Source organism: Chiloscyllium plagiosum, unplaced genomic scaffold, assembly GCF_037043375.1.
Source record: "Chiloscyllium plagiosum isolate Xiang-an unplaced genomic scaffold, Cpla_swu_hap1 HiC_scaffold_3, whole genome shotgun sequence".
Lineage (NCBI taxonomy): Eukaryota > Metazoa > Chordata > Chondrichthyes > Orectolobiformes > Hemiscylliidae > Chiloscyllium > Chiloscyllium plagiosum.
The window spans coordinates 85,966,994-86,039,082 of record NW_028270141.1 but is presented as its reverse complement, the minus strand read 5'-3'; the positions used below and the strand labels follow the sequence as shown (position 1 = coordinate 86,039,082).

Below are 72,089 nucleotides of genomic sequence, written 5' to 3'. Positions count from 1 at the left end.
ATAATTCAGAAAGGGCCGCCACATTCTATAAAACATTTCTGTTTTCTGGTGCTTAAGGAAGTCCAGGGAGATGAGCTCCATTACCAATCTATGCCACCCCGAGAGTCCTGGGGGATTCTTTTAAAGCCAGCTCATTAGAATATTTTTCCTCACACTGAATGAAAGAATATTAAACAGTTTCTTCCCATGCATGTCAAAGAGGGAAGATTCGGCAAACCCAAGAGGAAGGACACCAGATCCACCTTGACCTCAGTTCTCAAGACCTCTTCCAGAACCCTCGTTATAATGCCCCAATACCTACGAAGCTTGTGGTGTGACCACAAGCAATGAGTAAGGGTGCCAACATCTGTTCTACATTTGGGACATATTGGGGACGCCTTTGTCTTAAATTTCTCTAGCCACTCCGGTGCCTAATGAACCCTGTGGAGTACCTTCAGTTACACAGCCTGCATCCTATTACAAATCAAAATCTTCCTTACATTCTCCTAAATATCCTCCCACACCTCTGATGAGATTTCCACCCCCTTTTCTTGAGTCCAGATTCCACACAACTACTCAATATCCTTTGAGACATTACCTCCTAACAAGTGATAGAAGGCACTGACAGAGACATCGCCCACAGACCGGAGCACTCTCCTCTCTATAGGGACTAGCCATTAGTGTAGTGTTTTTCTGTATAAAGCCCCTAACCTGAGAGTAACGGAAGAGGTCCCTCCTTTATCTCTCATATTTCTGGCTCAGCAGCTCGAAAGACATCATGACCTCCCCATCAAATAAATCTCCCAAACAGGAGACTCCTCTAGACTCCCAGAGCTTAAAGCAGAGTCCATCGACCCCAGCCGGAATCCTAACATTTCTACTACGGGAGTGAAAGGCGAAGTTTTTTGTCAGTTGCCCTCACCTTGTCGCATCAGTTTCCATGCTTTAACCGGATTAAGGACAATCAGGTTTCTGCAATGGTCCATAACAGTCCTCATCTTGTTCATAAACAACAAATTGATGAGGGGGATTTTGCATGGGAGGCCTCACTGTCCAATCAGATTGTCCACGGGTCCTGACAAGCCCAGTCAGCCACATTGGATAGTAAGGAACTCAATTGATATTTCTTAAAATCCGGGAATTCCAAACCTCCCATCCCCTGAGGAAGCTGCAATTTGTCCAGTTTAATAAGAGGCCACCTATGATGCCAGATGAAAGATCCGAGCCAAATGTAAAGCCTCCGTGGCGCTTGCCTAGGCCGCATCAAAGGGAGCATTCCCATGGGATATAATAAACAAGGAAGAACATACATTTTGACCAGAGCTATTCTATCCAACCAGGATATTGGAAAATCCTCCCAGCGCCAAAGGTCCTGTCTTAACTTCTTTAGCAACTGCACAAAGTTAGCTTTCTATAATTGATCAAAGGCTGGAGTGATAAAAATGCCTAAATACAAGAAACCTCACTGTGACCACCTGAAAGGGAAACAGGTTCCATCCCCAAGATCAGATATTCTAGCAAGTCCCCCACAGGCATGGCCTCCGACTTCATAAAATTAATTTTATACCCAGAGAACGAATCATATAGACTAATCACTTGTATTAAACGGGGCACAGATGTCATCGGATCAGTTAAAAAGAGAAGAACGTTATCCGCACAAAGGGTGATCTTTTGCCTGACGGACCCTACTTCCGGGCAATTATGTTGGAGTTTCTCCTGATGGGCCTCTGCCAGTGGCTTAATCACCAATGTAAATAAAAGCGGTGAGAGAGGGCACCCTTGTCGGCTGCCCCTGCCGATACTAAAATTGTCTGACCATACACCATTAGTGAGAACCCTTGCTTTCAGGTCACTGTTGCCCACCTGGAACAAACCCCTCCGAGACCAAATCGCTCCAGCACATAAAAGAAGTACAGCCACTCCGCCCAGCCAAATGCTTTCTCTGCATCCAGGGGAGATTACCAAGCCTGGAATCGACCCTTGCTGGCATACCTGGACCATGTTTAATACTCTTCTAATATAATTAATAGACTTACTGGCAAAGTTAGAGAACCAAAAAGGGATCAGTTCCATGTTTTACTTCCCTTTCAAGGCATACTGGGGACTCAAGGGTTAAACATTCCACTACCAAAGAAACTCACTGCAGTAGCAATTGCATGTCTGTCCTCTTACAGAATAGACAGAACATCTCAGTAGGGAGGAGGCTGACTGAATCCTAGAGAAGGAATCCATTGGAGCCACATGTGGATTCCTCTGCAGTCTCAGGCAAAGGTATTTGTCCTCTCCACACAAGACTGATAGCCTTGGCCACAACTCTATTAAACTGCCTCCTGCTCCCATTATCTTGCTTTCCCTTCATATTAGCATAGGTATGTGAATCCCCATTGAGAACAGGCAAAATCCTTCTGTTTTAATCTCTTCCCATCAACACATGATCATGAAGAATGCAATAATCAGTCCCTGTAATCCATTCACTCGCTATCACAGGACATCAACATTCACTGGGCCTTATAATTGTCCATCTCAAACAATGTAATGACAATCAACCATGTGACTTATAGACCTTTAGTATTATTCTTATAAAAAGTACTGCCTTTGTGTGTAGAGCAGAGATTTGTGAAGAAGTGTCATCACAAGTAGACTCACAACTACTTTTGGGGACATTGAGAATCTCTCGCCGGCTGTCCAATAATAAAGCATCTAAAGTTGAATTGAAACTTGTGCCGTCTGGATTTGTGGAACAAAATATACATCAACACTATGACCCTGAATAAAACCTGCCTGGTCCTCCTTTACAATGAAGGGCAAAACCTTCTCCAACCTTAATGCCAGCATTTTTGACAGAATTTTAAAATCCACATTCAGTAACAATATGAGCCTGTACGAAGTGCAATTCTCTGGGGCTTTGCCTTTCTTGAGAATAAGAGAAATATTTACTTCTCTCAGAGAGGATGGGAGGCAGTCCTGACTGTACAAGTAGCTGTATATATCCAAGAGTGGCTTGGCCAACGTGCCTATTAACTCCTTCTAAAACTCATTATGAAATCTGTGTGGATCGGGCACTTTATCGCACTGGAGTCGCCTCACTGCCTCCTGTATTTCCTGGATTGTCAGAGGGGCATTCAAAAAAGGTGCTTGGTCTGAACTTACACCTGGAAGGTCTAGGGTCTTAAAAAAGGACTCCATCTTCACCAATCCATCCTCACAGCCCTCCAACTGGTACAGCTCAAAGTGGAGCTTCCTAAATGCTGCATTAATCTTTTTGGCATCACAAGTACCAGCACTCTCTCTGATGGATGTGATAGATTGCGGGACATTCTTCTTTCTGGCCAGGTATGCGAGATATCTCCCTGGTTTACCACCATATTCAAATAACCTCAAAGAGGTTTCCCTCTTTACTGTCTGGGTGAGCACAGCATTCGAAGTAGCTCTGAGGGCTATAATCTGCTGCAACTTGTTACAGAAGCTCTGTCAAAGTATACTGCCTCAGCTGCCTTCAGGCAAACCTCGAGCAAACACTGCTGTTCTCCCCTCTGCCGCTTCTGGGTCGCCAAGTAAGGAATAATCAAACCCAGTGTATAAGCCTTGGCACTCTCCCAGAGCACCGATGGATTACTGGCCATACCCAAATTAATGTCCCAAAGATTTAAAATTCCCGTGAAAAATACTCTACAAACTTGTGGGCCTGTCCTGTTACCACCAGCCTTGACCTCCATGTACACTGCCACATGATCAGAATGGCTATGTTCCCAACTCTGCAAGACAGCACCGAATTCAAAAAGGTGGATGGGGCAAAAAACATGCCAAACCTAGTATAGCACTTATGTGGTTTAAAGAAAAAGCCATTGCTCCAAGACACTGACGAGTTGGTTTTCTTCCTCCCGTTCCGGAAGCCTCACCAGACAGATGTTCTTCTGACAGCTTCAGGGCTTGGACCCAACCTGCCGAAGATTCTGCCGCGGTTTTGGAGGCTCCACCTCCATGACACGCTGCCCGAGACGCTGGATCTCCTGGTCATGCTTCTGCAGCATGATCGGTTCCAGCCTAGACTGGGTCTCCCTCCATTGCTGAATCGATCTTCTCTCGGAGTTTCCCAAACTCCGAGACCAGGTTCTGCTCCACAGGTAAGTCCCCTGGGGCATTCGCGGTGGCTGATGCTGTGGCCACGGACGTGTCAGTTGCTGCAGGGGAATGCCCTGCTTCCTGTGATCCTCATGGTCTCTTCCCTTTAGTCATTTTTTAAACTAACATAGAGCAATTCTGGGGGTCAAAAACTAACAATTTCTCCCACAATGGGTAATAAAGGGAGGGTGATGCACCACTTTGTTTGGGTTCTGGTGCAGAGCTCAGCAGGGCAGACCTACTGGATCACCGCCATCTTGAATCGCCTCAGGAGCTTAGCCTGTTAAATACATACTTTCACCCTGCAAATTGAGCCAACAGGCAACCTGCCCCCACCCTAGTTGGCACCACATGTATAGATAAGAAGGTACACAGGATGCCATTCTGTCAATTTAGGAGTATTAATGTTGAAAGCTGAGCCAAGTATCCTTGATATTTCCAGCAGCTGCTTATAATTGTTTCCCGGGAGATAAAAAATAATTTAACACAACACTGATTTTCTATGATTTTATACTGGGCCCTTACAGATTATGTCACAGAGAATTAGCATTTGATGAAAATTACAATTTGTTTACGGGTGGACCCTTCCAGGACTCCAGAGATAATAGTGCATAGCAAGAACAGAATCCATTGTATGCGCTTCTCTGACTATGAATGGAAAGATAAAAATTGATTGGGGACCATAATTCTGTTCAACTAGGTAGCAATGGAGTGTCACTGAGGGCGGTTGGTATAGTCAAGTGAACCAAAGGCTGCACACAAAGAAGGAATGGGAAGTATAGTTTATCAATATCATTACTGACAGGATGTCATTTTTGATTTTGATTGAACTGTTTCAATACTGTGGAAGGGATGGAAATCTGTTTGGAGGGATTTAAACATAAACATCCATGAATAATGGATTTGAAAGAACACAATGAGTTTGAGGTCTTTTGTGTGAAAAGAGAGTTTTATGGTGTGGTTTGCAAAGACTATGTGGTCAAGTGCTGTTGTTTTATTGAAAAGAAGTGACAAAGATAGCAGAATTGAAAGGAAAGGCTGTACCTGGGGAAAGAAATTGTGAGCAATATCAGATAATATGGGGGCCAGGAGGTTAAGATGGGAAATCGTCAGTTTAATAGGAATAGGACTAAGGTGGTAGGAGGAGGAAAAGATGAGACTGGAGAGGACAGGGAATGATACCAGAAAAACAGAGAAATACCAAGCTAGGAAGGATAAGGAGGAATGGGCCAGAGACCATTGACTCAAAGTAGACATTAGCTTTGTACTGGAGTCATGGCTGGAGGTTGGGGTGAAGAGGCTTGGGTAAAAGCATTTAAGAAAATGATGTGTGGTAGAGAAAGGAAACCAAGTGTTATCTTTGCATTCTTAGATGAACCAGTTTTGGCAAGCAAAAATTGTCTGTTTGATGTGTTCCAACCAGGTCTGATAATGAATGGCTAAATCAATTGTGTTGCACTTATGTTCAATTTTACATTCCTTGAATTTAAAACAGTGGAGATGAGGGCCATACCAAGGAGGGTGAGCAAGGTGAGATAGGATGATTGTTTTAGTGCGAACAAAGGCAACAAAGTTGAAGATAAAGGTGTAACTGCAGAAATATTGTGAATGGAGGCCAAAGATAAACAGATTGGATTTTGAAAGTGTAGTTGTCAGTGAGCTGGAAGACCATGTTTTCCTAGGATGCATACTGGAGGATGTACGGTCAGAGCAATAAGGGGAAATAGGAGCATTGACAGAATTATCCAAGGAAGTGTTTAGAAATGGCGTAATCTGCGATTGACACATGGATGTAGAGAGAGACCATTGTGACATGGCAATTTGAAGGGGGAAGTCATGAATATAGGTTAGCAAGTTTACTTGGATGGAGACAGAAAGGAAGAATAGGAAGACAGTGAACTCAGACATGACAGAGACCATGATGAGTTAAGCTAAAGGTTGAAATTACCAAGTCCCTTGGAGTTGAGGCTGAGTGAGGAAAAAAGTGAGAATATATTCGTGTGAAACCTGGCATAGTATTTGCATAAGGATTGAGGATTTTAACTAAAACTTAATGAGGTGGAAAGGGAAGAGATACTCAAAAGAGGAGAAGGTGACAAATGAACAAATAACAGGAAGTGGAGTCTCCTTGTCCGTTGGGATCTTAAACCTTACAATACAATGATCACTGTCTCCTAAATGTTACCCCACTGACAAATTGAAATACTTGGCCTACTTAATTTCCAATAAATCGCCCATAATGCTGGACAAGCTAAAGATCAGTAGTTTCCTGTGCAAAACAAGCACCATAACTATTCCATAAAAGTGACTGTTTGGTTTAGATTTGAGACACGGGACAGGAATTGATAGAGTGAGGCTGAAACTAATGGAGGATGGGGAAATGACTAGGAATAGCAACTTAGATCCATGCTAGTATTGAACAGAATTGGTAACCAATGCACAGATGTTTGAGAGGGGGGTCAAGGGTGTGGTGCTGGAAAAGCATAGCAGATCAGGCAGCATCTGAGGAGCAGGAGAATTGACATTTCAGGCATAAGACCTTCATCAGATTTTTTAAAGTTCAATTACCACTGGAATAGGAAGGAGAGCTGGGATAGCTGGGCCTCAGGTCTCTCAGTCCTACCTGAAGATCTTGTTGCAGGATTTGAAGTGCTGTAGTGACGTGAGTTTATCCAAAAATGGAATGAAAAGGATAAACTCACCAAACAAACATACATCACTGACAGTGTTGTGAGATCAGCAGTGGGAGTCAAATCAAACTGATATTTACCTTAGATCACCAGCCATTTCAGAAAGCCCACACTGTCTTTCCATAAGACCACAAGAAATAGGAATGGGAGTTACCAATAGGACCATGGTTAATCTGACAGTCCTCATGTCCACATTCCTGTGCTTTCTCCATAACCTTGATTCCCCGACTGATCAAGAATATATGTATCTCAGCCTTAAATATGTACAATGATTCAGCCCTCACAGCACTCTGTGGCAAGGAGTTCCAAAGACACAGAACCCTCTGAGAAAAGAAATTATTTCTCATCTAAGTCTTAAATTGGCACACCTTTGTTCTGAGAACAAGCCCTTTGTTCTAGACTTTCCCATGAGGGGAAACATGCTCTCAGCTGTTATTCTGTCAAGCTCCTTAAGAATCCTACATGTTTCAATGAGAACATCTGTCATCCTTTTAACTTCCAGTGGGTACAGTTTCAACCTGTTTAACGTTTGCTCATTTGACAACCTCTCCATATCGGGGATCATCCTTGTGAATCATGTTTGAACTGCCCCTGGTGAAATGATATATATTTCTTTAATAAGGAGAACAAAACTGCTCACAATATGCCAGATGTGGTCTCATCAGTACTTTGTACAGCTGCACTAAGACTTCCCTACTCTCATACTCCAACCCCCTTGAAATCTCATAAATCTTGTTCAGAATCTCTCTGCTGTGTGAAGGATCACTTTAACAGCAAGAGTCATGGATTAGTTGTAATATCATCTGTTGAGCTAGCCAACTTCAGATGTTTGCTGAAAACAGCATCAGACCAATAGATTATGTGTTATCTAATTTCTGTCAGACCTCTCAAGGCCTTGTACTTCATTACTTTAGACAAATGATTTTTTCAATTGCAAAATCTTTATTGCTTCCTCATAATGGTGCTTGAGCTTTTCCAATTTTGCCAAAAGTCGACAAGATTAATTTGAAAGACTTAAAGCCGGAAAATCTTTTATCGGCAATGTCCAAAATTCTTTACAAGCCTTGAGAGTTGGGCTTCATCACTGAGTTCTTTTGAGTAAAAACATTACTATCTCACAGTTCAGGAGGGCAAGATAGGTGAGTCCTACAACAGATTCAAATGCAAATCCACATTCTGACTTAAACCTCTTCTGCACTCTGTCAAACACATTTGAATTCTTTCTAAAGTGAGGTGTCAAGAAATTCTCACAACAATCCAGTTGAACGAATTTCTTATATAGGTTCAGCATAAACCTCCTAGTCTTGTAGTCCGTAGCACTATTAAGAACACCTAGAATATTGTATGCTTTGTTAACCACACTAACCACTGCCCTGCCATCTTTAATGCATACACAAGGTCTCGATCTTCCTGCGCACTAATTGAAGGAGTACCCTTCATTTTATACTATTTCTCCATGTACTTTCTACCAAAATGTATTGCCTAATACTTCTCCTCACTGAACTTAAACTGCAACCTATCTGCACTCTCCACCAACTTGTCAATGTCATTTTTAAGTTCTACACTGTCCTCCTCACAGTTTCAAATACCCCCAAGTTCTGTATCATCTGTAAATTTATGGAATTACCCCAGCCATTTTAAATTTACATTTTTGATATAAGAAAATTAAAGGTCCCAATACTGACCCTGAGAGAACTCCATTCCACCTTGCTCCAGCCTGAAAATATATCTATTAACCACTACTCATTTTCTACCACTCAGTTAATTTTGTATCCATGTTGTGACTTTATCTTGTGCACTACTAGCTATAATTTTTCTCACAAACTCTGTTGTGAGGCACTGTACTGAACAGATTTTGGAAATATGCAACTGGAACAGCATTGCCCTCATCAACCTTCACTGTTACATTTTCAAAACACTCCTTCAAGCTCTTTAAAAATGATATTCTCTCAAAAAAATACCAGCCTGGCTCATCTTAATCAACATACATTTGTCCATGTGTCTATTACTCTATTGCAGGCTATTCTTTCTGGAGGCTTCCCCAATACCAGCGTAAAACTGACTGTAATTGTTTGTTTCATCTTTACAAACCTTTTTGAACAAATAAACAATGTTTGCAATTTTTCAGTCTTTTGGCACTACCCTGAGTCCAGGGAAGACTGAAAATGTATGCCCAGTTTCATTACAATTTCCACTTCCTTGAATATTCTTAGACATATCTTATTTGATGTGGGTTCCTTGCCAACCAACAAGTACCAACAGCCTATCCAATAAATCCTTCTTATCAATTTTAATCTTCTTGTGACCGAGCTCCCTTCTCAGTCACCATAGCCTGGGTAACAGCTGCTTCCTTGCTGAATACAGATGCAAAATATTCATTTTCCACTTCAGCCAAGCCCTTTGCCTCCATGTATAAACCTCCTGTTGATCCCTAAAGGACCATCATGCCCCTCATGGGGCCTACTCCTCCTTTTAATGCCCTTTTATTATTTATGTGCCTGTAGAAGACTTTGGTATTTCCCATTATGTTACCTTTCTGTCTTTTTTTCTAATCCCTCCTTGTCTCCCATGTTTGCTTTTTCATCTTCCATGGGAGCAGTTTGTATTCACCTTGGTGCTCAAATTTGTTTTCTGCTTGACAGTGCCATAAACACACTTTTTATTTTTTAACTTTATTTGTACGTTCTTTTCATCATGCTGGGAACTCTGGATTTCTTTGCTGGACCTTACCCTTGTAATGGAATGTACTTTGTATCTGAAAATTTTCTTTTTTGAAGATAACCCATTGTTCAGCTATAATGTTCATCAACCTTCTACTCTGCCTAGGTCGATTCTTGCCCCATCAAAGTTGGCTGTCCTTGATTAATTATTTCACTGTGAATTATCCAATGCCATTTTCACCATCATCCTAAACATTAAGAGAAAATGATCATTGACTCATAAATGTTCCTCACTGCCACTGGATCTACTTGGTCCATCTCATTCCCAAAAACCAGGTCTATCATTGTCTCCTTTCTTATTGGACTGGACACACACACTCTCCTGCAGGAAATTTTCATGAATATGAACTAAGAATGCTTGGCCCTCTCTGCCCTTAACACTGTCACTATCCAAGTCTACATCTGAGAATTTTCTTGCAGATTTGTTCCATTGTGTGCTCACCACTCATTGTTGGCCCGTAGATAAGGAACATAAATGCATTCTTCTGTTCCTCAGCTCCAGCCAAATTGATCCTGTTATTTAACCCTCAGAGATATCTGCTTTCTCCAGCACTGCATTGGTCTCCTTTAGCAATCCCACCACGTCCCCTTTTTCTCTTCTTTACCTGCACGGTGGCTCAGTGGTTAGCACTGCTGCCTCACATCGCCAAGGTCCCAGGTTCAATTCCAGCCTCGGGCAACTGTCTGTGTGGAGTTTACACATTCTCCCTGTGTCTGCGTGGGTTTCCTCCAGATGTTCCAGTTTCCTCCCACAGTCCAAAGATGTGCAGGTCAGGTGAATTGGCCATGCTAAATTGCCCGTAGTGTTAGGTGCATTAGTCAGAGGGAAGTGGGTCTGGGTGGGATACTCTTCGGAGGGTCGGTGTGGACTGGTTGGGCCGAAGGGCCTGTTTCCACACTGTAGGGTATCTAATCTATCTTTTCTGAACTCCCTGTGACCAAGAATATTTAACACCAGTCCTACTATTCCTTCAGCCAGATCTCTGTTCTCACCACAATATCATAACTGTGTATGGCAATCAGTGTGTGTAACTCAATAACTTTTTTTTACTAAACTCTTTTCATTAACATAACACAATAACCTGATTTAGAATATTTTAATTTATCACTTACTCTAATTTCCGCTGTTAACTCACCAGTTTCTAATCTAATTTATATGTGTTTCCCAATATTTTGAGCATCCTGGTATTACAATCTAATATTCTCCCCTGGTTCTTACACGTATGCTGAGACAGTTTCAAGCCTACCAAAAGGAGAAAGTGAGGTCTGCAGATGCTGGAGATCAAAGTTGAAACTTTATTGCTGGAACAGCACAGCAGGTCAGGCAGCATCCAGGGAACATGAGATTCGACGTTTCGGGCACAGGCCCTTCTTCAGGAATCCTACCAAAAGCCTACCTATGAAAAGAATTCAGAAGAATGAGGGAGATCTCATAGAAACTTATAAAATTCTAACAGGATTAGAGAGAGTGGATGCAGGAAGGATGTTCCCAATGATGCAGGAGTTCAGAATCATGGGTCAGAGACCAAGGATATGGGTTAGATCATTTAGAACTGAGATGAAATTTCTTCATCCAGGGAATGATGAGCCTATGGAATTCATTACCACAGAAAGCTGTCCAGGTCTAAACATTAAAATGAAACACAGAACTACTGATGCTGGAAATCGAAACAAACAATGAATTCTGAAGAAAGATCACTGGACTCAAAACATTAACTCTGCTTTCTTTCCACAGATGCTGAGTTCCTCCAGCAATTTCTATTTTTGTGTGAGGCCAAAACATTGTGTGATGTCAAGAAAGAGTTGGATGTAGTACTTGGGGCTAAAGGGATCAAAGGATATGGAAGAAATGTGGGAACAGGCTATTGACTTGAGTGATCAGCCATGATCATCATGAATGGAGGAGCAGACTCCAAGGGCCGAATAGCATAGTCCTGCTCCTATTTTCTATGTTTCTATTTAATTTCTGTAGAGTATTAAAAGATCACTTTTTTTGAGGTTCTGCTTGTTAATCCTCTACCCTAGAATGTCCTGCAGCTACTCTGTGACATCATTGACTTGGAACCTGGAGTCTAACATAACATTCTGAAGTTCATGTCTATAGCCGCAGAAATGCCAGCCTGTTCTCCTATCATAAGTGATTGTCAGTTCATCTTCCATCCCTACTGGTCCAACCATGGTGTCATGTGCATTTGCTGCACTCCTCTGAGGAACTACCATCCTCATAAATATCCAGAATACAAAACCAGCTCTGAAACAAGACTCCAGGGTCTCACAGTAGTCTCAGATAGTCGGGTTCTCCTGGATTCTCTGACAAGCTCACAGCAACACTAGAGCATCAACCTCTAACAAATTACATAATTGACTTGTATGAACGGAATGAACTTCTGGTTGCTACACTTGCTAATGGCAAGTGAGAGCTTAGAAATTTCAAAGAGGCAATGAGAGAAACAACATAAATATAATGATTTGGAGATGCCGGTGTTGGACTGGGGTGCACAAAGTTAAAAATCACACAACACCAGGTTATAGTCCAACAGGTTTAATTGGAAGCACTAGCTTTTGGAGCGATGCTCCTTCATCAGGTGGTTGTGGAGAAGGAGCAGCGCTCCAAAACCTAGTGCTTCCAATTAAACCTGTTGGACTATAATCTGGTGTTGTGTGATTTTTAACAACATAAATATAATGTGAATTATTAACAACCATGATATACAATCCAAGGTTACGAACAGTAAGTTTTTTTTTAAGTATGTCAGAAAGGAATCTGAACGTTTAGAGACTCTCCAGGAAATCCAAACAGTGCTTTGAGATGCAGGTCCTCAAAACACCTCATGTTAAGATGGCAAAGACTGGATGAACATTATCGAATCGGAAACGACATTTGTTATTTCTGGACAAAATTATTTCGTTTTATAAAGGCACCTAGAATCTTAGAGGAAATGAGGATTCTATGCTCCTGCTATGAATTTTGGACGTTAAAACATTTTTTTTTCATCATCCAGAGTCAGATAGACTCTGGAATAACTGCACAGAGGCTGGGAGTATCCCCTTATAATGTTTATTCACACATGGAGAGTCCTTAACACTGACCCAGCTCCCTAAAACATTATCTTGACTGTTGAGGCGGTCCCAGCTGCGCCTGGAATCCAATAACGTTATTAAATCAGACGATTTTCTCCAATCTACCAAGACATAAACATAAAACAAATGCGTGGAGGTCTAACACAAATACACACAGGGAGAGGCACTCGATGGGTCTGGCGGCATTTGTGAAGAGGTCTTGGATCCACGGACTTGGAATGTTCTGAACTCGAAATGTTAACTCTGTTTTTCTCTGCACAAATCCCGCCAAACCTGCTGAGTTCCTCCAACACTTTCTGGTTTTGTTTTCACCAAAGCATGTTGTTCAACAGGTTTATAATCTCTTCTGTTGTAAATGAACCGCGATGTTCTTTTTCGATGGAGACTTTTTCTGAAATCGCATCTCCAGGTCAAAACTCTTTTTAGAAAGTCAGTTTATTTCTCCTTGGCGGCTGCTGATTGGTGGTGAGGTATATCGCTTATTTGAATATGTAATTGCTCACTATTTAAAATTGACAGTTCCCCAGTGCCCATTCTCGAAACAACGTTTCGTTTTTCCTCTCTCTTTCTTCACGGTAAGTAAGTTTAACTTTTGGCATGGTATGCAGTAATAATTTATCGAACTTATTTGTACAGTGTATTGGACGAAGTTGCTTGCTCTTGATTCGTTCGGCTGATTTGCTGAAGTAAAAAGGTTAAACACAATGACTGCAGATGCTGGAAACCAGATTCTGGATTAGTGGTGCTGGAAGAGCACAGCAGTTCAGGCAGCATCCGAGGAGAAGGGTCGATAGAGCATATTCTTTAAACCAAGTAAACTTTCATAGCATTAGAAACATACCCACAAAAGTTGAATGTTCAGTTTTAATTTTAAAGATATTAAATTTCTGGTATATTCGTTCTTTGAATAGCACAAATTCCAGATTTGTGTTTAAAAATTCCAGGTTAGGAAAGGAGTTTTTCTCAGAGTACCAGTTAGAAATATGGGCTAGTACAAGGTCTTGGCCCTCCCGAGGACACTATGAAAATTACATCCAAGTAAAAGCCAGGAATTAAGCTTTAATAGCTGAGCTGGGAACTGTTATCTTGAGGAAATCATTTGTCGGTCATATTCTGGTAAATTCACCTACAAAAGAATAAAGCAGCCTGGTTATCATTTTGGAAGGACAGCCCCTCAGAGGGATTCTTGCTGCAGTTGTAGGATGGCAGTTCTTGTGTGTGTGTGTTTTTTTTGAGTTGGGGCATGTTGGCAGATTGGTCATACAGCTGTACAGCATAGAAACAGGCCCTTCAAACCAATTCATCACGCCAACCAGATATCCTAAATTAATCTAATCACATTTGACCCATATCCCTATAAACCATTTCTATTTATATACCCATCCAGATGCCTTTTAAGTGTTGTAATTGTGCCAGCCTCCATCACCTCCTCTGGCAGCTCATTCCACACATGCACCACCCTTGGGTCCCTTTTAAATCTTTTCACTCTCACCTGAAACCTATGCCCTCTCACCCTGGATTCCCACACCCTGGGGATAAGACCTTGGATATCACCCTATCTGTGCCCCTCATGATTTCATAAACCTCTAAAGTCACCCCTCAGCCTCTGACGCTCCAGAGAAAACAGCCCCAGCCTATTCAGCCTCTTTCTATAGCTCAAATCCTCCAACCTGGCAACATTCTTGTAAATCTTTTCTGAACCTTTTCAAGTTTCACAACATCCTTCCTTTAGCAGGGAGACCAGAACTGCATAGAGTATTCCAAAAAGACCAACAGTGTTAACATGGCCTCCCAACTCCTATAGTCAATGCACTGATCAATAAAGGCAAGCATACTAAACACTGCCTTCACTATCCTGTCTACCTGGGATCAGGGAAATATAAATCTTCATCCAAAGGTTTCTTTGTTTAGCAATGCTCCCCAGGTCCTTCCCATTAAGTGTAGAAGTCCTGCCCTGATTTGTCTTTTCAAAATGCAGCACCTAATGTTTCTTTAAATTAAACTCCATCTGCTATTCCTTGGCCCATCTGATCAAGGTCCCTTTGTATGCTGTCCACACCACCTCCAATTTTGGTGTCATCTGCAAACTTACTAACTATACCTCCTATGACCACATCCAAATAATTCTTATAAATAAAGAGTACACCCAGCACCAATCCTTGTGGCACTGCACTGGTCACAGGCCTCCAGTCTGAAAAGCAACCCTCCACCAAAACCCTCTGTCTTCTATTTTTGAGCCAGTTCTGTATCCAAATGGCTAGTTCACCCTGTATTTCATGTGATCTAGACTTGCTAACTAGTCTAACATGAGGAACTGTGTTGAATGCCTTACCAAAGTCCATATAGATCAAGTCCAACAATTTTCCCTCATTAATCCTCTTCATTACTACTTCAAAAAAGCTCAATCAATGTAGTGAGGCATGATATCCCACACATAAAGCCATGGTGTAATATTCTTTGCCTTTCCAAATACATGTAATTCCTGTCCCTCAGGAATCCCTCCAACAACTTGCCCACCACTGATATCCGGCTCACTGGTGTATAGCTCCCTGGCTTTTCCTTACCACCTTTCTTAAATAATGGCACCACATTAGCCAACCTCCAGTCTTCCAGCACCTCACATTTGACTATCGATGATCTTAGTATCTCAGCAAGGGGCTCAGCAATCACTTCCTGAGCTTCCCACAGAGTTCTAGGGTATACCTTAAATAGATCCTGGGGATTTATGCATCTTTATGCATTTTTAAGACTTCCAACATCTCCTCTGTAATATGGATGGTTTTCAAGATGTCATTGTTTATTTTCCTACTTCCTCTATCTTCCCTATCCTTCTCCACAGTGATCACTGATGCAAAGTACTTATTTAGTATCTTCCCCATCTCCGGCTGTTCCACACATAGGCAGCCTTGCTGTTCCTTAAGGGCCCTATTCTCTCCCTTGTTACTCGTCTGGCCTCTGTTTATAGAAGGTCTTTGGATTCTCCTTAACCCAATTTGCCAAAGCTATCTCATCCCTTTTTTTCTGCCCTCCAGATTTCCCTCTTAAGTATACCCCTACTGCCTTGTATAGTCTTCTAGGGATTCACTCCATCCATGACATATACTATTTTTTTGACCAACTTCAACTTCAATTTCGTCAGTCATCCAACATTTCCTGCACTGCAAAGGTTTGGAAGGGTTAATGCTGAGGAGTACATTAAGTACTGTCCAATGTGAAGGGAGGTGGAGTAGCTCTGGATCTTGTAAATGAAGGCTGAACATTGAAGTCCCTCTCGTAGTTATGTAAGAATATCAATCATACTAATGTAACTTGTGCCAAGTCTTTCAAAATAAACCAGTTCAGAAACATCATGACTCACCTCTGTGGCAAGTGGACTTGAACCTAGATGTTTTGAACCAGAGGTAGTGATGCTGATGTGGTTATTATGCAAGAAACGATCCTATAGAGGAAAGCAACCTGGTAATCCACCCCACTGGATGAATCTGGTCCTGTCAGGAATAATGATAGTGGCAGTAAATCTGTCAGCGATCCTAAACAATGAGCTATAGTTGAGGACATGTCCAGTGTGTTGTGGGCTAATTACTTTGAAGCACCCATTTAGTCTCAGGGCAAAAAGGGGCATAAGATAGCTTTGGCAAATAGGGTTAAGGAGAGTCTAAAGGGTTTTAATAAATACATGAAGGACAAAAGGGTAACTAGGGAGAGAATCAAAGATCAAAGATCAGCAAGGCAACCTATGTGTGGAGCCACAGGAGATGGGGAGATACTAAACGAGTACTTTGCATCAGTCTTTACTGTGGTGAAGGACATGGAAGATATAGAAGAAATAAATGGTGACATCTGGAAACATCTCCACATTAGAGGAAGTGCTGGATGTCTTGAAATGCATAAAAGTGGATAAATCCCCAGGACCTGACCAAGTGTACCCTAGAATTCTGTGGGAAGCAAGGGAAGTGATTGCTGGGCCCGTTGCTGAGATATTTGTATCATCGATAGTCACAGGTGAGGTGCCAGAAGACAGGAGGTTGGCTAATGTGGTGCCACTGTTTAAGAAAGGTGTTTTTTTTAAAAACAAAAGCCAGGGAACAATAGACTGGTGAGCCTGACATCAGTTGTGGGCAAGATGTTGGAGGGAATCCTGAGGGACAGGATTGGGAGACTGGTTAGATCTCCTAAAATACAGGGAGAAGTAGCTGTTTGGAAACATAACTGGCTCATCGGGTGGAGGCTTGCTTTTCAGACTGGAAGTCTGTGACCCGTGGAGTGCCACAAGGTTCGATACTGAGTCCACTGCTTTTAGTAATTTTATATAAATGATTTGGATGTGAACATAGGAGGTTAGTTAGTACGTTTGCAGATGACACCAAAATTGGAGATGTAGTGAACAGTGAAGAAGGTTACCTCAGTAAAATGGGATCTTGATCAGATGGGCCAATGGCTGAGGAATGGCAGATGGAGTTTAATTTAGATAAATGTGAGGTGCTGCATTTTGGGAAAGCAAATCTTAGCAGGACTTATACACTCAATGGTAAGGTTCTAGGGAGTGTGGCTGAACAAAGACCTTGGAGTGCAGGTTCATAGCTCCTTGAAAGTGGAGTTGCAGGTAGATAGGATAGTGAAGAAGGCATTTGGTGTGCTTTCCTTTATTGAATATAGAAGTTGGGAGGTCATGTTGCAGCTGTACAGGACATTGGTTAGGCTACTTTTGGAATATTGTATGCAGTTCTGGTCTCCTTCCTATCGGAAGTATGTTGTGACGTTAGAAAGGATTCAGAAAAGATTTACTGGGATGTTGCCTGGGTTGGAGGATTTGAGCTATAGGGAGAGGCTGAATGGGCTGGGACTGTTTTCCCTGGAGCATCAGAGGCTGAGGGGTGACCTCAGGTTTATAAAATCATGAGGGGCATGGATTGGCTAAATAGACAAGGTCTGTTCCCAGGAGTGAGGGAGTCCAGAGCTAGAGGGCATAGGTTCAGAGTGAGAGGGAAAAGATGAGGGGCCACCTTTCCTGCAAAGGGTGGTGCGTATATGGAATGAGCTGCCAGAGGAAGTGTTGGAGGCTGATACAGTTGCAGCATTTAAAAGGCGTCTGGATGGGTATCTGAATAGGTAGGGTTTAGAGGGAAATGGGCCAAGTGCTGGTAAATGGGACTAGATTAGGTTAGGATATCTGGTCAGCATGGATGAGTTGGATTGAACGGTTTGTTTCCGTGTTGTACTTCTCTAAGCGTCTATAGTCTGACAATGGCTCTTTGGTGATAGTAGCTGTGGACATGCGCAAACCAAGTATAGAAAGTTCAGAGTATGGACTGAATGAAGATTGTGGAGAAATGCACAACTGACAGTATGACATTGTTCATTTTCTTTTATTTAATTCCTCTGTGTGACATAGATGTCACTGGCTGGATAGTGTCAGTGGTGGAGGAGTGGATCCTTGCAGATAGTGTCAATCAAGTGAGTTGCTTATCTTCCTGGATGTTGAGTGTTGCTGGACCTTCATCCAGGCAAGTAGGAAGTTTCTGTCACACTAATGACTTGTGCCTTGTGGGCATTTAGGAGGCGAGATACTTGCAGCAGTATTACTAGCCTCTGATCTGCCCTCTGTAGCTACCGTTTATTGGGATAATACAATGGCTTTAAGAGGTGCATTTTGTCTTTTTTTTGGGTGAAGAATGGTTTTGAGCAGACTGCTTGACATCTCTCTCAGCCAATAAAATAGCCAGCTTGTGACACCTTGGGATCTTTTTCAAAAGATGCAAGAATAGAAGCAGTCTGAATGGGTGGGGTCAAGCTCTCTCTCAACCTGAATATTTAGTTTCAGCTTTCTGCAGTTGCAGGAGACTTGAAGCTGGATGAGGAAGCTCCTATCCTCTCTGTTAGAGCTAAAAGCTGGGGTTCTCTTCCTCCTGCTAGAATTGCATGTGAGACTATCTATTTTACTGGATTTTCCAATGGTGTTAGTGATGATACTATATTGAAGTTATTTTTAGTAGTAGTTTAAATATATCTGTTACTTAGCTGTGGGTTACGCATGCTTTATTTAATTAAAATCAATTGCATTTCGGAATGAGTCAATAACTATAGATCCATTGTATATTAGACATTTAAGTCCAATTTCAATTCTATTCATAATATGGCCTTAAGCTTGTCTCATTATGTTGGAATGTGACTTTTCAAACAAGTATACTTTCATTCTTTCAGAGGTAAAGTACTTCCATTGAGTCATAATGGGACCTGCTCTCCCGGGTACTTTTGTGAAGTTCTGTTTTTGCTTTGTTGGAGAGAATGTTGCAAGACTCAACCTGTTCTGTGATATTCAAATAGTGAAAATATGAGAAAGCCCAATATCCTCATTTGATTTAATGTACTTGGAAGTGAATTGTACATATTTCTAAGGGCTGAACAACATGAGTAAATCTGTCAATTGAAAGTATTTATAGTAATAAGCAGCAAAATAGAATTTTACTTGCCAACTCAGGTGAACTTCTTGAACTATAGAAGGTAAAACATTTTGTCTCAAGTTTTGCACTGTCAATCCCCAGAGAAAGACTTATTTTCAATAATATTTTAGAATAGGAAATATGTTGTGAAACTTGTAAAGGTTCCGCAAAGATTTACAAGGCTGTTGCCATGCTTGGAGGGTTTGAGCTAGAAAAGAGGCTGAGTAGGTTGGGGCTGTTTCCTGGAGTGTCAGAGGCTGAGAAGTTACATTTATAGAGGTTTATAAAATCATGAGGGGCATGGATAGGATAAATAACCAAGGTCGTTTTTGCAGGGTAGTTGAGCCCAAAACTGGAGGGCATAAGTTTAAGATGAAAGGGAAACTATTTAAAACAGACCTGACAGACAACTTTTAATGCAGAGGGTGGTGCGTGTATGGCATAAGCTGTCCGAGGGAGTGGTGGAAGGGTTTAGATTATTTACAGTGTGGAAACAGGCCCTTCGGCCCAACAAGTCCACATCGACCCTCCGAAGAGCAACCCACCCAGACCCATTCCCCTACATTGACCCCTTCACCTAACGCTACAGGCAATTTAGCATGGCCAATTTACCTAACCTGCACACTTTTGGACTGGGAGGAAACCAGAGCACCCAGAGGAAACCCACGCAGACACTGGGAGAATGTGCAGCAAACTCCACACAGTTGCCTGAGGCGGGAATTGAACCTGGGTCTCTGGTGCTGAGGCAGCAGTGGTAACCACTGTCACCGCGCCACCTGTGGGATATGGGCCAAATGCTAGCAAGTGGGACCAGATCAGTTTAAGATATCTGGTCAGCCCAGACTAGTTGAACTGAAAGGTCTGTTTTTTGAGCTGTAAGACTGGCTCTATTCCAATAGAGTCCCAGTCAAGCCAAATATTTTTTTATTTTGTCTGTAGTGTAAAAGGTGTTTTGCTTAAAGTCAGTGTTTGACCAGTCTAATTGTATCAGGAACAGCATGCCTTACCCATCTTTCTAATAAGAAAATGTAGTGTCTTTGCAATCTTAATATATTTTGAGGGGGTTTGGTCTGATCCATAATATTTATGACATGAATCCATTTGAGTTTCTGGTCATTGGTAACCCCCAGGATTTTGAGCTGGGAATTAAGTGATGTTAACACCATTGAATGTCAAGGGGCAGTCATTAGTGAAATAACTCGAGACCAGTATCCTGTCACCATGTCACCCTTTATTTACATGTGGAGAGTCTTTGATACTGACCAAGATCCCTCAGAGCTAGATCTGACTGAACCAGATGTCCAACACTCCTTTCTTATCTGCCAGCCAGGGCTCCTCAGTCTGGTTCAATCAGGGAATTCTGTGGTGCACTTAGCTGACCTTGTTACAGTTACTACAGTTAGATTGTCTCTGATTGGTAATAGTCATAGCTTGGTGTGAACATTACTTGCCATTTGTCAGCCCAAGCCTGCATATTGTCCAGATTTTGTTGCATTTAAGTGTAGACTGCTTCAGGATCTGAAGTCATGAATGGTGCTGAATGTTTGTACAATCATTGCACATCCTCATTTCCAACCTTTTTGTGATGTAGGGAAGATCATTAATCAAGCAGCTGAAGATGGTTGGGCCTAGGACATCTTAAGACGTTAGGTCTTAGGGTGTCATAGCTCAAATGTATGCAAGAGGCCAGATGGAGGGAGAATACTGGAATTGGGTGAAAGGGTTGAATATGATTCCTTCTCACAAATACCCCTAAATATTCTTTCCATGTAAGTGAGTTGCAGCACTTGCTCTTTAATTCATTAAGAACCAAAATACCTTCCAAGTGAAATAACAATTGGTATATTCTTAATTCAATGTATTATAATCGTCACTCGTTGATGCAATCTCCTGGAGAACAGAGCTTCTAGGAGAAAAATATCATTCTCCAATCCCTCCTTCTGCCCCCATGCAGTCTTCCAGTAAATCTCAATATGACTTTCAAAAACAGAGGCCTCACCTTTTTTGATTTGATACTTTACAGTCTGCATTTGACCCTTGCTCCAGCAGCAATTAGTGCTGAGCAATACAACCCTTTCCATTGCACAATTTCAGGCCATAATTCCATACAATTTTGTTTCATTTTCTCAATGTCAGGGATTTTGTCCTTTGTTTGCATTTTCTGGCCTTTAGCCAGCAATTGCTTGTGCTGCCATTCACACCTGTCTGTTGTAGTTTTACTCTTCTCTATTACCACTCCTTTTGACTCTGCCAAATAATTCTCTTTCCTCATTTAATCTCTGATGTCTCCACTCTTAGTGCAAAGTCTTGTTTGTTTGTTTTTTTTCCCCACCAACTCCAGTTCACCTACTTGACTGTGTTACATTTTCAACTTCTCCCATTCCTGATGAAAGGTCATTGACCTAAAATGGTAACTCTGATTACTCAGCAAATACTGATTATTCTTATCTTGTTCTCAATCAAGATTATTAACTGTGTGCTGAGTGATGTGAATGTTCTGTAACACATCGTAAAAACCAAAGGTAACCCCAACGAATCTGGGCAAGATACCAGGATAAGCAATACTGGGTTGCCAAACTAGTAGCACGTTTAATAAACTACTGTTGCCTTGTTGACTGTTTTGATGGATGCTATTTTTGTTTAGTTTGCCTGAAAAAGTTAATTAAGTTTAATCTCTACACTGTTCAGAATATACTGACCATTGGTGAAATTTGCTAAATGTATAATCTTTCTTATTCTGTTAAAATATAAAAGCTGAAGTGGAATATTTCACCAGGACTATGACTTGTGAAACAATGTGACTATAATCTATATTTGTTCTCTTCTTCCCCAGATGAAGATTCTGGAGGGGGTTTCTAACTGCTTTCATTGAAAAAATATGGTTTGCTCTGAACAGACTTTAAAGTTAACCTTTGAAATCTCTATTGCTGTTTTAAACATAATCCCTCAATCTAAATGTTAAAAGATTTAATCTGAGTATACATTGTAAAAGTTTACAACTTAACCATAACAACAATATAGATTTTTAGAACATTACTAGATCAAGTTCCTTACATCAATCATCATTCTTGGAAAATTGTTCCCAGCAATTTCCTAACTTGAATTAATTACTAAAAAAACTTAATTTCCACCTTGTTCATGGGATGTGGGCAACACTAGTTGGACTAGATGCACTTATTTTCCATCCCTAGTTGCCTTGGTGAAAATGAGGAGGTGCCTTCTCGAACTGCTGAACTGTTTGGTGCAACACAGTGCTGCTGAGAAGGAAGTTCTGGAATTGGGAGCAAGCAAAAGTGACAGAATGTTATATTTCCAAGTCTTGATAACATGACTTGGAGAACTTGTGTTGGTACTCCAAATATACAGTGCCTTGTCCTTCGAGGTAGTAGAGCTTATTGATTTGGAAAGAACTCTCTAGCCTTGTAGATACCTGCAGCAAGCCAACTAGATGGTATACACTGCTGACATTAAATTGAGGCTGGATCGGGTGGTCAATCGAGTTTGCTGCACTCCTGGATTATGCTGAGCTTTCTTGAGTTGCTGGCATATACTCCAAGCAGGGAACGTATCCCATCACACTCTAACTTGAAGTTGGTGGGCAGATATTGGGAGATGGTTGGGGAATTACTCATCAGATTCCTATACTGTGACCTGCTTTTATATTCACAATGGGCAAAATCTTTCAGGGGCCTGAAAGATGTAGGTTATGGCAAGAAATGTGGCAGAATCCCACAAGAATTGAAGTGTACCCTATCCTTACATTGGGAGCACCTTCCTACATCCTTTTTAAGCAGGTTCCACGTGTTGAGGTGCGATTCTTGCTTGGGAGGGGCAGGTTGCTTGCTAATAGGGATTATTGCTGGTTAAGAACCTTGTTTACTGCTCCTCTTGCCTCATGGATATGCTGCCTTCTGTACTATCGCCATCACCCAGAAACTGGATTGTGGGAAATCATGTCTTAGAAATCAATGGGTATTTGGTGACTGCACTCAGCATTAACAGTGAAGAACCCTTGTGGCTAAATATCTTGGACCAGCACCCATTGTCACCAACCACACACACCTTGCCCATATGATATTTGGCAGTCCCTTAGTGTCCTTATGGCACCTCACTGAACCATTTAGCAGATATACAGAGCTGCATTGCAGGGCGCTTCAGCAAACAAATGTTCAAAAGCTGTTGTGAGAACACTATCTGTACAGGCTGGCACTCTGTTCATGGATTGGAATAGATTGCCCTCAATCACTTAGCACTTGCCTGCATGCTCACAGTATCCTTACAAATTGGTAAGCATAAGGCTCTGTACTTCTAGATTTGATGTGGTCTTTTTGTGCAGACACACAGATCTTTGTCCATAAGGATCTGTCAAGTGCTGCGAGAACATCTTGTATGAAACAGTGAAATGTCAATCCAACACATAGCATGAGCTAGCTGCCTAGTCAGCAGACACACTGCATGTTCATGCATCCAAATCACCATATTGGGTGGTGGCTAGTCCTTAGTCCAGTCAGTGGACTGGGGGTTGGGAATTCTCAGTCAGGGGTGACAGTACCTCAATCACAGGCACACAGTCCAGGGGCTTGTCCATTGTCAGCCATCAACTTTGGCCAGTCACTGTCAGGGGATATGACCAGCTATAGACCAGGAAATAGATAATGGCCAGCCATATAGGATCTTCTCAAGCAGGAGCTGCAAGGACAGCCGTCCAGTTAACCTTTCCTGGTGCATCTGTCGTAGTCAGAGGCCTGGGCTGAACACAATGCTAGGGCTGAAAACAGGGCTGGAGACTTGTGCATCAATTGTTCAGGATGACCCAAGTGCTGGTTGGGGTGAGGGCTGGTTGCTACAGGGTTAAAGGAGATGTCACTGCCAAACAAGATTGGGGAAGTCCAAACTAGAGGGTGGTAAGTGGAGGCATGTTAAGGACGGGACAAATATATTGAGAGAAATTGCATTAGGGCACGTGGTAGGCCCCAGGGTAGGGGGAGGGGAGGTGGAGGAGGGGTAGGTGACTACTACAATGGTCCTGTAAGGCAAGTGTAAAGGACTACATGTACATCACATAGGTATAATGTTGGGGTTCAGGAGACAGTGATTTGAGAGTTTGCAATTGCAGTTAACTAACATAGGAAGTTGATTTGTAAGTAATGTTCTTCTAGTTCAATGAATTTGTTAAAAAGCAGCCCTTTTTTGAAATGGTACCTTAGACTTTTTTTAAACAGTACACAACTGTGACAACTGGGGATAATTCACTAATCCCAGAGGCCAATCAGGCTGGTGGTGTGGAATATATTGATTTGGATAAAGTGGTGGGGACAGCATCCTGATGTCCAACCTAGGTATTAGGGAACTCTTCCCTGGGTCATCCTCCTCTTCTGCTCCATTTACTACATATCAGATGAGAATATCTGGCTGCTAAGAACTCCTCCTTACCCCTGAGCACTTGTTGTTAAATCGTGTTTCCAGGCTGGATTACTTTGTGTCCAATCAATTGTCTGAATCCTTTTAGCCAATAGTCAGGGGACAAACACACATGTTGATCAATGTCCCCTTGCCCACCTCCATTTTGAAGGTTAGTTTTCATTCTTTCTAAGAACAAAACCTTCTTCTTCTTGAAAACACTTGCTGTTACCAGGGTACATTTGGCACCAGATAAATTGTTGACACTAGTTCAATAAGCATGATGACCTCTATTCTTCATAAATCTTCCATTTGTTTTCATATGCTAGAATTCTGGAAAGCCAATTATTGCTGTCGTTGTTGTTAAATGAAATCTCATCCTATGGCGGTAAATGCTAGTAAAGTTTTGTTTTTAAGAGACTCTGTCAACAGTAGGGAGGACAGTTGGAGGCAGAGTTCAATGTGGTGGGGAGATGGGTAATGAGGTAAAATGGGGCAAGGAGGTTCTGGGGTCTACCTGATGACAAGGCAGAGCTTAGTGCTGATGGTGTCTGCACTGAGCTACATTCCCTGCCACTGTTTGGTGTCATCCAGATGCCATATGGCATCTGGAAAATGGCTGTGAGAGTATCCTGGGTGGGTGAAGTCAATGTCACTTGGGGCAAAAGCTCAAGATGCTTGATGCCAGGACCATATATGGGGAAAATACATAGAGCAGGTAATTGCAAACTGCAGCTACATTCCATTTTCAATTCATCTTTCATCCATTTGTAATGCATGCAGAGTAAACATGTTTAGAGTTTAAATGCTGGTCAAGGAGACTTTTTTCCATACTATTAATTCTTAAAATTGAATATTGAGTAGTCAATGTTGAATAAGTTAGCTGCATATAGAGGGCTGCGCTAGCCAAAAATGACCCATAATTTTTGACAATTCCAATGGTTCTGTGGGAGTCTGAAATGATTGACTTATCATCTGCCATGTATATAACAGTGAACTATTAAATACAATAAAAAATTGAGCACGAGTTTTGGATCAAAAAGGGTCCAGAGTACAGCAGACACTGCCTTATGTTGTAATTTAGCGGTCACTCAGTCAGTGGTGCTGAGGCTGAAACTGATTTGATTAAATGATGGAGACATGACCCTCATTATGCTGCAGCATATCGATTTTGATTTTAAAGTGTGCAACTCTCATCTGCAGGATTTACCACCATTGACCAATCACAGCTAAGAATCTATTTTGCTCCATGTTTCCAACATTGATTATTTCCATCAGGCCCCAGTGCCTTGCCACTGCAGGAATATTGGTCACAGCAGGCTGACCTTCTGAGAAGGTAAAGGCTGATACGGGGGACAGGAAGCCCCCAGTCTCCTAGGAATGAATGAGGTGCAATATCAATGCAGACTCTGTCTAATGCAGCTATACCAGATCAGTACCTGAGACCTGCAGGAGTGGAAATCCATGCTTTTTCAGTGCTGTGATCGTTGCAGCTGCTTTGAATGTCTATGCTGTTGGCTGCTTCTAGGACATGACTTGTACAGGATGTCTCAGTCGTGAACCAACAAATAGTTATTGGTCATGATGTCAGCATTTGATTTGCATTGTAGGTAAACTGCCTCATCTATTTTGCCTTGTTTGTTTTCAGCTAATCTTTGTAAATGCCTGTATGAGAATTTCCCTAGTCAGTCCCCAGCTAACTTAGCTACATCCTAATAAAGGTATCTAAGAACAGGTAAACAGTGACTAGGTGAGAGAATGGGGTTGCATGAGGTAGTATCAGATGTCTGTGTGGCTTGGCTACTGTGCCATTGCATTGCTGGTGAGATGATGTCAGACTGCCATGCTTGTCCTGGTACTCCATGGTCTTTTAAAGATGGCACTGGCACCCGAGATATTGGTCTTTTGGCAAACATTCAGTGACTTTTGAGTTATGGGAACAAGGTGTGGTAAGATGGACCTTGAATCAGGTGAAAGGAGCACCATTGGGGCAGGGTAGCTAACTAATGAGTGAATTTGGTCCGATGCCACAAAAGATCTTGATAAACTTTGCATCAGAAACCCTCCAGAAAATCAATAAAGCTGACACTTAGCCGAAAATGCAATGAGCTCAGTATGTATGACAGGTCCAGTTCTGTTCACTGAGCTGGGAATTTGTGTTGCATCCCCTGTCTAGGTGACATCCTCCGTGCTTGGGAGCCTCCTGTGAAGCGCTTCTGTGATGTTTCCAGGTCCAGGTCAATGTGCTTATTGATTGGATGAGTGGATCACTCATCCACAGATTCAATCAATAAGCACATCGACCTGGACCCAATATACCGGCCACTGCAACGGACAGCTGGAACTGACAACCGGAAGCGGCAGATACAAACCACTACAAATGCCGGAGGAAACATCACAGAAGCGCTTCACAGGAGGCTCCCAAGCACTGAGGATGTCACCTAGACAGGGGATGAAACGTCTGCAACACAAATTCCCAGCTCGGCGAACAGAACCACAACAACGAGCACCTGAGCTACAAATCTTTTCACAAATTGAGGTCCAGTTCCATTTTCTGGTAATTGGTAGGTCCCAGAATGTTGCAAGTGAAGAATTTATTGATTTTAATAATGCAGTTGAACATAAAAGGTATGTAGTTAGGTTCTGTCTTGTTGGAAAGATGGTCACTGACTGTCGCTTCTATGCTCATGCATGGATGTTCAGATCTTTTTACAAATGGATGTGGGCTACTGAATCATGCTGAACATTCTGAAATGATCAATGAATATGCTACATCTGACCTTCTGATGGAGGTATTTGATTAAGTAGCTGAAGATGTTCATGTACAGGATACTAACCTGACATTTCTGCAGTGATGTCCTTGTGGATGATAGAAGGCTTTGAGTAGTCAGGAGTTTTATCCTTTATAATTAAATACTGAGTCACTATATATCAACATCATAAAGATGGCAGTGGAGTAGACCTCTGGAGCTGCAGCTCGTTTGTTCTAACCACTTTTTTCCTCTTGTGTTTTTCTTCTCCTTTTTCCTTATCTGTTGTCCTGAGTTTGCATGGCATTGCCGTGGGGGGAGGGGAGAATGAGCCCGTGCTGCCTACAGTGGAGAGAGAGGTCAGCACCAACTCAAGTGAGCCCCTATTTTTCCAGTGTGAGCTCAGGACCTACCATCCGAATTGCCCGCTGCTACATTGATGGAGGCAATGTTAGCAAGTTGGCCCAGTGGCAAAAGATGGCACATGAGGATTGGTAACTTTGGTTGAATCCGGCAGTGGTGCGAAGGGCATCACAGCAACATCAAGGTGGGCTCAGTGGTGAGTGATATGACTCTGTTGTGGATTTTGGTGCACGTGGTGGTGAAGCAGTAACCATGGAGAATCAGCCCAGTGGTAGATGGTGCCTGAAGACTGGTGACTTCAATGTTGGTTGGATCAGCTAAAGGTGACGTTGAGGCATTGGAGGAATGGCAGCACAGGTATCTTTGGCTGTCTTTCTATTTTTTTGAAATTATTCAAAATGGTGATGGAACATGGTGACAGTAGAAAAGACTTTTCACTGTTTTCTCCCTGTAAAGTCTATGACAATCAAATCACTCATCTCACTCAGTGTTGGTATGGTTCAAATTTTCGTCTATGGTATCCCAATGGATTCAGCAATGGCAAATCAAAGAAAGATGGTGACAATGAAACAGAATGCTAAAAACAGGTAACATCTGTTATGATCTCATCTGACAGTAATATTGTATACATCTGATCCTAGAGTGAAACTGGCTTATTAGATCATAAGTTTCATTTCACTCAGTTTGGTTGCAGTATTATCACTGACCATATTCACAAGAGGCTGCCAACGTACCTTTAACAAAAGAACTGTTTTTCTCCTTACAAGGTCAGGGATGGGGCCTGTTTTTAACTCTAAGAATTTCAGAATCCGAATTAGTTGAAACTATTTTAGCACACTTAACTTTACAGATACTCCTCTCAGTAAAGGGTTACCCTGATTTCATTTTGAAGTTCATTCTTTGGCATGGCTGTACTTGGTTTCTTTATCATAAACTTGTGCATTACTCAATTAATTTAATATTTCTCTTTGAGACTGCTAACAGTTCATTTTATTTCTTAACCGGTGTTCCTCTTCCATACCTATCTATATCAAGAGCTTTCTTAAACTTACACAACACCACTCAGCATGACTTCTCTCGCCCTATGTTTTAGATCATGCTAAATTGCACTTCTGCTCTTATAGGTTTTTTCTCTCTGACCTGCTTCTAGCTGAAAGAAACTTGCAAACTCTCTGGCCTTCTGGATGGTTCCCTCTTTTTTTTTCTCTGTATAAAATATTTGCTTCTGTCATGATACCTTGGTGCAAGGCAATAGCCCAACTCTCCTCTCCCCGCCTCCATCCTTTTTATTGTCTAAAAGACAACAGTTCACCTCTACACAAGCATTTTTATCTATCCTTATTCCTGTGAGAATTCAAATGAAACAAAGTCCTTTCCTTAACCTACAAAATATAAGTACAAACCTAATGTATTTCTATATACATATAATGGCCCTGTTCATGTTAGAGACTAAATGATTGGAAGATATTTTATCATGAACCTTCTCCACACTGGAGAGGAACTAAAGGTTATTGACAACCAGGAGAAATTGGAAATGTAACAGGATTTGAATAGGTAGGATAGAAACATTTAGGAAGGCAGAATGATGTCCAACTGTGAAAGCAAAAACTAAGCAGGATAAAAGGTCAGATTGCTATATTCAAAAAAAAAGGTAGTGATTACATTTGAATTTTACCACTCCTGCCATAGTGGCTGTGTTTTTATTTGAATAATGCTCCTGTGACCTTTGTTGCAAAATTAGAAAAAAACTAACTTCTATTGATTTTTGTTTGTCTTTTAATTCTAGGCTTCTGAACACTAACAATGACTGATAATCATGATCTTTTTGAATACAAAGGCTGCAACTTTATCTCCAATATTCACACCACAGAGTATTTGGAAGAACTGATTAATACTGAAATAAGAGATGGTGATGTAATTGCAGTCACATATCCAAAATCCGGTAAGGAAATTGTGCAATTTCCCTGGAACTTTCTTCCTCCTTGCCACCCGTATTTCTCAATGCAGTGGATTTTGCTCCAATACAGCTATCTCTGATAGCTCACAAGCCAGTAGTCATCTGGGGACATAAGAATGAAGAGAGGAATTTGAGAGCTGAGGCTAGTTCTGCTTGTTCCCTCTTTATGTTAACTTTTTCACCCAAGAATCAGGATGTCCTGGTACATGAATCTCAAAAGTTTGTACACAGGTACAACAAGCAAATTGCAAGGAGAGTGGAATGTACAAGTTTTTTTAAAATAAAAAAAATATTACAGCTGTCCAAGGCTTTACTCTGGAACCCATCTGGAGTGCTATATACAGTTATGGAGGTTATTTGGTGGGGGGAGGTGGGGGGAGGGGGGGGGGAGAAAATGTTTGTAATAGAAGCTGTTCAGAGAAGGTTTACTAGACTCTGTCACAAAATGAAAGGCTTCATCTATCCCAAAATAAAATAATACTTTTTTTATCTTTCAAAAATTATACTTTCCAAAAATAACTCATTAGAGCTTGCAACAAAAAGGCATTTTAGAATGTAGAAAAATGAGGTGGTCCAATTGAAACCTAGATCCTCAGGGAACTTTATGTTTGATAACAGGAGGTTATTTCCTCTTGTGGGTCTGTCTACAACTAAACAACGCAGTTTAAGAATAATAGGTTTACCTTAAGACCGATGAGAAATTTAAGGGAGTTTTGTTTGGAAATTGATTAGATTACCTAGTGTGGAAACAGACCTTCTGGCCCAACAAGTCCACACCAACCCTCTGAAGAATAACCCACCCAGACTGATGACCGTGGAGGAACAATGGCAGATATTTCTGTGTATAATGCAGAAGTTGCAGGATCAGTTCATTCCTAAAAGGAAGAAAGATCCTAGGAGGAGGCATGGGCGGCCGTGGCTGACGAGGGAAGTTAAGAAACATAAAGTTAAAAGAGACAAAGTATAACATAGCAAAGATAAGGGGGAAAACTGAGGACTGGGAAGCTTTTAAAGAGCAACAGAGAATTACTAAGAAGGAAATGCGCAGAGGAAAAATGAGGTACGAAGGTAAAATGACCAATAATACAAAGGAGGATAGTAAAGCTTTTTTAGATTAGATTTAGATTAGATTAGATTATTAGATTAGATTAGATTACATTACAGTGTGGAAACAGGCCCTTCAGCCCAACAAGTCCACACCGACCTGCCGAAGCGAAACCCACCCATACCCCTACATTTACCCCTTACCTAACACTACGGGCAATTTAGCATGGCCAATTCACCTGACCCTGCACATCTTTTGGACTGTGGGAGGAAACCGGAGCACCCGGAGGAAACCCACGCAGACACTGGGAGAACGCGCAAACTCCACACAGTCAGTCGCCTGAGGCGGGAATTGAGCCCGGGTCTCAGGCGCTGTGAGGCAGCAGTGCTAACCACTGTGCCACCGTGCCTTTTAAGTATGTGCAAGGCAAAAAAATGGTTAGGACTAAAATTGGGCCCTTGAAGACCGAAACAGGGGAAAATATTACAGGGAACAAAGAAATGGCAGAAGAATTGAATTGGTACTTCAGATCTGTGTTCACTGGGGAAGACACAAGCAATCTCCCTGAGGTAACAGTGGCTGAAGGACCTGAACTTAAGGGAATTTATATTTGCCAGGATTTGGTGTTGGAGAGATTGTTAGGTCTGAAGGTTGATAAGTCTCCGGGGCCTGATGGTCTACATCCCAGGGTACTGAAGGAGGTGGCTTGGGAAATCGTGGATGCGTTGGTGATTATTTTCTAGAGTTTGATAGATTCTGGGTCGGTTCCTGAGGTTTGGAGGGTGGCTAATGTTACACCACTTTTTAAGAAAGGTGGGAGAGAGAAAGCAGGAAATTATAGACCAGTTAGTCTGACCTCAGTGGTGGGAAAGATGCTGGAGTCTATTATAAAGGATGAAATTACGGCACATCGGGGTAGTAGTAACAGGATAGGACAGAGTCAGCATGGATTTATGAAGGGGAAATCGTGATTGACTAATCTGGAATTTTTTGAGGATGCAACTCTGAAGATGGATGAGGGAGATCCAGTAGATGTAGTGTACCTGGACTTTGAGAAAGCTTTTGATAAAGTCCCACATAGGAGGTTAATGAGTAAAATTAGGGCGCATGGTATGGGGGCAAAGTACTAGATTGAATTGAAAATTGGTTGGCTGACAGGAAACAAAGGGTAGTGATAAACTGCTCCATTTTGGAATGGCAGGCAGTGACCAGTGGGGTACTGCAGGGATCCGTGCTGGGACCGCAGCTTTTTACAATATATATTAATGATATAGAAGATGGTATCAGCAATAACATTTGCAAATTTGCTGATGATACAAAGCTGGGTGGCAGGGTGAAATGTGATGAGGATGTTAGGAGATTACAGGGTGACCTGGACAAGTTGGGTGAGTGGGCAGATGCATGGCAGATGCAGTTTAATGTGGATAAATGTATGGTTATCCACTTTGGTGGCAAGAACAGGACGGCAGATTACTACCTCAATGGAATCAATTTAGGTAAAGGGGCAGTACAGAGAGATCTGGATGTTCTTGTACACCAGTCAATGAAGGCAAGCATGCAGGTACAGCAGGTAGTGAAGAAGGCTAATAGCATGCTGGCCTTCATAACAAGAGGGGTTGAGTATAGAAGCAAAGAGGTGCTTCTGCAGCTGTACAGGGCCCTGGTGAGACCACACCTGGAGTACTGTGTGCAGTTCTGGTTTCCAAATTTGAGGAAAGACATTCTGGCTATTGAGGGAGTGCAGCGTAGGTTCACGAGGTCAATTCCTGGAATGGCGGGATTACCTTGCACTGAAAGACTGAAGCGACTGGGCTCTTAGACTGAGAGGGGATCTGATTGAGACGTATAAGATTTTGAAAGGATTGGACACTCTGGCAGCAGGAAACATGTTTCCGCTGATGGGTGAGTGCCGAAACAGAGGACACAGCTTAGAAATACGGGGTAGACCATTTAGGACAGAGATGAGGAGAAACTTCTTCACCCAGAGAGTGGTGGCTGTGTGGAATGCTCTGCCCCAGAGGGCAGTGGAGGCCCAGTCTCTGGATTCATTTAAGAAAGAGTTGGATAGAGCACTCAAAGATAGTGGAATCAAGGGTTATGGAGATAAGGCAGGAAGAGGATACTGATTAGGAATGATCAGCCATGATTATATTGAATGGTGGTGCAGGCTCGAAGGGCTGAATGGCCTACTCCTGCACCTATTGTCTATTGTCTATTTCCTTCTGATACACCTAACACTATGGGCAATTTAGAATGGCCAATTCACCTGGCCTGCACATCTTTGGACTGTGGGAGGAAACCGGAACATCTGGAGGAAACCCACGTGGGCATGGGGAGAAAGTTGCCCAAGGCTGGAATCTAACCTGGGTCCCTGGCATTGTGAGGCAGCAGTGCTAACCACAACCACCGTGACACCCTCTTGTCACAAGAAAGATATGGGGACTGTCATTGAATTTAAGACTGTTTGTCTAGTCTATGAAACAGAACTATCATGGGATAGGGTTGGAAACCAGGAGGTTGGAGCTCTGACCGCAACCATATCTTAGGCAAAAGTGAGGACTGCAGATGCTGGAGATCAAAGATTAGTGGTGCTGGAAAAGCACAGCAGATCAGGCAGCATCCGAGGAGCAGGAAAATGAACACTTCCAGCAGAAGCCCTTCATTAGGAATGAGGCTGGAAGCCTCAGGGGTGGAGAGATAAATGGGAGTGGGGGGGTGGGGCTAGGGAGAAGGTAGTTGTGTAATAGGTGGATGGAGCTGGGGTAATAGGTCTGAGGGGAGGGTGGAGTGGATAGGTGGGAAGGAAGATTGACAGGACAGGTCATGAGGAAATGCTGAGCTGGAAGGTTGCAACTGGGGTAAGGTGGGGGAAGGGGGAATGAGGAAACTGGTGAAGTCAACATTGATGCCATGGGGTTGAAGGGTCTCTAGGCAAAAGATGAGGCGTTCTTCCTCCAGGCATTGGGTGGTGAGGGAGTGGCAGTGGAGGAGGCCCAGGACCTGCATGTCCTCAGCAGACCGGGAGGGGGAGTTGAAATGTTCGGCCACGGTGTGGTGGGGTTTATTGGTGCAGATGTCCTGGAGATGTTCCCTGAAGCGCTCCACAAGAAGATGTCAGTCTCCCTGTGTAAAGGAGACCTCATTGGGAGCAATGGATGCAATAAATGACACTTGTGGAAGTGCAGGTGAAACTTTGATGGATGTGGAAGGCTCCTTTGGACCTTGGATGGAGGTGAGGGGCAGGTGTGGGCCCAGGATTTGCAATTCCTGCAGTGGCAGTGGAAGGTGCCAGGAGGGGAGGGTATGTTGGGGAGGGCGTGGTCCTGACCAGGTAGTCAGAGGGAGTGGTCTTTGCAGAAAGCAGATTGGGGTGGGGAGGGAAATATATCCCAGGTGGTGAAAATGTCAGCGGTTTATGCAGAAGCTGGTGTGGAAGGTGAGGACCGGGGTTCTGTCCTTGTTGCGGTTGGAGGGGTGGGGTCTGAGGGTGGAGGTATAGGATGTGGATGAAATGCGTTGGAGGGCATCTTCAACCATGTGGAAGGAGAAATTAGTCTTTAAAGAAGGAGGCCATCTGGTATGTTCTGTGGTGGAACTGGTTCTCCTGGGAGCAGATATGGCAGAAGCAGAGGAATTGAGAATATGGGATGGCATTTTTCCAGGAGGTAGGGTGGGAGGAGATGTAATCCAGGTAGCTGTGGGAATCGGTGGGTTTGTAAAAGGAAAAGGATCATCAGCAACCAGATTTTGTCAGGTGTTGTGAAGGCTTCTTCAGTAATATGTTTGAGAGCTCTGATTCTAAAGTATAGGGCAGATTATAGTTTAGATTTCAATTCTATGAAGATTTTAATGAGAACTCCGTTGCATGTTTTTTTTACATGATTTTAAAACCAGCATTTCCAAGAAATTGTGATTTCAGCAAAATGAAAAGCAAGACCCTTTGAGGCATTATTTGACCAATTTTACTGACTTGAGTTTTATGACCCAGAGAGACATCCAGAGTGAATTGATTAAGACAGAAACCATCTCAAAGACTTCTTTACCAGCAGAAGTGGTGTTTGACTCTGAGTATAAGCAATTGAAGCTGACAAAGTATCGAGTTGCATGGTGGAAGCCCCAAGCTGAAAGATGTAGAGGTTAATGTGTTTTGTTGTTTTCTGTTAGGTTACCTAACAGATTTGGGTTCCTATTGAAACCAATGTGTTGAAGACTATTTAAATGGCTACAATTGTCAAAAACTTACACACCTCTGTTCTATGCTTCCTAATGTTAAGGCACATTATTAACACATGTCTTCTGATGACCCTACACTGTCTCTCCCATGGACAGACAAAATGTGAGACAGGTATCTTGTTGAAACTGGAATGTCACCTATCGTCAAGTCTGAATCTATGCTGGAGAGGTAGTAAAGGGAAGGCATCCTACAAGCTATTGAATACATGAGCTGAAGAAGCCAAGCCCAGTAGGAAGTGAGCAGAGATATCAGCTTGTTTTAAAGGTTTTAAGAGACTTTCTATAAAGCGAATAACATCGGGTAAATGCATAGAATTTTTCTGAAATAGAAACCTGATACAGCTATGCCAGCATAATGGAAACTTTAGCATATTGAGCTTTGAGCAGGTTGTGGGTTATTTTTGATATTTGTAACAAGACTTTATTTCTTTTGAATAGTCTGCATGAATCGATTTCTAATCAAATATCAGGTCACGTTTGCATTTTGTGAAATGGTTATCCATATATACTTGAAAAATGTGTTGCTGGGAAAACACAGCAGGTCAGGCAGCATCCAAGGAGCAGGAGAATCGATGTTTTGGGCATAAGCCCTTCAGGAATGAGGAGCTACAGCAATTCTGGATATTGAGCATGTCACCTTCCTTTTAGGAAGTAGTGCTGCATTGTAGCTGGAGTGTCCGGGGGAGCAGTGACAGAGTGGTGGCCAGGGAAAATGCCATCAGCAAGGGCAAGGGCAAGCTCTGCTTCTTGAGCCGACTCTCTGGCTGGATCACACTTTGTTGAGAGCCATCTTGGAAACTGGCTCTATTGCTTTTTGTTGCTTCAGGTTTTACATTGTGAATCTGACTGTATATGTGCACTCTTGCTACCCAAAAGTAGCATCATAGCAATCTGTCTTTATTTTTATCTGTACTATTTTTAGTTTCTTAATATCTTGATAAAATCCAAATTATACATTTTTACTTTACATGTATGTACAGAAGCAAAAAAATTCAACCACAACATGAAATCGCAGTGAATTTGTTAATGCTTTAATAGGTAAACTTTATCAGCAGAACTGCAGGCATGAAATCCTGAAGCAGTAAATGTCTGTTGCAGCCTCTGCTAGAGTGTGAGTTAATGACACTCATTGGCAAAATGGAAGGGGAGTTACCCTGGAGAAAATGAATTGAAATATGATCGTATGTGAGAAGCAAAGGCAAGGAGCAAGTGTGGCAGTTACTCATCAGAGTAAAAGGAACCAAAGAAAGATGAAGTATCCAATAAATATTATACATTCCAGCAGCAACAATGTACTTGCATTCCCTATTCCTCGAATGTTTCTAGCTTTATAGGTAGAATCCCAACTATATGGGGTTGAAGTTAGCCCTTGGGGCATAAGCAGGATGTGGAGGGATTAAGGGCTAATTAAAGTTGTAGCTATAGGGATTTAATGATTAAGCAAGAATATTCTCTTGTCATAATTTAAATTCAGGGGTGTACCTCCTTCCTATTATGAATATGAGAAACATGAAAGGCAAGGGAAGATGCAGTTGTAATCTGTCAAGATGATTGACTAGGAAGAAAAAGAAGATCCTGGCAGAAGGACATATCAGAAGTTTATTTTGTAGTTACAATCCAAATTGATCAGGAATGTGAATGCCTTGCTGAAAGACTGGTGTGAAAATGATTACTACTTCATGGGATACTTGCAGAAAGACTGGCACAGGAGGAAATAGAGCCATAGACCAACTCTACCTGTTTGGAGTTGGACACCTGTGTCCTCGTGAAAGGGATAAATGAGGCCCTTCTAATGAACTAGGTGGAAGATCTGATGAATATGAAAGATTGGAGCTTTCCTGATCCTCTTAGCGATGGGCAAGGAAAGGGAGGACAAGGAAATGAGCATGTTTTCCTTCAATGGCATTGAGGTAAAATGGAGAATAGAGATCAATTGATTTTATTTATGCATCTGATTGGGTATTTTGCACAACTAAGTAGACATTAAATATGGCCCAGGGTCTGCCAAATGACTCACGGGGAGTATTTCTGGCCCACTATCAGGTGCCACAAACCTCAGACCCAAATGTTAGAAGCTAAAAGAAATGGGAGGTGAAAGTAAAAGTCAAAGCAAGGTAAGGAGTGAAGTCGATATTAAATCAGAAGTATAAAGTGACTGTTAATAGCAGAACAACTACTAAAAATAAACTAAACTTATTCATGTCATCTAAATTAAACTTGGTAGCTGGTAGTGAGGAGCAAGATTGGCCTTTCTTGAGATGTCAGCACTTCTGACAATATTGTTGTTCATTCCACTGTGCGGCTTCAGAATGAACCACATGAAGGCCAGACCAGCTGGATCCCTACCTTAAAGAACATAAGTTAACCACATGGGTTTTTATGACAATTTATTTCATGGTCGCCATTACTGCAAGATGAGCTTTAAATTCCTTTTTTATTTACACTCTGAGCTACAGAACCTCTTACTGGTACATCAGTCATGGCCACTTGCATAACTGGTCCAGTGTCATTACTACTATGCTACCATGGATGCAGAGGAGCTGCACTGGCTACTGAACATTTCCTTTTACGTTATAATTAGGTTATAGTCTAGCAACTATTAGTTATATAACCTTAAAAACTGGACAAATAATGGAATCAAATAAAAAGTTAATGACAAAGTAAAAATTGAATCCAGTGTTGATTAACATAAAATTAAGATCACTAGAATAAGTAGGGATACAATGCAGACCTACAGATTGTGGAGAAAAGAAATGTAAATTATCCAGGGCCCAGACTCCATTACATTATGCCTCCAGCCACCTGGGGGAGATAGAGGGCACAGCTGTTCCCTATTGTTATTGTACACATCTATTTTGTGGTTACATTGAAGCTCTGTTTTAACCTTCCACATTGATGCCAACATAAAGGTGAACACTATCTAGTGACAGTATCCAAACATTCTGACTCAAAGAAATTGGTGAGTTATATGGTCCAGACATGCTGATGCTAACCTCTCGTTATTCTTCTACAGTGGAGTAACAGCAGAAATTTTCCAAGATGTTGAAGCAATTGGTCTTGTAGGGAAGATTTGAGGCGGCGAATTCATTTCAATCACAAGTGTTCAAGTGTATTCTATGCTCTGACACTTGACCCTAACTTTGCCTTTTCCTTTTCCTCATTAGCCTGTAAGAATACAGCTAAGAATAATCCTCTTTGTGGATGCAAAGAAAAAATGACGTGTTTTCTCCAAGTAGTTACTGCTCAGCCATGATCTTATTGAAAGAAGGACTAAATAATCTACTCATAATATGTTCATAAAAAGGTGAACTCATTGAATCTGGGCAAGAACAGATTGTGAGTTTTTGCCCTGCAAGTCCATAGTTAGAGCATCAATTTCATTTGCTTCAATATGACAGATTACATGCCTGCATTAGGGTTTTCAGGTAACAAGTGTCCATTCATTTTGTATACTTGGCTGATTTCCGAATGTTGTCTAACGACATTCATGAGGATCTATATCATAAGACCATCTGCCTTAGGAGCAGAAGTAGGCCATTTGACTCATCGATTTGCTTTTCTGTTCAATGAGATCATGGTTGACCTAATAACACTGAACTCTACTTTCTTGCTTATTGCCCCACAATTCTAGTACTGTTTATATATCTATGTGTCTCAGCTTGAATATATTTAATGGCTCACTCTCTGCACCCCTCTGCAGTAAAGAATTCCATGGATTCATCATGAAGAGGGAAAAAAATCCCTTCATTTCTGTCCTAATAGGCAACCCATTTTTCTGAGATTAAGCTCTGTGATCCTAGACTCCCACAAGAGAAAGCAACTTCTCAGTATCCATCCTATCAAGTCCCCTAAGAATCTTGTATGTTTCAATAAGGTCACCTCTCATTTTTCCAAACTCTGAGTACAAGCTTACCCATTCAATCTCTCTTCAAGACAAACCATACGTACTCCAGCTCGACTGAATGAATCTTTTCTGGACTGCCTTCAGTATTTCCCTAAACTGTTCCAGTAATCTAAGTGTGGACTAATTAGTGTCTTGTTTTGTTTTGGAAAGAATTTCCTATTTTTATTCTTCATTTCCTCTGAAATAAAGGTCAACATTTGATTTGTCTTCTCTATTGCTTTCTGAACTTGTATGCTAGTTTTTTGTGGTCTCATGCATGAGGACGCTGCCTGCGCAACAAAATTTCTTTTTCCTTCAGCTTTCTGCAGAACTTCTCCCTTTAAGTAATATTAAGTTCTTCTATTCTTTCTGTCAAAGTGCAAAACCCCACATTTTTCCACAATGTATTCCATCTGTCAAATATGTCCCCATACTCTCTCGACCTGTCTGTATCCTTCTCTCTCTCTGTCTCACCCTCAGCACTTGCGATCCCATCAATTTTTGTCATCCACAAACTTGATTACATTCTTTCTCTCATCTAAGTTATTTATTGAATGTTGTAAATAATTGTGACCCCAACAACCTAACACTATCTACAGATTGCTGATGTGAAAATGCCTCATTTATCCCAACTTTGTCTTCTTTTTGTTAGCCAATCCTCCTATCCACAAACACATGGGCTCTAATTTTAAGTATCCTTATTTTCAGTACATTATTGAACACTTTTTTTTAAAGTTCATTTACTGGTTTCCTTTACATATCTTGCCTGTTACCTCCCCAAGATAATTCTAATACATTTGTCAGGTGATTTCCCCTTTATGAAGCCATGTTGACTCTACTTGGGAGTTTCTTATTAACTTTAAAACATTCATCATATTGACTATTTATAAGTCTTTTGGCCTATATTAACTTCTTGCTAAGAGGTGAACTCATTTGCACTGCTTACCTTGACAAGAATGAAGAGATGTTACCCTCACTGCAGAACATTATGCTTCTATGTTGGCTACAATTCTCTGTGGGAGCAAGTAAGAGCTTTTGCCCGAAATGTTGATTTTCCTGCTCCTTGGATGCTGCCTGACCTGTGTACTTTTCCAGCACATTCTAATCTAGACTAGTTCTCTGCACCTAGCCTGCACCAGGTTTTAGTCACTCACTCAGGCATCAGTCAAACCAGGGATTGCCCAAACTTTGGATTTGCTATTAGGTGAGATTTGGGAATCTGGCGACACCAAAGTTCTCCCTGTCTAATAAGACCAGGCTCCAACTCTACTATTTTTTTTTCTACCTGAAGATGTGGAGATTTCTTAAGCTGTCTCTCGTGAAGAAGGCACATATAGATCTTTTTAACATGTCACAGCCTTCATCAATGTTGTGTGCTAAAGCTACTGAAATCTTCACTTACGTAGGTATTGACTCCACCAGACAATCTTACACAATAATCAAAAGTGTAATGCTGGAAAAGCACAGCAGGTCAGGATCATCCGAGGAGCAGGGAAATCAACGTTTTAGGCATAAGCCCTTCCTGATGAAGAGCTTTTGTCCGAAACATCAATTCTCCTACTTCTCCAATGCTGCCTGACTTGCTGTGCTTTTCCAGCACCACACTGTCTCAACTTTGATCTCCAGCATCTGCAGTCCTCACTTTTGGGAGCACAGTGACTCAGTGGCGAGCACTGCTGCCTCACAGCACCAGGGACCTGGGTTCAATTCCAGCCTCTGGCGACTGTCTGTGTGGAGTTTGCATACTTTCCCCGTGTCTGTATGGGTTTCCTCCAGGTGCCCCAGTTTCCTTCCACAATCCAAAGGTGTGCAGGTTAGGTGAATTGGCCATGCTAAATTGCCCATAGCGTTCAGGGATGTTTAGGTTAGGCGCATTAGTCGGGGTAAATGTAGGATAATAAGGTTGGGGATTGGGTCTGGGTGGGTTACTCTTTGGAGAGTCAGTGTGGACTTGTTGGGCCAAAGGACCTGCTTACACACTGTAGGGATTCAATGATAAACCACCTGTTTAACTGCCTCCACTGCCATGACATCCTTCCTTAAATAAGGAGACCATTTGCTCATGAGGAAACAGGAAGAGGAGCACTGGCTGAGCTACTTTCCTAGCTCATCTGTCTGGAGCTGAAGTCTGCCCTCGGAACTGCCAGTCAGAAGTCAACAACCCTCCATTTTCAGGAGGAAGTGAGGACTGCAGATGCTGGAGACCAGGGTTGAAAAATGTGGTGCTGGAAAAACACAGCAGACCAGGCAGCATCCGAGGAGCATGAGAAGAAGGGCTTATGACCGAAACGTTGATTCTCCTGCTCCTCGGATGCTGCCTGGCCTGCTGTGTTTTTCCAGCACCACATTTTTCAACCCTCCACTTTCACACAGGGTTGCGGTGTTGGCTTCATTAAAGGTTTCTAGGGATCTGACTAGGGCCAAACTAGAGAGCAGGCATTTTAGGCTTTCTGCAAAGAGAGTCAAAACGGTGGCAACTTTAGGGACTAACTCTGTGGAAGTCTGTGTACTCTTTGGCCTTGGAAGGCTTGTTAAGCAGGGATCCTTGTTCTGTACACCAGCCTGCATAGGCAAAACTGATAGGCTGTGCATTTGGTCTGGGTCTCATCCACTGCTGACTTTATCACTGGGCCCTGTGAACAGGAAGGCCACACAGCCTGAGCCTCACTTACATTGGACTAAGTTTTAAAACTTTTTCCCCAACCCTCCAAGTATAGAAAAGGACCATGGAATAATAATAATGGAAGACTTTGACCCTCTTGCCCTCATTCCTCTTCAACTCGCTCAAATAAACATCCTTTTTACCTCATTTTTAATAAAAGCATGATAATAAATAAATAATGAATAGGAGGGCAGGTGGTGATGGTGGGGAATTGAAACCAAAAACACACACCAGAGAGCAACAAAGAAAAGGTGAACAAAGCAATGAAAAATGATTGGAATAAAAGCAGAACAGCAATTTGGAATGCAAAATGGTCAGGTGTATAAAAAGAAAAAATAAGTATTCTATAAAACGTAGAAATAAGAGAAATTAGGATAGGACAAAGTTATTAAGATTTCAATCATAAAAGCAAAAACTGACAGAAAAAATAAAAAACATCTTGGGTATGACATTAAGAGAAGTGATCAAAGAGGGATAGGGTTAACTTTGGAAAATTAACTGAACTTGCTTTGAATGGTTGCAATGTAACAACATTGTGCATTGGTCAGTGGAGTTAGACTATCGAGATCAAAATTTGAAAGCTGCATGGAAGTCCTTCTCTCTGGAGAATTTGAGGGAAATGAAGTCCGTTTTATTTAGAAATTCGTTTCGGAGATGTTTGAGGTGACATCTGAAAACTTGGAGGGCTCAAATCAAAATGATTTGGCAATTGAAACTTTCATGTAAAGGTTATAATTCTAGGAGTTGGATTTGTCCTGCAACAATTTAATCACAAACTTTTCATAATTCTATCACACACCAGGAACTGTGTGGATGCAACAAATTTTGACTTTGATTTTTTCCAATGGCGACCTAGCCGCTGTTCAAAACAAACTACCTGTAGAACGTGTTCCTTGGGTTGAGGTACCAACGATGTGCTTTCTGACACTGCCATCACCTCGTTTGGCTGTCTCACATTTGCCTTATCACTTGAGTCCAGAGGGTTTGAAGAAAACTGGAAAAGTAAGTGCATCTTTTATTGCTTTCAACTCATTTATTCGCTTATAATATGTTTTGCCTTTCATGTTCATCATTGCTCTGACTGTCTTTTCTTCTCTGTATATTCATTAGTGCTATTTTCTGTGAGTATACATTAAGGTTAGCTGCACCCTTCCATCTATAAAATGATAATTTTTACCGCGTTGGCCAACTGTGTCAAGCATCACCTAATGTAGCCCACACAAGCACAGCAGAGGGAGGCAGTGAGCTGACAAGGTGGTATATAGTAGTATCCTTTTATTAGTTCTTGGGGTGTGGGCCAGCATTCAGTTCCCACGCCCTAATTATACTGGAGAAAGTAGTACAGTGCTACCTTGAAATAATGCAGTCCTTGTGATAAAAATTCTTGTGCTTTTATGAATTTTCAAGATTCTGATCCTGTGACAGTGAAGCACCAATTATACAAGTCAGGGTGGTGTATGTTTTGGACGGGAATTTTCAGGTGGTGGTGTACCCAAGTATTTGCTGCCCTTTTTCCTTCCATATGGTAATGGTTGTACATTTTAAAAGTGCTGGCTGAGAAGCTGTGGTGAATTTCTCCATTGCATCTTGCAGATAGTGCTTTGTCCTGGATAGTGTTAAGTTTTTGAGTGTTGTTGGAGCTGCGCCGATCCAGGTAAGTGGGGAGTATTATATCACATGCCTGATAAGCACCTTGCAAGTTCCCTCAAAGCGACACCCACTGTCCTGACTTGAAAACATATTGCCATTCCTTCCTTCCTTTAGTGGCAGAGAGGGTGAATAGGAATGTGGAACTCAAAAACATTAGGTCAAAAAAATAATTGGCCTAAATCCTGAAACTCTGTCCTCCAAAGTTTGTAAGTTTATTAAATGGATTGCTATGGTTCAGGAGGGTAACTCACCACTGCCTTCTCAAGGGCAACAAGAGAAGGTCATTCAATGCTGATGTAGCCAAAAATGCCCAGATCCCTTGAATAGCAGCAGTGAACTATCTACAAGATGCACTGCAGAAATTCACCAAGACTCCCTTAGACAGCAGCTTCCAATCCAATGACCATTTCCAAGGACAGCAAATACATGGGACTAATTCCATCTGCAAGATCCCCACCAAGTCACTCACAGTCCTAACTTGGAGATATGTGACTGTTCCCTCAATTTGCTGCGTCAAATTCCTGGGACTCCCTCTCAAGTGGCACTGTGTCTACCTACAGCACATGCATAGTAGCAGTTCAAGAAGAAAGCTCACGATCTTCTTAAGGGCAATTAGGGATGGGCCTTAAATGGTTGTCCACCCAGCAATGCCCAGGTCAAGGGAGTGAATAAAAATAAGCCTGCTCCACCATTCTAAATGATCATGACAACTTTAGAGTCAGAGAGTCATAGAGATGTACACATAGAAACAGACACTTCAGTTCAACCTGTCCATGCCGACCAGATATCCCAACCCAATCTAGTCCCACCTGCCAGGACCCAGCCCATATCCCTCCAAACCCTTCCTATTCATTTACCCATCCAAATGCCTCTTAAATGTTGCAATTGTACCAGCCTCCACCACACCCTCTGGCAGCTCATTCCATACACGTACCACCCTCTGTGTGAAAAGGTTGCTCCGAACGTCTCTTTTATATCTTTTTATATCTCACCCTAAACCTATGCTCTCTAGTTCTGGACTCCCTGACCCCAGGGAAAGACTTTGCCTACTTACCCTATCCATGCCCCTCATAATTTTGTAAACCTCTATAAGGTCACCCCTCAGCCTCTGACGCTCCAGGGAAAACAGCCCCAGCCTGTTCAGCCTCTCCCTGTAGCTCAAATTCTCCAACCCTGGCAACATCCTTGTAAATCTTTTTTGAACCCTTTCAAGTTTCACAAGATCTTTCCGATAGGAAGGAGACCAGAATTGCACGCAATATTCCAACAGTGGCCTAACCAATGTCCTGTACAGCCACAACATGACCTCCCAACTCCTGTACTCAATACTCTGACCAATAAAGGAAAGCATACCAAACGCCTTCTTCACTATCCTGTCTAACTGCGACTCCACTTTCAAGGAGCTATGAACCTGCATTCCAAGGTCTCTTTGTTCAGCACACTCCCTAGGCCCTTACCATTAAGTGTACAAGTCCTGCTAAGATTTGCTTTCCCAAAATGCAGCACCTTGCATTTATCTGAATTAAACTCCACCTGCCACTTCTCAACTCATTGGCCCATCTGGTCCAGATCCTGTTGTAATCTGAAGTAACCCTCTTCGCTGTCCACTACACCTCCAATTTTGGTGTCATCTGCACACTTACTAACTGTACCTCTTATGCTCACATCCAAATCATTTATGTAAATGACAAAAAGTAGAGGACCCAGCACCGATCCTTGTGGCACTCCACTGGTCACAGGCCTCCAATCTGAAAAACAACCCTCCACTGCCATCCTCTGTCTTCTACCTTTGAGCGAGTTCTGACTATCCCTAATCAGCCCTTGCCTTTCCAAATACATGTACATCCTGTCCCTCAAGATTCCCTCCAACAACTTGCTCATCACCGAGGTCAGGCTCACTGGTCTATACTTCTCTAGCTTGTCCTTACCACCCTTCTTGAACAGAGGCATCATGTTAGCCAACTTCCAGTCTTCTGGCACCTCACCTGTGACTATCGATGATACAAATATCTCAGTAAGAGGCCCAGCAATCACGTCTCTAACTTCTCACAGAATTCTAGGGTGCACCTGACCAGGTCCTGGGGATGTATCCACCTTTACCCATTTCAAGACATCCAGCACTTCCTCCTCTGTAATATGGACATTTTGCAAGATGTCACCATCTATTTCCCTACGGTCTATATCTTCCATATCCTTTTCCACAGTAAATACTGATGCAAAATACTCATTTAGTATCTCCCCTATTTTCTGCGGCTCCACACAAAGGCCGCCTTGCTGATCTTTGAGGGGCCCTGTTCTCTCCTTAGTTATCCTTTTGTTTTTAATGTATTTGTAAAAACCCTTTGGATTCTCCTTAATTCTATTTGCCAAAGCTATCTCATGTCCCCTTTTTGCCCTCCTGATCTCCCTCTTAAGTATACTTCTACTTCCTTTATACTCTTCTAAGGATTCACTCGATCTATCCTATCTATACCTTACATATGCTTCCTTCTTTTTCTTAACCAAACTCTCAATTTCTTGAGTCACCCAGCATTCCCTATACTACCAGCCTTTCCTTTCACCCTGACAGGAATATACTTTCTCTGGATTCTTGTTATCTCATTTCTGAGAATCCATCACCCTCTACATTTTCCAAAACAGCATACTTGTTTGAAATGGATATATCCACAAAAGACTCCTTCACTAGCTGCCTCCTTCTTTTACCTTTCCTGGAGTTAACCCATCTGTGTGGCTATATCTGAGACATTCCCTCCTTCCTATCACTGCCATCCATCACATACTGTTGCTGTTGCAAATTCCTAATTGCTTCTAACTGTCTCTCCAACCGATCCATTCGATCTGATGAGATTCACAACATTTATGCCAACAGCATTTATGGCAGATATAATCCGCAGTAACCCTTAAACTCTCCCTAAACTCCCACATCTGACAAGAAGTACATATCACTCTGTTAAAGGCCATTTTGCTCCTTCTCAATCTACAGACACAGAAAATAACACTGTATTATTCCTCTACAAACACTGCCCCAGATTAAATTAATAGTTATGGCTTATATTTTAAGTTTAATCAAGAGACATATCTCTAAAAAACATATAATCAAGAAAGAACCCACTCTACTCACTACTCCAGATTCTCCGTAGGCCACACTTAAAACAACGATTACTTATCTGATTCTGTGCTGTGAACTTTGCCCAACAGTTCCTCCAAGATCAGTTGTGAATTTCACTGTTTGTTAATTTTCCCAGATGCACTCCGATGTCCAGCGATACATGAATTCAAACAGCAAAGGCAGTAACTGTGCAGGTTCTCTCTCCCTCTCTCTCTCTCTCTCTCTCTTCTGCAATGACTTCACCATGTGCTTTCTTTGTCTGTCCTTCTCCCTTTTAAAACTGCTGTTGTTTTTTTCCAAAGTTTCAAAACAATACAGCAGCACATAAAACAGTAATTGCTGCTCCTGGAATTCGAGGAAATCACCTCCAACACCTAAAGTACCTCAAAAAAGGAGCAGCTGTTACAGCCAGAAATTTTTCCCATCCTCCATCTTGGATTACCCAGAAACTTTCTTCCAATCCATCCCCTCCTCCTTCTCCAAATTATCCCTGGTCTAACAAGAATACATTCTGTCTTACAAGTATTTATCAACATTACATCCATTGCTTTCTGAATTAAAAAGTTCCAGACTACACAGCCCTCTGGAAAACATTTCCCTCAATCACTTAATGGTCTTATCTCCACTCACATGAGGGAATATCCTTTTCAAGTTCATTTGTCAAGACCAAATTAGAATCTGGTATACTTCAATCAAGTTACTCATCTGTCTTCTAGATCCTGTTTACAATTTGATAAACAACTCCTGAAACACCTTTTGCAGAGGTGATTTCTCTGTTTCATTGCTGTTTTAAGTGAGTAGAACAAACTGCGGTCAAACCAATACCATGGACTGGAGCCATGGACCCTTGGATTAAAGGTCTATGCTATATCACCTGATCCACCCAGGCTCTCCCTCTCCCTTCTAAACTCCAATGATAATAAGCCCAACCTTTCTTCCGAGGACAACGCACTCATTCAGGCATCCACCTAGTAAACCAACTCAGAAGTCTGCAATACATTCACAGCTTTTCTTAAAATAGAAGAGATCAAAACTTCCACCAATGTTAAAATGAAGTATACCATCTTTACTTTCTGTAATATCTCTTGTAATAAAGGATAGCACCAATACTACATACTACCAACTTTGACTCATTCGCTAGGATGTCTAAGTACCTCTGCACTCTAGAATTCTGCAATTTTTCTCCTTTCAATTAATACTTGCATTTTTCATTCTTCCTGTATAAGCTAACAATTTCACATTTACCCACATTGCCCTTGGCCAGATTATTGCCCTCTCAATCAACTTATCTGTATCTGTCTACAACCTCCTCTTCATCATGACGTACCTTCTATCATCTTGTCTGCAATGCCCCACATCAGTGACTTGATTCAAAGTTGTAAAATGTTGATTAAAGACCCAATTTTGCACATGGCTTTCTCTCAGCCAGCCAATCTTCTATCCATGGTAATAGACCATGAGCATTTATTTTCAATAATACCTTTTGCAGCAGCCTTCCGGAAATCTAGTACAGTGCAGCTAGAAAATTTCCCTTTCTCTCCAATGTATATCACTCCTTCAAAGAACTCTAATAAGTTTCTTGAAACTTATTTCCCTTTGACAAATCCTTGCTGACTCTACCCAATTTGAGTTTTTTTTAAGTGTACAGTTAAAATCACGTTAATGATCCATTGTAACATTTTCTCCATGATCGACATCAAGCTTAAAGTTTCCTGTTTATTGCCTCCTCTTCTCTTTTTAAATAAAAGGGTTACATTTTCTATCTTCCAGTCTAATGAGCCTTTCCTGAATCAAGGAAATTTTAGAAAATTGACACCCAATGCATCTACTAGCTCAATAGCAATCTCTTAAGACCCTCGGATGAAATCCATCAGGACCCAAAATCTTGTCAGCTTATAGTTTTGTCCGTTTGTTCAATAACACTTCCCTAATAACTGTAATTTCACTAAATTACTCTCTCCGTTCCACGTCCATGTGTACAGCTATTAGTATTTTCTTGTATCCTTTATAGTGAAAACACTAGCACCATATTTATCCATTTCATTTGCCATTTCTTTATTGTTAGGGTGGCATGGTGGCTCGGTGGTTAGCACTGCTGCCCTTTAGCACTATGGCCCCCCGTTCAATTTCAGCTTGGGTTTGCAGAGTTTGTATATTTTCTTTGTGCTTGCGTAGACTTCAGCTGTGTGCTCCAGTTTCCTCCCACAATCCAAAGAAGTGCAGGTTAAATGGTTTAGTCATGGTAAATGCAGGGATAAGATGGGGACTAGGTGGGAGAGTTTGAAGAGTCGGTGTGAACTCAACAGGCCAAATGGCCTCTTTCCTATGATTCTCTACTAATTCCCCATTTTATCTCTAGAGGATCCACATTCTCTTCTTGTGTTTTTCTTAAATACCTGTATATCATTTTCTATTTGCGTTCCATTTTTACCTTCCTTGCTAGCTTCCTTTTATCCTTTAATTTCTTCCTCATGTTTAATCTGTTAGTTGTCTGCTGTTTGTTTTATATGGATAAATCATCTGACCTGCTGTTCACCTTTGTGCAGTTATAGTTGTTTTCCTTAAATTAGGTACTTTATCAAACTGCAGATGGTTGATTCTCCCTTTTAGAATTTTCTTTCAGAGCAGAAATAATTTTATTCTGTCTATTCTGAAATGTACATTTAGATCACTCTCACTAGTGATTTATTTCCCCTACTGTTCCTCAGTTCAAGGCAAACCAATTCTACATCCTAATCTCCTGAATCAAAGTCATCTGTAACTGTTATAAAAATTCCATCCTTGATTAACAGTACTGCCCTTTCACCTGTTGCCTTGCTTCCTGTTGTTCATAAATGTCCTGTACCCCTGAATACTAAGGACCCAATCCCTGTCATCCTAAAGTCATGTTTCTGTAATTGCCTGAAAATTTATATAAATTTACTTCAACGTGTGCCATAAATTAATTTATTTTATCTTTTTCTTATCGTTGTAACATCTAGTCCTGATTGTTTTTGTGTTCCTAGTATTCTTTTCCACACTGACCCTTTCTGTCAATCTCTGACCTGTATTTCCCATATTACAAATTCCCCCACGTTGGATTTAAAACCTTCTGTCTCCTAGTTATGCATTTCACAAGGCCACTAGTCCTGGCACAGTTCTGATGTACACCATGCCAACATTACAATTTCCCTGTAGCAGTTACAAAACCCTCTCACTGGCAGAAAGCCCAGCCATCTGGGCTCTTACCCTCTGCTGCAGAGAGTAGTATCAATCCCACTCACTATACTGTCCCCTATTACTACTATTTGCTTTGGTGTTCTCTCTCAGTTGAGTGTCATCTTGTACCACAGGGCTATGGTCAGTTTACTCCACCCTACAGCCCTTGATCTTATCCAAACAAGCTGGGGGAAGCTAAATCCTATTGGAAAATCACAGAGGCCACCATTTCTGCATTCCCACCCTCTGGTTCTCCTTACATGCTGTACTCACTATCCAGTTACATCCTCCTGTCGCTGACCAAAGGCCAAATCAGGAGACCCCCAGTATTAAGTAGTGGGATGGCATCCTGGGTACAAAGAATCCTGGTAGAATTTCTTCCTCCCTGCTTCATCAGTGTCTGTCATTCACCTCCCCAACTCGTAAACTCTAAGCCAAAGCTGCCCAAAGATTGAACACTTACTGCAGACGCATTGGCCCTTAATCACAGGGTTATCCCGAAGCTTCCACAAGCTGCAGCTTTGTCACACCACCCATCCTCCCACTATTTAAAATAAATAAAAAATAGGTGAACGACACAATTAAGCTTGCTTTTATATATTCTCACTCTGATCCTCACTCTGAACAACTTCTCTTTCCAATCCTCCCACTTCCTCCAAACCAAAGGAGTAGCCATGGGCACCCACATGGGCCCCAGCTATGCCTGCCTCTTCGTAGGATATGTGGAACAGTCCATCTTTTGCAGCTACACTGGCACAACGCCCCACCTTTTCCTCCGATACATCGATGACTGTATCGGCGCTGCTTCGTGCTCCCACGAGGAGGTTGAACAGTTCATCCACTTTACTAACACCTTCCACCCCGACCTCAAATTTACCTGGACCGTCTCAGACTCCTCCCTCCCCCTCCTAGACCTTTCCATTTCTATCTCAGGTGACCGAATCAACACAGACATTTACTATAAACCGACCGACTCCCACAGCTACCTAGACTACCGTCCCACCCTGCCCCCTGTAAAAACGCCATCCCATATTCCCAATTCCTTCGTCTCTGCCGCATCTGCTCCCAGGAGGACCAGTTCCAATACCGAACAACCCAGATGGCCTCTTTCTTCAAAGACCGCAATTTCCCCCCAGACGTGGTCGACGATGCTCTCCACCGCATCTCCTCCACTTCCCGCTCCTCCGCCCTTGAGCCTCGCCCTTCCAATCGCCACCAGGACAGAACCCCACTGGTCCTCCCCTAACACCCCACCAACCTCCATATACATCATATCATCCGTCGTCATTACCGCCACCTCCAAACGGACCCCACCACCAGGGAGATATTTCCCTCCCCTCCCCTATCAGCGTTCCGAAAAGACCACTCCCTCTGTGACTCCCTCGTCAGGTCCACACCCCCCACCAACCCAACCTCCACTCCCGGCATCTTCCCCTGCAACCGCAAGAAATGTAAAACTTGCGCCCATACCTCCCCCCTTACTTCCCTCCAACGCCCCAAGGGATCCTTCCATATCCGCCACAAATTCACCTGCACCTCCACACACACCATTTACTGCATCCGCTGCACCCGATGTGGCCTCCTCTATATTGGGGAGACAGGCCGCCTACTTGTGGAACGTTTCAGAGAACACCTCTGGGACACCCGGACCAACCAACCCAACCACTCCGTGGCTCAACACAACTCCCCGTCCCACTCCACCAGGTCCTTGGACTCCTCCATCGCCAGACTATAGCAATACGACAGCTGGAGGAAGAGCACCTCATCTTCCGCCTAGGAACCCTCCAACCACAAGGGATGAACTCATATTTCTCCAGTTTCCTCATTTCCCCTCCCCTCACCTTGTCTTAGTCCCAACCCTCGAACTCAGCACCACCTTCCTAATCTGCAATCTTCTTCCTGATCTCTTCGCCCCCACCCCCACTCCGGCCTATCACCCTCACTTTAACCTTCTTCCACCTATCGCATTTCCAACGCCCCTCTCCCAAGTCCCTCCTCCCTACCTTTTATCTTAACCTGCTTGGCACACTTTCCTCACTCCTGAAGAAGGGCTCATGCCCGAAACGTCGATTCTCCTGCTCCTTGGATGCCGCCTGACCTGCTGCGCTTTTCCAGCAACACATTTTCAGCTCTGATCTCCAGCATCTGCAGTCCTCACTTTCTCCTTTTATATATTTTATCAACTTAACCCACAAATTTGAAATGCTATGTTCAAACTAAAGACTGGAGAAAACATTAACCACTTGTCTGAAACTCCACAAACAGCTGGTTCCCTTTTCCTGTTGTAAAGCAAGGGCTAATTCAAATCCGCTCCAATGAAACTAAAACTTTGGAATTCTGAGTTTTGTACAGTGCAGAGTCAACGGTTGAGGTGTCATTCTATATTTACACTGCAGCACACCAAGGACAGCAGGGTCAGAGACAGACTACTGTAAGCACAGGTCATGTTTGTGAACTGATCAACTGTGTTCCACAAAGCAGTTACTGTGTCTATTTTTTAAAATCTCTTCAATGTAGAGGCAGCCGTGTAGTGAGTATTGAATCAGCATGCTAAATTGAAACAAGTGGAAATAGGGCTTGGCCAATGAGAGAAAGTGAAAACACAGGGAAAGGGAGGAGGTGATTGTGGAGTGAGAAATATACCACAATATTTCCTACAGAATGCTGGGAGTGTGGAGGAATTTTTGATTGCTGACATCATGCAGGAAATGGCAGAAGATTATCCATTAAATGTGGCAACTGATGGAATGTAGGCTGTAGGCAAGGGATACCCTTATCAATGAGCTGGGAGAGGGAAGGCTGAGCAGAATTGCCTCAAGTAGAGCTGAAGTGGTGGGGCAAGTGCTTTAGTTGAGGAGAAGACATATCAGAAATGATAGCATGGAAGATTGCATTAACCATTGACACTTTGAATGCTTTGACAAAATCCCAGGCAATCATAATTTTCATTTCCTAGCATTTGTCACATGAGAGAAGAAACAAACTAGAGCAGGGGAGAAGTTGTTTGAAAACATGGGCAAATACTTAAAGGATGATTCCGAAAGTGGAAGAAAGGTAAGTAAGAGGAAGAGATTTACAGAGGATGCTTCATGAAGGCGCTGTTTCTAACAGACTGTAGCAAAACGTAGCATGAAGTGATAGGCATGACGTTTGTCAGTTGGTGCATATAATTAGAAAAGCTCACAACAGGGGAATAGATGAAGGCCACAGAGATTTGAAGGATTGCTGCTTTAAATAAACTTAAAGGATCTAGGACCAGTGAGGACAAATTACTTAGAAAATTGAAAATATAGTTTGTTTAAACTAAACTATCAATGCAAGGTAATTGCCAATTCTAACTAACAGGCCACAAAACTGTGAAAAACAACACATTAATATGAAGTCCATTTTTTGACAACTTTACCATTTCATTATATGGTTTCCAATATAATGAAGCTGTAAAGTAAAATGTAAACTTACGTTCAATCAACTTTTACGAATAGAAAACAAAGGTGCTTTTTTATGATTTCACATTCAACTGCTCTGATATTTTATACGTAGGTTATTTACATTTATCGGAACCCAAAGGACGTGGTTGTGTCTTTGTATCACTTCCAAAATTACATCACCCTCTTAAAAACACCGTCAGGTTTTGGTGAATTTCTGGAAATGTTCATAGAAGGAAAAGGTAAATAATTAGCATTCATTTCATTGTGTATTTTAATCAATGGCATTACTTCTCTTCATTTTGTTATCAATTTTCAGTAAATTCTCAGTTCCATCAACAAATCATGAGGAAGGGCAAGACCATGGAAGGGTATTAAAGCTAGGAAGAGCATTTTAAAAGTCTCTATGTATAGTTTTTTTTCTGGTGGCCATATTGTTAAATGTGGGGAAATCTCCGTGGTCTGTAGGGAAGAACACCTGGGCTGCAAGTCTGCAAACATTTCTTTGATTTGCCCCATCCCTGTCAAGGTAACATTCAAACTCAAAGGATCTCGAGTTGCTGCCCTCTGTGCAACCAACCCAGGACTGGTGGTGCATAGCACCCATAGAAGGGAAGGCACCTGTGAATAAACAACATCTGACAGATGTCCAAAAGGAAATTTAGGTCTGATATTTACTAATTACAAAAACTATCAATTTTGTTTCCCATTTAATATGCAAATTCTTTCTTTAATAGTGATCTATGGCAGTTGGTTCGATCACATCCAGAATTGGTATGCCCACAGGAATGAATTCAACATCCTATTTATGTGCTATGAGGAAATGAAACTGGTAATAACTGATTTTTTTTTTATTGACCAACCTGCAAGAGCTAAGCTTCTCAGGTGAAGCAAGAAGTACCGATTTTGGGTTTTGTTTGTGACCTCCGTTTCCTGGCAGTCTTCACTTTACTAGCCAGAAAATTGAACTTCTTAAAGTTGGTACATGCAGCTACAACATTCTCTTAGCATGACTGATTCCTTATTGTAAATCTCTCTCTAACTGGACCACTTTATGAAAGCAAATGACTATGGGAATGAAATATGCTTGGATGCAGAAAAGTCACACTCAGCCCTCTGAGCCTACCCCTGTCAATCAATACTATCATGCTGACCATCAAACTCAGTACCCTATTCTAACTTTCTCCCCAGACACTGTGATCGTTTTAGCCCTAAGAACTGGCTACTTACTTTGGTATAGTGAGTGAAAATGTTTCCCGATCAATGTGATTTTTTGTTATTGTTGGTTTTTTTCAAAAATTGAACCCAATACTGATCCCTGCTCTGTGGAGGCAAATTGAACTTTACCTACTGGGTCTACTTGTTCCTCTTGGACTCACTGCACTTTGTCTGGGTTAAGTATGCACAGGATTTTGGAGCTTCAAAAGTATTGTAGAAGTGGTTGAAGCTTTGGCCTGAATTACTCTTACCATGTTTTGAAGTTAAGAAGAAAGCTGACTCCATCAAAGCTGTGCATATACAATTTGCTAACATCATGGAGTCTGTTACTATCCCTGAGCTGCCAACAATTAATAATATATTGACTATATTTGCATGTTATAGGATCTAAGGACATCGGTGCAAAAAATATGCAAATTTCTTGGGAAAGAGTTGGACAATGAAAAACTTGACACCATTGTGAAACACTGTACTTTTGAAATTATGAAAGTGAATCCGATGGCGAACTACGAAAATGTTGAAAGTAAAAGTGAAAATGGAGCATTTCTTAGAAAAGGTAAAAATTTGGAAATATAACAAAAACTACAGTTGCTGGATATCCAGAACAAAAGCAGATATTGCTGGAGGGACTCAGTGAGTCTGGCAGCATTTGTGGAGAGAAATCTTAGATTCAGTGATCCTTCTTCAGAAAGGGTTCAATTTTCACTGGAATACTCAAGGGGATGGAGACATTATTCTTTTGACAAGAAACTAAAGGGTTGGAAATGTCCTGCTGTTGTTGATTTCATTGTATCAAGAAGTAGACCTTATATTTTGCATAAATCAAATAGACTGTTAAAAATCACACAACACCAGGTTATAGTCCAACAGGTTTAACTAGAAGCACTAGCTTTCAGAGTGCCCCTCTGTCATCAGGTGGTTGTGGAGAAGGAGCAGCGTTCCGAAAGCTAGTGCTTCCAATTAAACCTGTTGGACTGTAACCTGGTGTTGTGTGATTTCTAACTTTGTACACCCCAGTCCAATACCGGCATCTCCAAATCAAATAGAGTGGGAGGTATTTTGTACCTGAATCTATCCAAATTCATTTCTTGATCTGTATCTTCTCTAATAATCACTTGGACACTCACTGAATACATAACTCTAATAGTGAGCAATATTTGAGAACTATTGAAATTACACTAACCAATTTCCCGAGGGAACACCCCCAGTATGAGATTGGAAGTTAGGGCCCAAATTGCACAATGCACTGAATTGCTAATTACATGGTAGGAAATCTTGCTTTTCATTTTTGAGGTAATGCTGCATGCATGCAGTATTCACATTCACCTTTAACACAACCATGATAAAGAAGGATTGTGTGGACTGATTATTGAGTAAAAAAGCTTCTCTGATGTAACACAGCCCATATGCTATTTTGCTTTTAAAAGATTCTTTCAAGGCCTTTTGACCCAATAATCAGTCCACACAATCCTTCTTTCTCATAAAAATAAACTGAAAGAACTGTAGATGCTGTAAACCAGAAGCAAAATTCTGACAAAGGGTCACTTGACCCGAAACGTTAAACCTGATTCCTTTCCACAAATCCTGCCAGACCTGCTGAACTTTTCAAGCAACTTCTGATTTGTTCCTTTTCTCTTTTCATTCACTTTTCATTCCGTCCATTTTTTAAAAAAAAATGAAATTTCTCTTTGCATTGCAATTGGAGAGCCTGCCTCTGTTGAGAAGAGAAATGGACTAACTTTGTAACAGGAACACACTGCACCTTTAGACTCAAAGATGTGCCTAAGAGTGGAATGTTTGGATCAGCTTGTCCTGAAGGATTTGGGCTAAGTCTCATTTGGCTAAGTCTCTGGTCCCAAAGATAAGAGGCCTCTGTTAAAGTTCCTTCCTGCCAACACCCACCCGCCCAACCACTTCTCCCACCCCAACCTCTCACCTCACCATATCCAGTCAACTAACCAGTCCCAGAATCAGCACTATTCTCATATTCCCTATGGTATCATTTAGCCAAGAGTCTGTACCGTGTCTTGCCACTGTTATTCTTAAGTTGTATGTAGCTGAGATTTGGTGGTGAATATTTTGCCCTCCTTTGTTTCCTTGCCTAATTTGTGTGGGGTTGTGAAGGAAAAGAAAAGTTCTTAATGCTGTCACCTATGGCCAAATTTGGGAGCATTGAAGTCAGCACAATAAGAGAGTAAGTCTTGTAGACATTCTGGATCCACTTAACATTCAGATGATATCCAGTCACAGAAACATTTTGCATTATTGGCCATTAAGAAACTACAGTTCATGGTGTCCACACTCTGTGGGGAGTGACATTGAGTCTATGCCTTTTGGTCAAGCCTTTACACAGGGGTGCAGTGTAGTATCTATGATTGACCCAGAACATATAAATTGCAGAGAAAGACCTTGATCCTGAAGCCAGATGATATTTACAACCTCCGTCAGAGGAAAAGTGTATCTTGCAGAATGGACACAATAAAAGTTGTGTAAAATGCCAATGATTATGAATGGTGCTAAAATGATATCTTCCAAAGGCGAGTGAGTTTCCAATTTATGCATTTTTGTGCTGCAGACTCTGATGGTTTTTACACCAACATTCACAGAACACAACCAAAATTCCACTCTTCACAAATTTAGGTTTCTTTCTTATTTTTATGGAATTGTCCATATTATTTATTTCATTCTGATTTCATTTCATAATTCCAAAAGTTGAATCATCTCATCTTTTTTTTCAGGGATAATTGGAGATTGGAAAACTCATTTTACTGTGGCCCAGTCAGAGATGTTTGACAAGCTATTTGAAGAAAGAATGAAAGACTTCCCTTTGAAGTTCATCTGGGATGGCAAATAACTAGACCTCAATATCTAGATTGGCCTGTGATGTGTACCTATTAATTTTTTTGACATTGTTAAATAAAAACCCTATTACTTTTATAGAAAAGCAAACTGGTAGATTGTTGTACGTGGAAATGAATATATATTTAAAAGTAATGAATTTGGAGATCTACAGGGGATGGGCTGGAGAATCAGGTGAGCTGGGCAGCTCTTTTGGGAGCTGGTACAGACATGATGGGTTGATTGACTCCCTTGGTACTGTAAACCTCTATGATTCAATTATTTTATTTATCTGAACCTTAACCATAAACACTTAACCTGTGATATTAGTCACCCTGTTTCCAGTCATTGTTGATCTAGCCTTGTGTTCCGGATTTTTTTGTCTCATTCATTTTTCTAAACTTCCTCTTCTGTGAAAGCCTTCCTTTTGTATAAATATTTCCGAAGTGCACATACTACATTGAATTCATCTACCTGACCTATTTACATCCCATCAGTTCTAATCCCTTCACTTGCTGCTATTAATTCTTGATGATCAGGTCCTAATGTGTTTTGGGAATTCAGTTCCTGTTTTTCTAATAACTTTTCTTGTAACCCCATTCGAAGAGATGGTATTAATAATAGGCTGAATTTTTACCAAATTTTGTCTAAGTGTCATTTTCATTGAGTTAATAAAATTCCTGTCTCGTGAGGCCAAACAGATTTTCTTACAATATTGTCACAAACTTTCCTCATTAACTACCCCAATTATCTGATACTCGCTGTATTCTACTGATCGCCACTTGCTGGATATTCTGGATTACACTAACAATCTTGTGCAATCTTTATATTGCCATTGCTCAACAAGGTAGGGGCTGGCATTTTGAGGCTTCCCTGATGACTGTATCCCCTTCCAGAGGGCATGGCAGATGAGAGGAATTATCGCTGCTATTTGCTGAAAGGGTCCTCAACATCCTGCTGGATAGGGTGATCCAGAGAAGTGACCACCAGAGGAGGCCACAACACCAGATCCTGTCTGATCCAGAGTGGACCGACATTACCAACAGGATCAGTCTGGTTTCAACCATCCAGCAAGATGCCCAGCAGTATAACAATAAGGTCAATGACCTACTCCACTCTGTCAGGGTTAAGTGCCTCTGTTTTCCCTCTGTTACTTCACATTCACTATCCTTGCTGCTGCACCCACGTCCCAACAGGGCTCATGTTACAACTCTCTCTCTTTTGCATGCAACATCTTCCCTCACTCACTCTCACCTAACCCAGCCCCCAGTCTACTAACCCTGCACATCCTCTGCTTTTCCTACATAGATTGAACACACACCATGTCCAAATTAAACTCGCAGAGCAGCTGCTAACTTCCATAAAGCAAAACTCTCTTCCTAAAATCTACATCTTTACACGTTTGTTCTGTTCCCATCCTATTATTACAAGGCAAGGTTGAGGGTTAACTCTAAGGTGACCATCTTTGAAATATTGTTCACAAATATGTCTCCTTTAAAATTCTTTTGCAGAGATCAGGTCTTTCCTTTTTACCTTCCTCTGATCTAGTTCCAATGACTGGCTTTTACAATCTTTCCCTTGTCCTCACACATGAGAGATGACGCAAAACTGAAATAAGGCCCAAGATAGATTGATGATTAGGACTTTGAAGAAGAGATGCTCTAAGCACCACTCAAGCTATTCAAGGAAACCAGCCATTTCTTCCCAGCCTCCACTTGAAATTGTCATTTAAAAAGAGGGAGGAAGTAAACATATTTATCATGAGCAAGGAGTTTTCCCATTAGGTTCCATGCTCCTACTCAATTCATTTCCCTGCATTATGTCATCTTTTAATTGTACTGAAATGCTGATAATGACCTAAACACAGAAAATGCTTCTCCTTATACCAGCAGTGAGAAACTGTCACCTATTTCTGAACTTGAATTGTCTGGTCAGAAACTGAACTGGCAATCCCAACCAGGAAATCAACGCTAAAATAGTAACATGAACCACCCACATAGCACAAATTAAAATAACATGAATACAAACAAAATCAAGCATATGTATTCAAGAAAAGGCCCAGCAACAATGATCTGATCAATAAACTGACAGTGGAAACGAACAAAAAACAAGTTTTATCAAAACTTGAAATGTTTGAATAAATGCTGAGGAAGGGGACTTTGTATCCAAAATGCTGAGTAATTTCAACCACTCACAGTTTGGGTCTTCGATGCCGCTCTGTGATAATATTTTCCCCGTCTGTCAGATGGTTCATGGTTATGTTATGGAGATTGTGCTGTCAGTGTTTCAATTTAATTAAGTTTTGAAGGTTAATCGGCTTTCAGATTCATGCCAGGATTTATAACACCATAAACCACGATCAGGCACATCTGATACCTTGCTGTCATTACCAGGTATTTCAAGTTCCATTCCAGAAACTTGAATACAAAACTGAGGACGACACTTCAGTATAACAGTAAGGGGTGTGATGTGCTGACAGTGGCTCTATCATTTGGGTAAAAAGTTTAACTGATGCTTCACTTTCAGTTTCAAAGTATAAGCTCCTACGGCAGCATTTAAAGAGGACCATAGACGTTCTGGTCAATACTTAGGCTGCCACTAACATCACTATAAGAGATAATCTGTTTGTTTTTGCACTGCTGCTTACTGGGGCTTGCCATGCACAAAATGCTTCCTTGTTTCATACACTACAACAGAGATTACACTTCAAAAGTACTTCACTGATTCAAAATGTTGGGGGTGAGGAGGATGATGTTTTTTTCTCATAAAGGGCTCTATTTAAATGTAATTTTTAAAAATAATTTGCAGGAATGATTTGAAAGATTAGTAAATCAGTTATTGCATAATAATTCATATATTTTATGCTTGCATTTATATGTCACTCATCATTTATGGCACTAAATCAAAACGTTGCTCAGGTAGCTAACAGGGAATAAGATGTGGCATGTGAACAAATATTGCAAGATATTGAAAAAAAAGTTACATATAATAGCATCAGTTAACTTCTAATTGTTGTCCTGATATACTGTATGTTTATTTTTTTCTGGACATTTAAATAAATCAGATGACTCATACTTATGTGGTAGAGATTGTGTCGTCAGTGTTTCAATTTTGTTAAATTTTGAAGAAGAATCGGCTTTCAGTTTCTTGCCAGGAGTTATAGCAACATAAACCTTGATCAGGCACATCTATCTTGCTGTTATTACCAGGTATTTCATAAATATATGCACAGATTTTTCCTTCTACCAATACAATATCGTCTCTCCACATGTTTCCATTTTTCACAATCCTCCACTTGTACAAATTACATGAAGGTTATTTCATCTTAATGAATACAATCTTCACAATGCTTACATAAAAAGTGATAGTTTCCAACAGAATCTATACTAAGAAGTCTGGGGGAAATGTTTATTTTGTTAATGGCCTATTTATGTTTAAGAGTGAAGTGGACGTGGGTCAATACCACACAGAGAAAGCAATTGACTTATTGTTGGTTGTCCACCTACATTCATTTTGATCTCAACTTAGTGGATCATAGCTCCCATTGGTAAAGGGAAGGGGAGATAACTTTTACATGGCAATAAGAAGTTTCTATTCTAGGTAATCCACCTAGTAACACCAGTATTTAAGAAGTTCAAGCAAGATTGAATATAACTGAATTCTCATGAAATAGGGTTGATGGTTCAGAATCTTTTTCTTAGAATTGAAATGTACGAGGTGGAAAGTTCAAAGGAGATGTGAGGGGCAAGTTTTTTACACAGCGAGTGTATGAGTCTGGAAGGTGCTGCTGGGGTGGTGGTGGAAGCAGATACGGTAGGGGCGTTTAAGGGACTATCAGATAAGCACATGGATATGCAAGGAGTGGAAAGATATGGACCAGAGACAGGAAGAAAGGATTAGTTTAATTTGACATCATGTTCGGCACAACATCGTAGGCCGAATGACCTGTTCCTGTGCTGTGCTGTTCTATGTTCTATAAAATGGTTCACCTGGTCAGGTTTCACCTCCTACACTTTAAGCATTTGCAAAAGAAACCAGCTTGGTTACAAAGGAGTCAATTTTTAAAAATTATAAAGATGTACTTTATTCATAAAAAGAATTAAGTACATAGAAAGCCCCAGTTCTGTACAAACTTTGCAGAGAGAAAACAAAACCGTTGGGACTTGATGTTTCTCAGAGTTCCCAACAGTCACATTTTCTACTCATGCAGGAAATTATTTCCATTCCTTTAGAGGTAGTGAGGGGGGGGGGCACGGATTTAGGCTGTGATCTTTCTCCACTCTTTAGTGCATCCTTCAGCTTTAGTGCATCCTTCAGCACACCATCCTGGACTGTGAAGTGTGCCAGTCTGCAACACTCGGTCGAGATCAGCTCTTTACACTGGAAGATCAACATGTTTCAAGCAGACCAAAGAGAATGTGTCACTGAATCAGTGGTCCTCCACGAGCAGCTGATGTTTGTCTCAGTGTGTGTCCTGCGTCATGGAGCTGCTAGGAACAGTTAGGGCTGCTCACAGCTGAGGATTAACATTCAAAGGCTGAAAGTTCAATGGTTCTTAGTTAACATCAAATCACTGAGGAAGATTTTTAGATAAAACAGCAGACTCCCATAGTCTGATGCTTGAAGTTAAAGTAGAGGTCGCAGTAATGGTAGCCTGTGTAACAGGATTTCATTATCCAAGGTAATGAAATGAAAACAATACAAAGGGTCTTGTGAAATACATACAACAAGGTCCTGTTGAATGAGATGTCAAAATGCAGCAGCTGCTTTCACAGTGTCTGTTTATTAAGAAACATCCTGCAGAAATACTGTTTTAATGCTCCTTTTTCAGGCTGTTCCAAAGTTAGCTATTGATCAACAGAGTCACTCCATCTCTCTCCAGATCTTCTTTGCAAAAGCCCATTCCAGAAGGAGAAGTATAACTGTCTCTTTACCACTGCAGCCACTTGGAGGGCAGAGGGCAGTGTTAGAGAGAATCCAAACATGAGTGAAAGATCTAACAGGAATTGCCCTTCTTACCAGCAGCCAAGCGGTGTCTTGGTGCTTCTTGGAAAATTCTGGTGATGAGGCATTCTGCCAAATGGCTTTGACAGTCTACTCAGGGACCCACCCAACAGAATCCACCTTTCCCTTTTCCTGCAGGGTCTTGACTATGCCACATGCTGACCAGTGCCTGATGATCTTGCAGTCAAAGATGTTTTCCTATGCAATTTTTTCCATGAGGGACAGGAGACATGAATGGCCCTACTACTTAGAGTGGTCCACTGCGACCAGGCCAGTCCCATCCTTCGCAACATTGGGGGTAGGTAAAACCTCAGTACGTAGTGACATTTGGTGTTTGTGTACTGAGATCTATGCACAACTTCAAAAAAAGGACAGTGATGCTGCAAGGAAGAAAGTCTAGTAAGGAAATATATCTATCCCCCTGAAAGACCGATATTTAAGTAGTAAAGGTATCAAATCTGAAGTGAACACAGTTGAGACATTGGAGCAAATTACTGCAGATGCTGGAATCTATACTAAAAACAAAAGATGCTGGAGGTCACAGTGGGTCAGACAACATCTATGGAGACACAGCAAGCTAATGTTTTGAGTCTAGGTGACTCTTCATCAAAGCCAAAGTGAAATATGCGGGAGGGCCTCTTCTGGAATACTGTGTCCAGTTCTGGTCGCCCAGTTATAGGAAGGATATTATCAAACTGGAGAGGGGTCAGAAAAGGTTTACCAGAATGTTGTCAAATTTGGAAGTTTGAGTTATAAAGAAAGGCTGGATATGCTGGGATTTTGTTCACTGGAGCTTAGGCGGTTGACAGGCAATCTGAAAGAAGTTTATAAAATAATGAGGTGTATAGATAGAGTAAAAGGTAGTTGTCTTTTCCCTAGGATGGAGGATTGCAAGACTGGGGTGGTGGTGGGAGGGTACCGGGGACATTTTTAAGGTGAGAGGAGAGAGATTTTAAAAAGATATGAGGCAAAGTTTTGACAGGGAGAGTGGTTCACATATGGAATGAACGTCCTGAGAAAGTGGTGGATGCAGATACAATTACAATGTTTAAAAGACATTTGGATAGATACATAAAGAGGAAAGGTTTGGAAGGATATGGGCCAAGAGCAGGCAGGTGGGACTAGTTTAGTTTGGGATTATGTTCGTCATGGACTGATTGGACCGAAGGGTCTGTTTCTGTGCTGCATGATTCTCTGTCTCTATGACTATGACTCTAATGGCAGAACAACATCCTGCCAGATTTGAAAGTACGGACAGACCCATTGGGATGGGGGGAAGGGAGAGCAGACATAATAACAGAATGTAGCAAGGTAAAGGAAAGGGAAGAAATGGATGTTGGTATACAATTTGAAAGTGTTAAGCTCAATATTAAGTCCAGAAGGTTGTAATGTGCTGTCCCCTCCACACTTCACTTCAGCTCTGATGAAGAGTCATCCATAGTCAAAGCGTTACCTTGCTCTCGCTCCATGGATGCTGTCTGACCTGCTGTGATAGCTAGCATTTGATGTTTTCAGTATTGCTGTGATATATTTTAAATTATAAAACATATCTTTTTGTAAAAACAATGAAGGGTTATAATTTAGACATACTTTTCAATCTACTGTTTTTGAATCAGTATTAGAGTCATAGAGTCATAGAGATGTACAGCACGGAAACAGACCCTTCGATCCAACTTGTCCATGCCGACCAGATATCCCAACCCAATCTAATCCCAATTGTGAGCACCCGGCCCACATCCCTCCAAACCCTTCCTGTTCATCTATCCATCCAGGTATCTTTTAAATGTTGCACTTGTACTAGCCTCCACCACTTCCTCTGGCAGCTCATTCCATACACTTAAGCCCCTCTGCCTGAAAAGGTTGCCCCTTAGGTCTCTTTTCTATCTTACACCTCTCACCCTAAACCTATGCCCTCTAGTTCAGGAGTTCCCCACCCCAAGGAAAAGACTTTGTCTATTTATCCTATTCATGCCCCTCATAATTTTGTAAACCTCTATAAGGTCACCCCTCGGCCTCTGACACTCCAGGGAAAACAGCCCCAGCCTATTCAACCTCTCCCTGTACCTCAAATCCTACAACCCTGGCAAGATCCTTGTAAATCTTTTCTGAACCTTTCAAGTTTCACAACATCTTTCTGCTAGGAAGGAAACCAGAAGTGCATGTGATATTCCAACAGTGGCCTAACCAATGTCCTGTACAGTTGCAACATGACCTCCCAACTCCAATACTCAATACTCTGACCAATAAAGGAAAGCATACCAAAAGTCTTCTTCACTATCCTATCTACTTGCCACTCTACTTTGAAGGAGCAATGAATCTGCACTCCAAGGTCTCTTTGTTCAGCAACACTCCCTAGAACCTTACCATTAAGTGTATAAGTCCTGCTAAGATTTGCTTTTCCAAAATGCAGCACCTCTCATCCATCTGAATTAAACCCCCATTGGCCCATCTGGTCAAGACGCTGTTGCAATCTGAGGTAACCCTCTTAGCTGTCCACTACATGCCCAATTTTGGTGTCATCTGCAAACTTACTAACTATACTTCTTATGCTCACATCCAAATCATTAATATACATGACTAAAAGTAGTGGACCCAGCACCGATCCTTGTGGCACTCCAATGGTAACAGGCCTCCAGTCTGAAAAACAAACCCTCCAAACCACCCTCTGTCTTCTACCTTTGAGCCATTTCTGTATCCAAATGGCTAGTTTTCCCTGTGTTCCGTGAAATCTAACCTTGCTCACTGGTCTCCCATGAGAAAACTTGTTGAACGCCTTCCTGTAATCCATATAGATCACATCTACCACTCTGCCCTCATCAATTCTCTTTGTTACTTCTTCAAAAAACTCAATCAAGTTTGTGATTTTCCATGCACAAAGCCATGTTGACTATCTCTAATTAGTCCTTGCCTTTCCAAATACATGTACATCCTGTCCCTCAGGATTCCCTCCAACAACTTGCCCACCACCGCGTCAGGCTCACAGGTCTATAGTTCCCTGGCTTGTCCTTACCACCCTTCTTAAAGAGTGGCACCACGTTAACCAACCTCCAATCTTCCGGCACCTCACCTATGGCTATCAATGATACAAATATCTCAGCAAGAGGCCCAGCAATCACTTCCCTAGCTTCCAACAGGTTTCTAGGGTACACTTGATCAGGTTCTGGGGATTTATCCATGTTTATGCGTTTCAAGACATCCAGCACTTCCTCCTCTGTAATATGGAAATTTTGCAAGATGTCACCATCTATTTCTCTACAGTCTATATCTTCCATATCCTTTTCCACAGTAAATACTGATGCAAAATACTCATTTAGTATCTCCCCCCATTTTCTGCGGCTCCAGACAAAGGCTGCCTTGCTGATCTTTGAGGGGCCCCATTCTCTCCCTAGCTATCCTTTTGTCTTTAATGTATAAAAACCCTTTGGATTTTCCTTAATTCTATTTGCAAAGCTATCCCATGTCCCCTTTTTGCCGTCCTGATTTCCCTCTTAAGTATACTCCGACATCCTTTATGATGTTCTAAGGATTCACTTGATCTATCCTGTCTATACCTGATATGTGCCTCTTTCTTTTTCTTAACCAAATCCTCAATTTCTTTTGTCTTCCAGCATTCCCTATACCTACCAGCCTTTCATTTCACCCTAACAGGAATATATTTTCTCTGGATTCTTGTTATCTCATTTCTGAAGGCTTCCCATTTTCCAGCCGTCCCTTTACCTGCAAACATCTGCACCCATTCAGCTTTTGAAAGTTCTTGCCTAATACTGTCAAAATTGGCCTTGCTCCAATTTAGAACTTTAACTTTTAGATCTGGTCTATCCTTTTCCATCACTATTTTAAATCTAATAGAATTATGGTCGCTGGCCCCAAAGTGCTCCCCCACTGACACCTCAGTCACCTGCCCTACCTTATTTCCCAAGAGTAGGTCAAGTTTTGCACCTTCTCTCGTAGGTCCATCCACATACTGAATCAGAAAATTTTCTTGTAAACACTTAACAAATTCCTCTCCATCTAAACCCTTAACACTTTGGCAGTCCCAGTCTATGTTTGGAAAGTTAAAATCCCCTACCATAACCACCCTATTATTCTTACAGAGAGCTAACTCTCCTTGCAAATTTGTTTCTCAATTTCTCTCTGACTATTAGAGGGTCTATAATACAATTCTAATAAGGTGATCATCCCTTTCTTATTTCTCAGTTCCACCTAAATAACTTTCCTGGATGTATTTCCGAGAATATCCTCCCTCAGCACAGCTGTAATGCTATCCCTTATCAAAAACACCACTCCCCCTCCTCTCTTGCCTCCCTTTGTATTCTTCCTGTTGCATTTGTATCCTGGAACAGTCAGCTGCCAGTGCTGCCCATCCCCGAGCCATGTTTCTGTAATTGCTATGATATCCCAGTCCCATGTTCCTAACCATGCCCTGAGTTCATCTGCCTTCCCTGTTAGGCCCCTTGCATTGAAATAAATGCAGTTTAATTTATTAGTCCTATCTTGTCCCTGCCTGCCCTGACTGTTTGACTCACTTCTGTTCTCAACTGTACCAGTCTCAGATTGATCTCTTTCCTCACTATCTCCCTGGGTCCAACCCCCCACATTACTAGTTTAAATCCTCCCAAGCAGCTCTAGCAAATCTCCCTGCCAGTATATTAGCCCCCTTCCAATTTAGGTACAATCCATCCTTCTTGTACAGGTCACTTCTACCCCAAAAGAGATTCCAATGATTCAAAAATGTGAATCCTTCTCCCATACACCCCCAGCTCCTCAGCCATGCATTCATCTGCTCTATCCTCCTATTTCTGCCCTCATTAGCTTGTAGCATCAGGAGTAATCCAGATATTACTACTCTCGAGGACTACCTTTATAAATTCCTGCCTAACTCTCTGTAATCTCCATTCAGAGTCTCAACCTTTTCCCTTCCTGTGTCATTGGTTCCAATGTGGACAATGACCTCTTGCTAGCCCTTCTCCCCCGTGAGAACATTCTGCACCCTCTCTGAGACATCTTCGATTCTGTCACCAGGGAAGTAACACACCATTCTGCTTTTTCACTGCTGGCCACAGAAATGTATGTCTGTACCTTGGACTAGAGAGTCCCCTAACACAATTGATCTCTTGCACCCCTACATACCCCTCATTGCATGAGAGCCAGTCTCAATACCAGAAATTTGGCTGTTCATGCTATGTTCTTGTTTGAAATGGGGATAGCCACAGAAGACTCCTCCACTAATTGCCTACGTCTCTTACCTTTCCTGGAGTTAACCCATCTATATGACTGTATTTGAGACTTTCCCCCCTTCCTATAATTGCCATCCATCACATACCGTTGCTGTTGCAAATTCCTCATTGCCTCTAATTGTCTATCCAACTGATCCATTCGATTTGATAGCATTCGTAAACAACAGCGTTTATTGCAGATATAATCCACAGTAACCCTTAAACTCTCCCTAAACTCCCACATCTGGCAAGAAGTACATATCACTGTACTAAAGGTCATTTTTGCTCCTTCACAGTCTACAGACCCAGAAAATAACACCGTCTTATCCCTCTACAAACACTGCCCAGGTTACATTAATAGTTATGGCTTATAATTTAAGTTTAATCAAGAGACATATCTCCAAAAACATATAATCAAGAAAGAACCCACTCTACTCACTACTGCAGATTCTCTGTAGGCCACACTTAAAACGACGATTGCTTATCTGATTCTGTGCTGTGAACTTCACCCAACAGTTCCTCCAAGATCAGTTGTGAATTTCACTGTTTGTTAATTTTCCCAGACGCACTCCGATGTCCAGCGATACATGAATTCAAAACGCAAAGGCAGTAACTATGCAGGTTCACTGTGGTGTCAGTTTCTGTCTCTCTCTCTCTCTCTCCTGCACTGACCTCACCATGTGCTTCCTTTGTCTGTACTTGTCCCTTTTTAAAACTGCTGTTTTGACTTTTTTTCCCCCAAAGTTCCAAAACAATGCAACAGCATATAAAACAGTAATCGCTGCTCCTGGAATTCGAGGAAATCACCTCCAACACCTAAAATATCTCAAAAAAGGAGCAACTGTTACAGCCAGAAATTCTTCCTGTCTTCCTTCTTGGATTACCCAGAATTCTGGTTAGATTATATTTTATTGTCATGTGTACTCACGTACAGAAGTACATGATTACAGTGAAAAGTGTACAATGCCGCCATTTCTGGTTCCATCTCAGGTAAAAAGGTACATCGGTACAAAATCTTAGGTGAAAGTGAGGACCGCAGATGCTGGAGATCAGAGTCAGGATTGGGATGCTGGAAAAGCACAGCAGGTCAGGCAGCATCTGAGGTGCAGGAGAATTGACGTTTCCGGCAATAGTCCTTCATCAGGAGCCCCGATGAAGGGCTCTTGCTTGTATCGCTGATTCTCCTGCTCCTCGGATGCTGCTGCCTGACCTGTTGTGCTTTTCCAGCACCACACTCTCAACAAAATCTTAGGTGCAGAGTAGAAAAATAAAGAAGCACACTTCAACAGTCTTTAAGTGCTTAGCCACGCTGAGCCCGCTCTCCCTGCAAGGACTCGATCTCTTGTGCTTTGGCAAGCTCTCTGGGTGACCTAGGGCTGTCTGGGGCAACAGCCTCAGTGCAGTTTTGGGCTCAATCTCCAACCATCAAAATCCTGATCCACATCCCCACTAATGCCTTGCTCCAGAACACAAGCAGCCATATTGCCGAAATCCCCACTGCAGGCCCCCAGCAACTGCAACATTCCGGACCCAATGAAGCTGCCACTAACTGCACGATCGAGCTCTCTCCAGAAAGTAAGTTTGATCTCTCCCTTGCTCCACACCGCCGCAGAAGCAAGGGGACTTCTCTCGCCACCATGTTGGGCTCAGACTCCCCACAATGGCTCGATCTCCTATGCTCTGATTTCCTCTGTGTTGTATGAATTCACTTTCCACAGACTAACATAAGAAAAGAAAACAGTGAAAGAGGAAAAAAAAAGAGAATGGAGTAGGCAAGTTGCAGGTAGGAGCCTCACACTGTGTTACTGCTCTATCGCCATCTTGAAATGCTTTATGCATATTGCATAGAATTTATAGAATCCTTAGAGTGTTGAAACAGGCCCTTTGTCCCAACAAGTCCATAGTGATCCTCTGAAGAGTAACACACTATGACCCATTCCCCTACTCTATATTTACCCCTGACTAAAGCACATAAGCTACAAATCTCTGAACACTATGGACAATTTAGCATGGCCAATTCATCTAACAGCACATCTTTGAATTGATGGAGGAAACCCACACAGACACAGGGAGAATGTGCAAACCCCACACAAACAGTTGCCGAAGGCTGGAATCGAACCCAGGCCACTGGTGCTGTGAGGCAGCAGTGCTAACCACTGAGCCACCATGCCACAATATTGAGCTTGGTTTATTCTGATAATGATGCAAAAGGTACTCCAACAGCGCTCACAAATCTTATAGGATGCAAGTCCCAATACTGTAAAGATGCAAACTGTCCAGCTGGTACAAGCTCCACCTGCCCCACCTGGTCCGACTATCTCAGAAATTTGATGCCTTATACCTACACCAGTTCTCCAGCCACCAATCAGTCAGTCTTCCTGTTCTTATGCTCACTAACACATGACACTAGGAGTAATCCTGAGATGACTACTCTTCAGGTGCTACATTTTAATTTCCTTCCAAATTCCCTGAAATGTAGTTTTAGGAACTCATCGTTCTTCCTACCTATGTTGAGGGTTGCAATGTGGACCATGACTTCTGACCGATCGCCCTCCTCCCAGAAGGGTCACCTCCTGCTGTTCCATGACGTCCTTGCCCCTGGCACCCGCGAGGCAGCGTACAATCCTGGAGGCGTATTTAATGCTGTAGAAATGTCTGTCTTATCACCTGATTTTGGAATCTCCCATCACTATGGCCCTTCCATTCTTCCACACTCTGTGTAGTATTTCAGTTCACTGCTGCTAGTTTGACACCAAAGTATGGTACCAATAGCTGAGCAGTAACTGGCACTGGCTCATATTGTAACTCGGCAGCAGGCTTTTGCTCTCATTGAAGAGTGCATTGTACACCTGTATCGTTTTAAAATAATTGTTTCCACAGTATGATTTAGGCATTTTTTTAAACATTGGTATGGATTTAAACTTTGTTAGTAATTAAAACTAAAATTTTAGCTCAACCTTTTGACTCTGATCTCCAGCATTTGCAGTCCTCAATTTCTCCTGGTCAAATTTTAGCAGTCTTACAGACTGAACTTTTATGGGACAGAAGTGACACAGAAAGCTTAAACTTTTACGTTTATATTGTGGAGAAATTTAAAACAGGAGAACCATGAAAATGTGCAATTTAAATGTGAACTAGTAATACTTATTGAATACATAAACCTTATAAGCTCTGTCGAGAAATGTATAAGTGCATCATACATAATGGGGTGGTCAGAGAGAGTGCAACATGAGTAGTGGGGGAGGGAGAGAGAGAGACATGAGTACTGGTGTTAGAGAGAGAGAGTGAAAGACATGAGAAATGAATGGGGGGAGAGAGACAGAGACAGAGCTTGAAAGTGAGGAAGATGTCAGGAGCGTGGGGGAGCAAGATAGAGAGAGAGACAGAGACACGAGTTGGGGAGAGAAAGAGATAGATAGTGGGGGGAGAAGGTGATATGAGTAATGAAGGTGAGAGGGAGAGAAGAATGAGACATGGGTACTGGGTTGAAGGTGAGAGGGAGAGACGGATATATGAACAGTGGGGTGAGGGGGAGAGAGAGAGAGAAACTGGATGTGGGATGGTGGAGATGAAGTGAGAGACAAAGAAAGATTGGATATGTGGACAGAGAGAGAGAGACGTGAGTAGTTAGGGAGAAAGAGAGAGACATGAATAGTTTGGGAGAAAGAGAGTGAGAGACATGAGTAATGGCGAAGGGAGACAGAGAGAGATAGAGAGAGAGAATAGGAGAGTAAGAGAGAGATCAGGTTTGGGGGCAGAGAACGGTGTTGTGGTAGGGGGCAGGGAACTGAGATGGTCATGGTGCAACAAATTCAGCTTTGTCTAGCTCGCTGTTCCTGGACTACCTGCCTGGTTCTCCGAGACTTCCTGGCAGTCGCCCATTCACTCTCTGCATACACACTTCTAACCTGTGGTGTGATCACCTCCATATATGTCTTCTCCATGTAGTTCTCTGCCTTACGGATGCACAACAGAGACTGTTGGCAGCAGCCCAAGTTTGTAAACCTGGAGCTCAAGTTTGTGCAGCTGATGACACTTGCTGTAGATTTCTTTGTCTCGATCAAATGAAATGTTCATGACTTTGCAAATAACCACAGAAAGTCCTTAGGCCAGCTGACCATCCTGCAACTCAGGAAAACTATTTTTTACACTTATAATGAGATAAAACTTAGAATAAAAACTTACTAACATGACATAAGTTAATTTCCTTGAACTTACATTACTGATTTGCTTTTGGAGCAGCATATCCTAGCAGGGATAAAGTTAAAATCACACAACACCAGGTTAAAGGTTTATTTGGAAGCACTTGCTTTCAGAGCGCCGCTCGATCATCAGGTAGCTGTGGAGTAGGATCTTAAGACACAGAATTTATAGCAAAAGTTCACAGTGTCATGCAACTGAAATGATATATTGAACAAACCTAGTTGCTGTTAAGTCTTTCATCTTTTAGAATGGGTTGCAGATTTCAGTTCATTAATATGTAAACCCAGAACTTCTTTCAAGTTATACCCTTAATGGTAAGGTTCTAGAGAGTGTTGCTGAACAAAGTCACATTCTCGAGAAGACTTAAGATTTTAATTAAAAAAAGGTGACATTTCAGCTTAGACAATGCATTAAAGCTGTGACTTTAGAGTCTGTCTGTATCCCAATCTTGAATCAGATTGGTTGCATTTGCAAAATTGTATTTGCAGATACATCCTATTTTGTTCAAAAAGCACACAATCTGCAGGCAGTCAATGCAAGCAGTCAATCCATGTAACATTTTATAAATTCCTACTTTGGAAATAGAACCAGTCTGACTCAAGATTGGGATACAGACAGATTCTAATCTCACATCTTTAATGCACTATCTGAGCTGAAACATAACTTTTTTCATAAAACCTTAAGTTATCTCAAGAATATGACTTGAAAGAAGTTCTGGGATCTACATATTATAGAACTGAAACCTGCAACCCATTCTAAAAGGTGAAAGACTTAACAGCAATCTATGTTTGTTCAATATGTTGAAGATGTGGGTGTACTGTACCTTTAAGAAAATTAAAAGTTAGCAGAACTACCTGAAAACACTAAGTATTCTCAACAAGATACAGTGTAGCATGTGGTCCA

At 41.8% G+C, this 72,089-nt stretch overlaps 1 protein-coding gene across 3 annotated transcripts; it reads left to right on the top strand.

Moving 5' to 3' along the window:
- The first annotated feature begins 13,014 nt into the window (after nucleotides 1-13,014).
- Nucleotides 13,015-59,848, top strand: LOC122546148 (amine sulfotransferase-like). Of its 3 annotated transcripts, none has more exons than XM_043684974.2 (7): nucleotides 13,015-13,167; nucleotides 29,332-29,487; nucleotides 42,182-42,327; nucleotides 52,823-52,949; nucleotides 53,445-53,539; nucleotides 54,310-54,481; nucleotides 56,664-59,848. In XM_043684974.2, exons 2-7 carry the CDS (start codon nucleotides 29,349-29,351, stop codon nucleotides 56,777-56,779), a joined length of 795 nt encoding a protein of 264 aa, XP_043540909.1. In that variant the 5' UTR covers nucleotides 13,015-13,167; nucleotides 29,332-29,348; the 3' UTR covers nucleotides 56,780-59,848. The 3 variants fall into 3 exon arrangements, with proteins under 3 accessions (XP_043540909.1, XP_043540899.1, XP_043540904.1); XM_043684964.2 differs by having other exon boundaries at nucleotides 42,128-42,327; XM_043684969.2 differs by lacking the exon at nucleotides 13,015-13,167 and adding an exon at nucleotides 18,443-18,513 and having other exon boundaries at nucleotides 42,128-42,327.
- The last annotated feature ends 12,241 nt before the right edge of the window (nucleotides 59,849-72,089 follow it).

Bases quoted from the DNA above. Each gene is read 5' to 3' on its own strand.
- LOC122546148 (XM_043684964.2), top strand. From the start codon at position 29,349: ATGACTGATAATCATGATCTTTTTGAATACAAAGGCTGCAACTTTATC. The intron at 29,488-42,127 runs GTAAGGAAATTG...ATCACACACCAG, and splicing joins AGTCACATATCCAAAATCCG to GAACTGTGTGGATGCAACAA. The intron at 42,328-52,822 runs GTAAGTGCATCT...TTTTATACGTAG, and splicing joins GTTTGAAGAAAACTGGAAAA to GTTATTTACATTTATCGGAA.